Source organism: Emydura macquarii, unplaced genomic scaffold (assembly GCF_026122565.2).
Source record: "Emydura macquarii macquarii isolate MOO-44397 ecotype Brisbane River unplaced genomic scaffold, CSIRO-AGI_Emac_v2 contig_476, whole genome shotgun sequence".
Lineage (NCBI taxonomy): Eukaryota > Metazoa > Chordata > Testudines > Chelidae > Emydura > Emydura macquarii.
Genome location: NW_027130613.1, coordinates 898,076 through 970,164, shown reverse-complemented (window position 1 = coordinate 970,164; position 72,089 = coordinate 898,076). Strand labels below are relative to the sequence as shown.

General features: G+C 44.4%; 2 long non-coding RNA genes across 3 annotated transcripts; one reads left to right on the top strand and one right to left on the bottom strand.

Annotated features, from left to right (window-relative positions):
- Positions 1-18,869: 18,869 nt before the first annotated feature.
- LOC137146725 (uncharacterized) lies at positions 18,870-21,083 on the bottom strand. The gene is made up of 3 exons (XR_010918021.1): positions 20,913-21,083; positions 20,048-20,210; positions 18,870-19,029 (listed from the first exon to the last, which is right to left on the bottom strand). It is a non-coding gene; the product is annotated as an uncharacterized lncRNA (long non-coding RNA).
- Positions 21,084-32,810: 11,727 nt separating this feature from the next.
- LOC137146731 (uncharacterized) lies at positions 32,811-44,270 on the top strand. Of its 2 annotated transcripts, none has more exons than XR_010918022.1 (3): positions 32,811-33,004; positions 36,021-36,123; positions 44,239-44,270. It is a non-coding gene; the product is annotated as an uncharacterized lncRNA (long non-coding RNA). The 2 variants fall into 2 exon arrangements; XR_010918023.1 differs by having other exon boundaries at positions 36,018-36,123; positions 44,239-44,266.
- The last annotated feature ends 27,819 nt before the right edge of the window (positions 44,271-72,089 follow it).

Genomic DNA, 72,089 nt, shown 5'->3' with positions numbered 1-72,089 from the left:
CGCTGCATTGCACAGAGCAGCAATCCAGAGCAGCTGGCGTGAGAAGCGGCTGGTCCTACCCCTTCCACTCCCTGCACGGGCCTGGCTGCCAGGGAGCGTGGCCGAGTGTGTGTGTGTGTCCGGGGGGGAGGTGCAGGAGAAGGACAGGGCTCCCTTTCCCCCCGGGAGGCCAAGCAGAAATAGGGGAATGGGGAGAAGAGGCCAAGCAGGAGTGGAGCCTTGGGGCAGAGCGCAGGCAGAGTGAGGTGGAGTCATGGTCCAGGAGCCAGGGCCCCTTCTGAGTGTGGGCCCAGGGCCACGGCACCACTGGCACCATTGTAAACCCAGCCCTGGCATGGAGCAAAGAGTTTTCCAGTTCAGCATTGATTTTTCTGTCTGCTGGGCAACTATTAAAGCACAAAGGAGACCATTAAATAAACATTTCCATACTATGTGTGTTGAATTCTCATGGCATTACTTGGGAAAAAAAGGTGTGGGGGAAAAAAATGCCTTTTTGTGATTCACCACACTTCCTTCTTTCCTTCTGTTTCTTATGCATTCTACTGCAAGTAGCTGCTGTTGTGGTGTTATAGATGCATTCTCCATACAATTTCTGAATTCAATATTTGCTTGCAGAGATCCAGATTGTATTTCCATATTTTCCACACTTGGAGGATGGAAACTGTTTTCAGATTTATATGCCTTGCTCTATTGCACAAAACATGTATATTTATTAGAAAAGAAAGTCTACAACAGAAAAGAAGGCAGTCTTATAACTCACATGCAAATAAGAGGAGCTGAATTCTTCCTCATTAATTATACTAGTGTTCAGGGGTGAGACATCTCCATGGAAACCTCATTGCCATATGGCACATATACATTATTAAAAGAAACCAAGTATCCTATCAAAACATTATTATTGTACCTTTTAAAACAAAAAGTTGAAGACGGGAAGGTAAATGTTAAGGTGCGCTACAAGGAAATGAGACACACAGCCACATTTATAAACAATCAGGCCAAATGCAGAGGTCCTTTCCTGAATTTTTACTCAGTCCTTACTCATGCAAAGTTTCCATTCAAGTCAGTGGGAGTTTACATTAAGTAAGGCCTGAATAAAACCGGAGGGTTCAATCTACCATGACCAGTGGATCTGGAGTCAGAGGGCCCATGGTCCCTGGAAGGGACGGTTATGGAGGAGATAGTATGGGAATGGGTGGAGCTAGGCTAGAAACAACTCAGCCCCATGGACAGAGCAGTGCCTAGGGTTTAATGAAGTTACACTTGTTCGACTTAATCTGCATTCAACTTCACTCTGTACTAATGAAACATGGTGGCAGGGTCTGAGCTATGAGTTCTCTAACTGCAGCAGCCAGCAGTGAAAGCCATGGAACTGAACTTGAAGGGGCCTGGAATCCTGGATTTTGCAGACAAACCTAGCCCAGCAGTGGACCCGGTGGAAGGAGGAGTTCGAGCTGTACACAGACCTCACCATGCAGGATGATGACAATAGCAGGAACGTAAAATTGTTTTACCTTATTGGGAAACGAGAGAGAGATCTGCACTACTCTCAAACTGGCTCACACTTCACAACAATCCTTGGAACCCTTGGAACCTATTGCTCCCCAAAGCCGAATGAAATTGTAGAGTGACATACATTTTGCACTAGAGGAAAGAGGATGGACCCATATGTCACTGCTTTATGCATGCTGGCTGCTACATGCAATTCTGGGGACTTGACAGACTCCTTGATTTGAGACAGGATAGTCTGTGGCACTTGGGATCACCACCTGTAGGGGAACAGCTGCTCTGAGAAGGTGACCTCACATTACCAAGATATTCTAACATGGGATGTTCAGTAGAAGCCTCAAGAGAAAGGATAAAGGCCCTTGGAGTCACAACACTTCCAGAAGTGCACTCAGTGGAACAACAGCAAAGGAGAGCATGATGGCCAGGATTCCATTCCCATAGTGAAGAGCTTTTACTGTGGGAGGCTGCATGAATGCATAAAGGAAAAGTGCCCCACCCTAGGTCAACACTGCAAGGAATGTGGTGAGTTGAACTATTTTAGCAGCATGTGTAAGAGCAAAGGAAGGCTGCAAAAAGATTGTCAGACTTGTACAAGAGGGGGATGGCACGTGAGACAGCAGTGATGACTTCATGAAGCTTTCCTTGAGTCCAAGAGCATTTCAGGTTCAGGCTTTGGGACATAAAAACAATGAGGGACAAAACCAACCTCCATGCATGAAACAGTGTTAATAGAGAAACATCCTCGATTTCAGCTGTATAGCTGGACCTCCTACATTGAGATTCCTCAGGATCATTTGGACTCTCACATCCATTACAAAGATCAGGGACACTCTAATAATATACAGTTAGAGCATTATGCATCCATAGGAAAATGTGACCTCATGGTAACTAACCCAAAAAATAACAGTATGTGATGGTGAATGGTAAGCACCACCCAGACCCCTACTGGGGAATACAGCCATGCAAGCCAGGGATCTGGTGATGGTGCACCATTAAAATGTTATAGTTGCAGTGCAAGAAGCAAAAACGACAGTCACATAGACAATGGAGAAAATTTTAAAAGCATAGGAGATATGTCTAGTTTTCAAAAGGTGACAGGAATCTTGAAAGAAAGCTGTCACTGGAAGTAGACAGTAGAACCTGTGTGCTTGTCTAACCTGTTCTTACTTGTGATAAACACCTGTCAGGAATGGTCTAGTTCAGCGGTTCTCCACCTTTTTTTCCCCGAGTACCACTCGGGTCAGGTACAGTCAGGTCAAGTACCACTTCACCTGACTGTACCTGGCCCGAGTGGAACTCGGTAAATAAGCGGGGGGAACACTTTCGGCAGCGGCGAGGTTGCGTGGATGGATCAATACCCGCTGCCGAAACCCTGCTGCCGTTTGGCCGTTTTCGGCGGCAGGGTGGGTAGGACTTTCGGCGGCAGTGGGCTTTCTCGGCAGCAGCGGGGGGGGGATTCGGCGGCGGCGAGCTTTCTCGGCAGCGGCGAGGGGGGGGATTCGGTGGCAGAATCGGCGGCAGGGTGCGCCTCACGTACCACCGAGCCGTCTTTCGCGTACCACCGGTTGAGAACCGCTGGTCTAGTTATTACTTGGACCTGCCTTGAGTGCAGGGGACTGGACTAGGTAACCTACTGAGGTCCCTTTCAGCCCTACACCTCTATGAAAGGAAAATTCCAGCAGCACTATATACATCAGCACACAGAGCTCAAAAGTCTGCAGAATAGGTGTATCATAGCACCTGTAGAGGACAGTACAACCTGGTATGCAGCCTGGGGATGATAAGGAAGCCATCAGTCAAATGTATGCATCTGCATACACCAGAGCCATTAAACCAAGCATTGAAAAAAAGCCACTATCCGCTGCCCATAATTTGATATCTTGTCAGCATTTTCCAAAGCCTGAATCTTCATGGTCTGAGATGTGAGGAATGGGTTTTGGCACATAAGCCTGGATAAGGGGTCCAGCAAGCTGACAACCATTGCAATACATTTTGGTCACTACTGATGGCTGCACATGCCAATAGGCATAAGCCCAGCACCAGAGGTTTTCCAGAGAAGACTCACCCAGTGCTGAAAGCACTGCCTGGGGTGAAAATAATTTCAGGTGTTATCCTCGCTGTAGGTGAAGGGAGCAGTGGTACAGAAACTGAATGAGACCATGACCAAAAGCTACAAGCTGTTCTACAGCAATGCAGAAATCAGACCATAAAATTCAACCCAGAAAAATGTGACTCAAACAGCATGTGGTGATGTACATTGGACAGCTACTCACAGCAGAGGAGCTGGAAGCAGATCCTAGCAAGATAAAGGCAGTCAGAGACATGCCAGCTCCAGTGGATGTGAAAGGAGTAGAACACTTCAGTGGATTGAACAATTTCCTATCCCAATGCTGTCCACACCTGGCTTCAGTAGTGAAACCCATGCATCAGTTGACAAGGCAGGATGTTCAGTGACACTGGGCAGGTCCCCAGCAGCAAGCATTTGACAGGCTGAAACAAATCATAATGGATGCTTGACTTGAAGTGTTACCAGCTGGAAGAGCCACTGACACTCCAGTGAGATGCACTGAAGAAAGGATTGGGTGAAGCTCTTTTACAAGAGCAGCCAGTCACTTATGACAGTAGAGCCCTGGTCAGACTGAATAGGGGTATCCCCAAAAAGAACAACAGCTTCTGGCTGTGGTAATTGGGGTGGAATGATTCATCAATATACCTATGGCCCCCCAGTCATAGTGCACTCAGGCCACAAAGCTCTTGCAAAGCTCCTTCTTAGTAATGCAAAGAGATTGCAGCACATCTTGCTGCGTCTCTAGAACTACCAGATAGAGATCAGATATTATCCAGGATGATTACTGATATTTGACATCCTGAATAGGGCATACATACCCAGCATCAGCAAGCTGAGAGAAGGGAATAAGTGCAGTATGTTAATGGATTCTATGATTTCTGCCAAACTGGGAGATAGGACAAAGAGGCTACAGAAAAAAAAAAAAAAAAGAAAAGAACCCACACCATGCCTCACACCTGAGCATTGGCCACTGTGTTAAATGGGCTCAAGTGTGTTTAATGGCCAGGAATCAATACACAATTCCTGTCCTTGATAGAAAGGTGCAACAGCTGAGAGTCATGTGATCACCACCAGCAGAAAGACTTAACACATGAGCTGTCCACTCCACCATGGACAAAGGGGGAGTGGACTTATTTATATTCAAAGAAAAGCTGTACTTAATTAAAGTGGACTACTACTCAGACTTCTGGAAAGCCGACGATGTGATTGATACAAGAAAAAAGGATAGTGATTGGCAAACTGAAGGCCATTTTGCAAGATATGGCATTCTGGAAACTGAAGGCCATTTTGCAAGATATGGCATTCTGGACATGTTCCGACAGGTAAAAGATCCCCCAGAGTCAATAATTAATCAATTGGAAATAAATGAGTTTAATTATAAACACAGGAGTAATATAGTTTTAACTAGTTATAAAAGGACTTAAAAACAATTAAGCACAAAACATAAACTGATATAAGAAAGTATTAAACAGTATAAAAGGACATAAACACAATTAAGCACAAAACAAACTGATATAAGAAAGTATTAAACAGGCAACTAACTACAAAGACCTAAACTAACATTAACCAGACAGTGGTTCCTTGACCAGGAATCAAACCCTGGTCTTCCACATGGTAGACAGGGACACTTACCACTATGCTACACAGACAACTAGTTGCTTGTAGGAAACAGAGAGGCAGAAGCAATTAACTACAGGACTAGTTGCTTGTAGGAAACAGAAAGGGGTTACACAGACTTAACTGAAAAGCACAGAGGCAGAAGCAATTAACTACAGGACTAGTTGCTTGAGTTAATTACAGAAGAAGGGGGGAGTACACAGACTTAACTGAAAAGCACAGAGGCAGAAGCAAAGTTTAAACAGAAACTACAGGAGGGAATGCTCAACTCACATAGAGATTTCACAGACAATGAGTTAATTACAAGGCACAGAAGGGGGGGGGGGAGTCACACGGGCAGTCAACTGCAAAGGGGCAAACGGGCAGTCAACTGCAAAGGGGGCAAACAGGGGGTTTAAAACAGAAACTGCACAGAAGGGGGGTCACACGGGCAGTTAACTGCAAAGGGCAGTTAACTGCAAAGGGGCACACGGGCAGTTAACTGCAAAGGGGCACACGGGCAGTTAAAACAAACTAAATGAGAGAGAGGGTTAGCAATGGGGGGAGGGGCGGCTTCTGCTTTCAGAGCAGATTTAAAACAGAAACTGAAAGAGAGAGAAGGTTAGCAATGGGGGGGGCGGCTTCTGCTTTCAGAGTAGGTTTAAAACAGAAACTGAAAGAGGAGAAGAGAGTTAGCATGGGGGGGGGGGGCAGCTTCTGCTTTCAGAGCAGATTTAAAACAGAAACTGAAAGAGGGAGAAGGTTAGCAATGGGGGGGGGGGGGCGGCTTCTGCTTTCAGAGCAGATTTAAAACAGAAACTGAAAGAGAAAGAAGGTTAGGATCTTACCAGTCCCAGGAGGGAAAGTTGCAACATCACCCCTGAAGCTAAGTAGCAACACAGAGCAGGCTTACACGTTCAGGCTCGGAGTCCGGAGTGGGAGAGGGAAAAAACAGGGCAGCTGGTGTGTCTAGCAGATGGTGAGTTCTCTCTGGAGCCTGGGGCGTGCCCTGGCTTTAAACTAATCACTTCAGGTGGCCAAGGTTACTCCTGATTGGAGGGGAGACATTTGAATCAGGGCAAACCTTTGGCTGGGAGGTGAGCCGACCGTTAGGGAGGCTGTGCTACTGGTCATGTAGCCAGCTGCTCCCAGTCACCTGGTCAGTTTCAGGAGGAGCGAGGAAATTGCCTAATAAGGTCAGTTTCAGCAGGAGTGAGCTAATGGCCTAATAAGGTCAGGTCGAGGTTTTACTGATGCACCAGGTGGGTAGGTGGGGGCGAGAGGTGGACATATCAGGTACTGCGTTGCAACATGCCCCCGTGGCCAGCCCGAGCACCCACCGGTCACAGCTACGCCACAGACCCCCCGAGGCCAGGTGAACAGAGGAAAGAGGGGAGGATGGAGGGTGGGTAAGGGGAAGACTCCGAGCACGAAGCGATTACACCGACTTAAACAATACAGAAATGGGGTCAGGGGTTTGCAGATCTTCCTCCACTGGGAGGGGAGTATACCTAACTTGTACAGGTAAAGCAGCAACAGTTTTAGAAATAATATGTTTGACGAGGGAAATACCAACAATAAGGGCAAATAACATAAACAATGCAAGGATTAACCAATGCTTGAGTGAGGCAGCCCACGACCCAAGTCCCAATGAGGTGAGGCTGGTTTGCCACCAGTCCCAGCGTTCGCGATCTTCCCAGACCTGCGTGGACAAAGATGTGAGGTCACTGATGACGTGGGTCAGGTTGTTCCACCCGGGCTTGAGGCGCAGACAGCATCGGCCAGCAAAACGAGGATCCAAATCTTCCAAGGCTAGGCAAAAGTCCTTTTGCAATAGAGTTTGTAACATAAGGCGATTTTGTTCAGCGTAGTCTTCCAGAATGGTGAGGGAGGTTTCCACTCATGAGAACCCCTCAAACGACAGCCTCTTCCCAGGTTCATGGAGGATGTTGTCGTCGAACTTGGGTAGCCAGATTTGGGGTGTCCAGTACCTGAAATACAACTTAGAAATACACGGTTTGGATGCCCCCGTGCGGGGCACAGATTAAATATTGAGGGGTTTTTATGCTTCCTGATGGGATGTGAATGCCTCTGACCATCATATGGATGTGGAGGAATGCAACAGCTAGGGTGGTTAACGCCCAGACAGTGTTAGCGGTGACGCTGTGTCCTGGGAGCCCCCAGGCCCAATTGGCCGTACGAGCTATGGCCATCACCTCTTGCTGAGTGACCCAATCCTGCCTGTTTTCCAAGATGAGGCGTCCCAACCAAACCAGCGGCGGTCCGTGGCCCGTATTATGCATGAATTCTTTTAATTTAGGCGTGGTTTGGGTATGCGCCTCAGTAACCTGGGTGGTATTCCCTTGGGCAGCTATTTTACTTCGTGTGACCACTACTGGTAATGCCTCAACCGTAGGCATTGGGGCAGATGGGTGAAGTTTCTCCGGGAGAGGTGGGTACAATGAGGGTACTACGGGCGATGGGGACCCTTTACGTGATTCTGTGCTATTAAGCCCCTGGACATAGGGGGTTGTTTTAGTGGGCACATGTGGCACTTGGGCTTTAACGATGGACACTTGTGCCCCCGTGTCTAACAGGAATGAGATCGGTTGCCCACTGGCAGTGTAGAGGGTGGCATACGGCCGAGTGTCGTGTGGGAGGGTTGTGTGGTTGGCTAGACACCCGGCCGTGGCCCGTTTTTTGCCTGCCCTTCTGACTGCGTGGCGTACTCCATCCATCCCAACCTAAGGGCTAGGGCTTTTTGTTGTTCGTCGGACAGTTTACGAATTGCTTCCTTAGTGAGGTTTTGGTTAAGGAGGAACCCGAACATGGCCCGTTCGGCCTTAGTGCGTTCAGGGAATCGGGACTTGTCGGGTGAGGCAGGGGGCGGTGAAAAGGGTGGCTTTGGTTCTGCCACCAGTGCCTGTCTGGAGGTCGGGGGCGACGGGGGGGGCCACTTAACACGGTCCACGGCCTCGTATAATTGGCTGATAGGGCGCCCATTATATCCCCGCAACCATAACACGGTGCCGGTGTCTGCTAGATCACACCCCTCCAAGGCCCTGTCTATTGCCCCTTCGTCGATGGGGATTAGAGTGGTGTCGGTAACGTGCAGGAATGGAATAGGTGATGCCTGCTGTGCTTGGGTTAGGCCTATGGGGTGCGTTTGGGGGTTCCATACCGTGGCAGAAGCCCCGGCTATAGCATAGATTAGTTGTTGCGGGGTTTTTATGCTGCCTTCTGGGATATGTGTACCACGCCATGTGTGACAAAGATGTAGAAGGGCTACCGCTGGGGTGCACAATGCCCAAATGGTATTGGAGGTAACATGGTGTCCCGGGAATCCGCGGGACCAACTAGCGGTCCGGGCTATGGCGGTTCCTTCGGCGTGGTCAACCCAGTCTTGCCCATTTTCTAGCATAAGGCGCCCCAGCCACACTAGTGGTGGTTCGTCTGGTCCGCGAGCCGTCTCGCGGAGGAAATCTTTTAATTCGGCTTTGGTTCGGGTTCGGGCCTCAGTAATCTGGGTGGTTACACCCTGCGCGTCAGTCTTACTGCGCGTGACTACCACAGGTAGTGCCTCGACCACAGGAGCTGGGGCCGAGGGGCAGGGCTTGTCTGGTAACGGCGAGTATAACGATGGGACTTCGGACTCAGGGAATTGGGGATTGAGTGACGGGTTCTCATATGGTGGGGGTTTGGGGGTATTGGGGATCGGGTCCTTTATGGGGGTTATTTTAGGTACAACTTGGGGCAGGGAAGGGTTATCCGTGGATGGGGGGGTAGTGTGGAGCGCAGTCGTAAGGGCTCCGTAAACCACGGTCAATTTGTCTAAGGTTTGCCCCAAGGTGTGATATAGCACTGAGACTATGTCCTTAGGCTTGTAAACATCTGGTCGCAGTTTTTTGGGTTTCTTAACGTCCTCCATGGCCGCAATTAACTGTACCAGGAGGGCGTGCCCGGGGGACCCGGGGTAGACTCGGGGACTCGGGTTCAATTTGGGTAGGCTGCCCCCACTCGATTTTATTACTTGGGAACAATGTGCCCAGAGCTTTTCAGGGTCGGAGTCAGCTGCTCTTTCGCCTGTGGAGGAGCATTTGGGCTGGAGGCTGCTGTCAGCAGGCGTTGCCCGTAGCAACGGGTGAGAAGACATTAAGCACCCAGCGTCCCATACCGTTAAGGGGACCGTATAAGACCTGCAAGCCTGCCCCCTACCAATAGAACACACCCACTCAAGGGTGTGTCCTTGGTCTTTACTGGTAAGGAGGTGAAGCTGGAGGTGTTTAAATTGCTGTTCCTCATTAGCCTCCTCCGTGACATTTTTCCACGGGCAAACATAATTATTGCCAATAGGGGATCCTGTTCGTGACGCCATGTTCCGACAGGTAAAAGATCCCCCAGAGTCAATAATTAATCAATTGGAAATAAATGAGTTTAATTATAAACACAGGAGTAATATAGTTTTAACTAGTTATAAAAGGACTTAAAAACAATTAAGCACAAAACATAAACTGATATAAGAAAGTATATAAACAGAACAGTAGTTATAAAAGGACATAAAAACAATTAAGCACAAAACAAACTGATATAAGAAAGTATTAAACAGGCAACTAACTACAAAGACCTAAACTAACATTAACCAGACAGTGGTTCCTTGACCAGGAAACAAACCCTGGTCTTCCACATGGTAGACAGGGACACTTACCACTATGCTACACAGACAACTAGTTGCTTGTAGGAAACAGAAGGCAGAAGCAATTAACTACAGGACTAGTTGCTTGTAGGAAACAGAAAGGGGTTACACAGACTTAACTGAAAAGCACAGAGGCAGAAGCAATTAACTACAGGACTAGTTGCTTGTAGGAAACAGAAAGGCGTTACACAGACTTAACTGAAAAGCACAGAGGCAGAAGCAATTAACTACAGGAGGGAATGCTCCCACATAGAGATTTCACAGACAATGAGTTAATTACAAGGCACAGAAGGGGTGGGGGGAGTCACACGGGCAGTCAACTGCAAAGGGGGCAAACGGGCAGTCAACTGCAAAGGGGGCAAACGGGGTTTAAACAGAAACTGCACAGAAGGGGGGGCACACGGGCAGTCACCTGCAAAGGGGCAAACGGGCAGTTAAAACAACTGCAAAAGGGGGGTCACATGGGCAGTCAACTGCAAAGGGGCAAACGGGGTTTAAAACAGAAACTGCACAGAAGGGGGGGTGGGTCACACGGGCAGTCAACTGCAAAGGGGCAAACGGGGTTTAAAACAGAAACTGCACAGAAGGGGGGTCACACGGGCAGTTAGCTGCAAAGGGGCACACGGGCAGTTAACTGCAAAACAGGGCAGTTAAAACAGAAACTAAATGAGAGAGAGGGTTAGCAATGGGGGGAGGGGCGGCTTCTGCTTTCAGAGCAGATTTAAAACAGAAACTGAAAGAGAGAGAAGGTTAGCAATGGGGGGGGCGGCTTCTGCTTTCAGAGTAGGTTTAAAACAGAAACTGAAAGGGAAAGAGAGTTAGCATTGGGGGGGGGGCAGCTTCTGCTTTAAGAGCAGATTTAAAACAGAAACTGAAAGAGGGAGAAGGTTAGCAATGGGGGGGGGGGCGGCTTCTGCTTTCAGAGCAGATATAAAACAGAAACTGAAAGAGAAAGAAGGTTAGGATCTTACCAGTCCCAGGAGGGAAAGTTGCAACATCACCCCTGAAGCTAAGTAGCAACACAGAGCAGGCTTACACGTTCAGGCTCGGAGTCCGGAGTGGGAGAGGGAAAAAACAGGGCAGCTGGTGTGTCTAGCAGATGGTGAGTTCTCTCTGGAGCCTGGGGCGTGCCCTGGCTTTAAACTAATCACTTCAGGTGGCCAAGGTTACTCCTGATTGGAGGGGAGACATTTGAATCAGGGCAAACCTTTGGCTGGGAGGTGAGCCGACCGTTAGGGAGGCTGTGCTACTGGTCATGTAGCCAGCTGCTCCCAGTCACCTGGTCAGTTTCAGGAGGAGCGAGGAAATTGCCTAATAAGGTCAGTTTCAGCAGGAGTGAGCTAATGGCCTAATAAGGTCAGTACTGATGCACCAGGTGGGTAGGTGGGGGCTGGACATATCAGGTACTGTGTTGCAACATGCACCAGGTGGGTAGGTGGGGGCGAGAGGTGGACATATCAGGTACTGGACGCGGTCTGGCAGAAGGGTTACATGAGTAAGACCAGAGGGGAAAGCAAAGTATACTGGAAAAAGGCTAGCACAGCTTACTTCTCCCATGGAGTAAGGGGAAAGCAGGGACCATATTATGACAATCAAAATTTGGTCACTGCTGTGCTCCTGGGACAGCACAACTACATGCTGTCCCTTACTCAGGGTACATTCTCCTCCCACTGGGGCCCAGGCAGTGTGAGGAAAAACCACCTTGAATACAGAGGAATTGGGATGAGGGGGTTGCAAGAACCAAAAGATTGGGTGGGGAATCAGAGGGTTGAGGACATGGGGATGGATATGTGCAGAGGTGAAGAGAGCAGGAGCCAAAGGAAGGGAGAGTGTTAGAAAGGAGCAGAGAGGCATGAGGAAACCGGGGACATGAGGGCAAAATAATCCATAATCACTAGAGTACACTCCTCTTCAAAATCTCAACTAGAACTAAGGAGGCCTAAGCCTGTACATTCCTCTGTCTGCAAATAGCTGTGAAACCTACTGGCAAAGTCCATGCCTTATCCCCTTTTAGGGGCTGGTCCACATAGTTGCCTGTGCAATCTTATTTCATCCCACTGATGCTTATGCAGCGAGATAGTGTCTTGAGTAATATGATCAGATACTATTTTTTCCCCCATAGGACCCCTGCCTCAACCAGTGGGCTTGCATGAAGAGAGAGGGTGTTCTTGTGGTTAAGGCAGTTGAATGCCATCATTGATGATTGGATTCTGGGCCTCATTCTGCCATGGACTTCCCATGTGATTCTGGGTAAGTCACTTAGTGACTGCATTTAAAGAGTCTGTTTTAATTGTTTCTCTTTTTCTGGATTTCCAATTTGAGACACCTGGGGCCAGATTTGCAGAAGTACTGAGCACTGTCAATTGCCACTGACATCAGCAAGTATTCTGCTCTGAACATGTAGAATGCTATATACTGCTCAGTAGACAGAAAAGCCATCTGCTGGGCTTCTCAAATTAGACACCAAAAGTTAGTGAATACTTTTGAAAACTGTGACCTTAACTTCTCAATGCCCTAGTTGTAAAATGAAAATAGTCCCTCCTCATCTCATACAGATGCTGTGAAGATTCAAGCATCAATACATGTGAGTGCACTATAGAAAGCCCATGAGGAAACTGATAATTTTGTCTTCAGAGCAGGGTTTGAACATGTCCTTTACGCTGCTGTAGCCTCCATCCTGGACTGCTCACAAATAGCCTTCAGCATACAAGTCCCTCCCAGCTACATCTGTGTGTGCTGCAGCCAGCCACATCCTTGGTTATACCACAGGGTGACTCCAACTCACTCCCGGTCCTAGACTTTCCCCCAGAAATGTATGTCCTGTACTGCCCAGCCCTCTCCTGGCCAATAAGAGTTTATATATAGAGTCTGTTATCCCTCTAAGAGAAATAATGTGCACACAAATTGCCACCCCAATGGAATTTCCCCGAACACTTCAATTTAAACACATTGGATTAGATAAAAAAATAAAACAAAATGTATTAAGTACAAAGATTTTAAAGGAGTACAAGTAATGAGGCATAAAGGGCAGAAAGGGTTACAAGAAAAATAAAGATAAAACGTGCTTAACTTAAACAGACTATTAAATTCAAAGCAAAATTTTCTCATCACATGCTTTCAGCAGTCCTACTGACCAGACCTCTAGGTCAGCACTTCTCCCAGAATCCAATGAATGCTTCCTTTGTTGTGAATGATGGCCAGGCAGAGAGAGGGGTCCCTTTGGGTGTTTGTCCCTCCTTTTTATAGGTTCAGTCCCCTCTCAAAAGATGTTTCCAGCTGGTAAGCAGAAGACAAGAAGTTAATGTGGGGAAGGATGTGCTACTGTTTTCCTCACCTGTTTGAGCATCCTGTGTTTCCCTTCCTGCTTGATGGCTCTTTACTGCTTAAATGCAAATTAAGCAGAGCTTACATTCCTTTGCTTAAGACAGACCTGTTTGCCAAGCTCAGTTTGGAACATGTATTAACAATACCATACAGTGGAATCTTAACTTCACATACAGTGTTGCCACATACATTCTACCAGGACAATAATGATCAGCACATTGTGTTTTAAAATGAGATCTTACAAGGCATGCTTTGTACAAAGATGATTACAATGGAGCAGAGGTCCCCAAACTGTGAGGCATGCCCCACCCTGGAACATTTGGGGGTGCAGCAGGCTAGTCCCCATGGGGGACGGGCAGGGAGTGCCACCCCACCCTTCTCTGTCCAAAGCTCTTCTCTAGCCCCACCCCCCCAGCATGGCTCCAGCCTTGGCTCCCAGTCCCGCCTCCTGGCCAGGGTTCCTGGCTCAGCCCCCAGTGCCTGGCCTTGGCCCCCAGCTATTGTTCCCTGCTCAGCCCCTGCTGCTCCTGCCCTCACTTTCCCTCAGCCTTAGTGGGGGATCTAACAACGTAGTGATGATTTATGATCCCAGTTGGGTGTAATGGAGCTTAATTATAATGACCAACCCCAGCTGCAGTGGATAAGGGAGAAGACTACTTACACTGAGTTGTGACCTTGATCAAAGGAAGACCTAGGAGTGAGGAACAATTTTTATTCTTGCTCTAGGAAAGACTGAGGAAGCCATGCTGGAAAATCTCTGTAAGAAAACAGGTCAGGTTTATGTGTGAGGAGCCCTGAGACAGGGCTTGCGAGGAACAGGGAGATCCGTGAGGTAAATTGCTACAGTCCCTGATTAAACGTGTTGGAGAAGAAACTGTTTAGGAGAACTCTACAGGTCCCAGGAGTAGGGGAAAAGCAGAAAACCTGAGAGGTAGGGTAGGAGAATTATCAGTTATAAGACATATAGTTGGATCTGTTACCCCCCAGATGGGAATTTAACGTGTAGGAGACTTGGCTGAAGGGCCAGGCCATTGGCCACCCAGATAGAGATGGCCTGTCCCTATCTTCTCCCATCCATCGTGAGGCCAAAGAAGTGGCCACCAGGGTTTATGTGCAAAAGATGAGGACCCCTACAATGCCATAACTAGGCATAAGGGTGAGCCCATGAGGTGAGGGTGTGCTATGACGACGAGGTCCTGTGGAAAAGGTAGAATTATCATATAATTGAAGATGTCAATGTATATACACAAAGTGTCTGAATTAAATTTGTACAGGCAACCTTAATTCTGGCATTTCATAACCTTTGAGTATTTGACATTGCAACCTTAATGTTCTAATTCAGTTTATGTAATTTGTACATGTAGATGAGAAAATTAAACTAAGCCACTTCTTGATGAATGTACAAGCTCCACAACCTAAACATTCATTTCATCTGCAGGCAGGGAGCTTCTCAATGTTGTTCATTGGAGTTCCCTCTGAGGAAAGAAGCATCTTTACAGGAGTGGTGAAATTTTAAGACTCTGGTAGAACCCCTGCTTATTCAGTGGATTTTAATAGTGTGAAAACTGTTGAATAAGGCACAGGAGGCTGGAATGTTGTTTTATCATTTCACTGCTCTGTGGGATTTTTATTAATAGTTTGGTGGGGACCTTCCTTTGCTTTTTCCTTTAAAATCTTTCATTGTTGGGTAGCAAGTATCCCTGTATCTTTCACTCAAGAGAGTGAAAATGCTCCATCTTGGGTAAATATATATTTATTCATTCTTAATAAAACAAAGTGACTCCCACTGGAACTATTAGTTTATCAGTTAAGCATGTAATTAAGCTTTTTTTAAAGCATATTCTGTACCCAGCAGACCAGAATGCCAATGTAAAAAAGCTTTTATTTATAAAAGAGACGTTCCAGCCCATTAAATTTAGTCACAGTATTTGTCCATTTTTCTACGTAAACATGTGTCAGTTATTCAACTCACCGGAATTGAAAGTACAGTTCCAAGATGTGGGGTGGGAGGGAAGATTTAAGTACACAGTCATGTGTGAAAATTGCATTTTCATTTTTTAATATCATCTATCGTCCTGGCAGAAGGTGGACAGTTGTACCAGCCCAAACTCAGCCTATTTTTATGGCCATTTTGCAAAGCAGTTTGGGAAGTATAAAATTTAGTCAGAGGCATTCCTAAAAATAGGAAGGATTATTTGAATTACAAATAAAGAGGCCCAGCAGGAATCCCTGCTTTCAGTGTAATTTGTTTCTTTACACAATAGGGAAGGATGGCAATAAAAGAAGAACTCCAACAATAAACAGCCTTTTAAAATCTAAACCTATTAGAACCTGTGAGGTGACCATCATTCTGCCAAATGGGGACTCCTCTCTTCCCCCGCGCCAATTATTAACAATTCTTAAATGTCACTATTTCTGTATATTTAGGCACATTGTATCCCTGTAAGACAGATGCAGACCATGAAACATGCATTCACTTGCACACTACATATGCACAGACTCCTTTTTATGCTGTTTATAATGATGGTGCAAAGAAACACTCACAAAAGACTTCCCATTATTTTGTAATGTTCTTGATGACAGGAGATCAACATCTTTCTTCTCCCTAGTCAGCCATGATGTTTCTTGCTACAGTGCTAGTTTGCCAAAGTACTTGTCATCACTACTGAAAATCTTTTTTACAGCTGTCTTGCTGGCAGCTCTAAACAATGTTAGAGCTTTAATAAGTCATTTTAAATGTAAGTTCAGCCTATTTGCTCTTGTACAGCAACTTCCTTCCATGGCTCTCAAAGCATCTAGCAAACAGCTTGTATTAAGCACCTTGGTACGTTTGATACTATTTGCACACTTTAAATTACACACTGGGACAGCTGGTGTTCAAAGGTTAGGTAGCTCACACTGGAAAACCTTGGCAGAGGTGAGACAAGCCCTCATTTCTACGGACTGAGTCCTCTGTTCCCATTACTTTTGTCACTTCTCACCATGGCTTCCAAAAAGTGATGAGGGTTTGTTACCATGACATGGCCACACTGACATGTTACCATGACATGGCCATCTCAATTTGTGGATTTTTTTAAATCTGCTCTGCTGTAGTTTGTATCTTTCGTAAGCAATGTACGAGTATTACTAACACAAGCCAAATCCCCAGCTAGTGCACACTGTTATAGCTCTGTTGACTTCAGTGGAGCAACACCAATTTACACCAGCTGAGGATCTGGCCCTGTGTCCCACCCATAAGTAGAACTATTCAAGTGTTAATAAATACATAAACTTTTTTGCTCTAAAAGCAAAAAATGAGGATTGTTTAGGTAGCCAAGAGTATTTCTTTTGATCAGAGGTATAGCGAAACTGCTGGACTACATTCCCCCATCAAAAAGGAACTGGCACATTATTTACTGAAGAGGTCACCCTTCATAGTATTTGGTATTATAGGTAGAGTTAGCATTTAACAAGAATTATTGTTGCTATGAAGATAAAATATTTCCTTTTTAAAGAGTGATTGTGGATTCACACGACACTTCACTGTACTAATTTGTTCATGGTGTATTTTGAAGCAAAATATATTCTAGTAATTAGCACTTTGTCAAGCATATATTATCAGTATCATACAATGAACATAAAATCAAGAGTTAACTCTCTTAAAAGTATCATAGGTATTTTCTGTTCTGAGCATAGAGAAGACTGTGGAATCTCAATAATTGAGTAGTAACCATAAAAAAATCCTGATTAATTCTTTAACTGTTCTACTGAATATTAACTTTTAACAAGATTTTTAAAATACCATGTGATAGGGAATTATTGGTGTTTATTACTGCTTTTAAAATGGTTCTATTAGTAAACTAGTTTGTTCTTTCATTCAGTGGAACATTACACTTATTTATAAATAAGGGACTTTTGGATACAATCGTCAAATTAAAAACTAAGTGACCTTTTTTGTCTTCAGTCTTCCGTCTGGCTCCCCTGAAGCACTCTACCTTTTAATCAACTGATTAGAATAACTTTGATCATCATAAGTAGTTCACTATAATTACAAAGTTTCCTTATCACAGGAATGTATGACAGGAAGGAGATTTGAGTACAGTACAGAGGGTTAATAGTTTAAACGGACAGGAACACCAGATACAACAAAGGAGACCAATAAGGATATGTTCACTGTATGTGTTGTGACTTTTACAGATAATAGGCCAAATTCCACTCTTATAGCTACCTAAATCAGAGTAACTAATGGATTCTAATTAAATCAAATGGATCTATATTAATGTAATTGCAAGCAATATTTGTTCAGCTCTCAAATTTAGATCAATTATATGACATTGACAGTGAAGACAGAAAAGGAAAATTTTCTAGTACTTACCATTTATGGTGTACAAATAAGTTGGACAGCTAAGTAGGGTAAAGATTTTTTTTTTAGTTAAATTTTCAATCAATCTCAGCTCCCAGTTAGCACCATAAGCAAGGCTGACATTTAAAAAAGGCTCCACACCCAACTTTGCTCCCATTGTGACACAGCCAATTCAATGTGCTGAAGTCTTTTGAAAATCTGGCCATCTCATTTAGATACCTAAATGGGAAGTGAGCCATTTAGAAAATCTGTCCCCAAATATGGATGCTGAAGAATTTTAATAATTCTGGCCCTAGGATGGAACAGGCTATCCATTCTCTACCATGTATGAGAAATAGTTGTCAAGCACATGTATTGGGTGGGCTCATTGTAATGGGATAATTGGGGGGATTTTTTTTAATCCATGATGGGCAAGACAGACAACTAAATGAAAAGAAGCCTAGCTGTTCTGGTTAAGTTAGTAGATGTCCAGACCTTTCCAGTCATGGGCTATGCAGTATAAAAACTCTGTCCACTCTTCCATCATCTATTTCTCATCACTTTGAGAAAGTGAGTTTATTACAAAGGTGTGTGTTCTGGTTTGGCCATGGTTAGCCCTATATTTAGTACCATTACCTTCTCCTTACCTCTTCCTTCCTCCCCCACCCTCACCCTTTTTTCAGATCTATTTCTAGCATCATCCTGTATTGCCATGAGGGACTCTGAAGAACACAACATACAGTTGTCATACTGCTGGCATCAGTGATGTCACATGCAAGCTGCCCCTCAAAATGCAAAAGAAAAATCAGAAGGGAGTCAAAGTACTGCATGAAAAATACGACATTGCTTAGGACAACTGTGACCCGTCCATGCCTAGGCTAGCCACCTGAAAATGCCACGGTCAGGGCAGGCTTTAAAAGGAGAGCAGATTCTCCCAACACTGGTGGGTGACACTGAAGTCAGACTTCTCAATCAACCACAAACAGTGCTTCTGATTCCCCACACTAGTTATCAAGAAGCCAAAATAAAAATACACACAGCCCCCTTTGCATTTCAGTCTCTGGCTCCCAATCAGCCACTAGGTCCAGTAAAGAGACCAGTTATTTAAAACTTTATGCTCTTTACCAAAAAGAGTTCCTCCTGACCCCAAAGGGTCAGCCACAGTACCAGATTAATATGAGTTTGGCTCTTACCCAAAATACCATGCTGCCAGCCAATCCTTTAGTAACTAAAACTAAAGGTTTATTTTAAAAGGAAAAACAAACTTTAAGAGAAATGTTAAAGGATTAAAGCAATCACATACATACAAATGATTGGAAAGTCCATATATATCAGGTTTCTAATAGAATTGTGGTGTTTTCAGGCTTGTATAATCCCTCTGGTATACATCCAGTACATGAATGGGTCTCAGTCCTTTGATTCACAGCTTAGTTGTAGATGAGTTGATTCAGAGGTAGGTGAAGACTGAAGACCAAATGGATGTGGTGCAGCTACTTTTTATGTCCCTTGGCCTTTTCCATGCTGCTCGTGAAAATTTACAGAAATAAGATGGTCACATGAGTAAGTTCTGGTAACTCATCAGGAGTATCCCTGCTTCTCCCCCTGGGCCCATTGTACCTGTAAGTTTCCTTAATCGGTCATTAAGCAGGCTAGTACTGCAGGCATCCTGTTGGGGTGTTGTCCAGAAACACAGCACAAATTGAAATACAGATACATCAACTGTATCCATAACTTCCAATACAAATAGGGCATATGAACATAAACAATACCATCATCCTTAGTAAATTATAACCTTTCTAATGATACCTGACATGGCATATCTCAAATTATTGTAATTTTGAAAAATTGATGTTAAATATCATAAATGGTCCCCTAATCCAGCGAGCGTCACAACCACCAACTAGGATTCATGGCTTGAGCTCCTCCCAGCTGGTCATGAATCTCCAGGAAATGCCTTATTCCTCAAACATTGTTTAATTAAAAGCCTTAGGGACTTGGACTACATGGGAGAGCATGTAATCTCTGAAGGCACATGTAATTGAGCACAAGTGTCTTCTCAGAACAGGAGAGGCACATTTGTCATTGCTAGACATTTTTATCTTCCATATTTTTACACTTTCATCCATACATCTCAGACCCTCAGAGAGTTCCTCAGAAGGGCAAGCTTAGCCTCTTTAGGCCTTGGTGCCTGCTCCTCCAACATGGTGAACTTCTGCATTTCTACACTGGCTTTTGTCCCCAGCCCCTAGCAGTAAGGATCCACCACTCAGCCACAAAGAAGTCAAAGCAGTTGCCAAAGATCTCACAAAGTCAATCGTAGAAAACCAGAAAGACTAATGTACCTAGATGATCTGATCCGTCTGGCTTTACACTCGGACTCTATACTCTATAAGAACTGCTTGTTCGGCAGTGAGATGCTATTTTTAAATCTTTGCAATATATACATAAATTAGGAAAGGGCTGCTTTTTTCTGGGGGCAGAGGGGATGTTTTCTATTTCATTCTTACAGTATGTTACTTATCTAGATCCCAGGTCTTACCGCACTTACGCTGAAAGCATGATTCCCAGACGTATATCTGGAGTTCCCTTCCACAGGTAGATCTCCTCGCTTCCATGTGGAAAGTGGACTCTACCATCTTCATGAGGCACAGTTCCCTTCCTTTCTCCCACCGAGTTGTCCATGAGAGGTGAGGCTATGGATACTGGACAAGCCAAAAGGAGAAATGGGTGGGCTCTATGTAGTGATGGTGGTGTGGTGCAAGTCATCCCCTCTTGCTCCATGGAATATGAGAGAAAAAAGTGCCAGGCTGCATTATCTTTTCTGCATAGCTCCTGTGCCTATCTCAGGGAGTCCTAGGGGCTGTGGTAGCCAGGTGTATCCCCTGGTAGCCAGCTCAGATGGAGCTTTTGGAGCGACTAAGGAGTCAGAGAGGAGGAAGGTCTGCTAGGACCCAGAGACAACATGGAGGCACAGAGCCTCTGCATGGATGGCCATGGCCTGCCTCAAATCCCAACACATCTACCAGGTTTGGGGGCAATCCTATGCTCTTTTCTGGGGAGGCCTGTCAAGGTACAAATACGCCCCATTTCCCTTTTGGGGGCAGGGCATGGGACTCATGGCTCTGTAGTTAACTCTATCTGACTGCCCTTGGCCTCTGGGCAGAATGGCCAGAGCCAATAGCTGCCCCTGCCTGCGGGGAGGCGCAGCCTAATGGCTGGAGGTGATAGAGCCATCACCCAAGGTGGGAGGGTGGGTTTGATGGCTAGGGTAGGAGGACCCAGGCCCACCCTGTTCCATAGCCTTAACAGCAGCAGAGTATCCCACCATTGAGTCAGCAGGGATCCCACCAAACCACACCAACTACACCGCAAACTAATACTGGTTCCCCCCGGGCAGTTCCTACCATATCTTTCAGTACTGTAGTTTGGGGTCATCAGTGTGTGTGGTTCCTGGCAGCTCCAATCCCTCTCAGAAGTCCACAGGTACCTGGGCATGTGTCTGGATCTCAGTGCCTCAGGTTTCTACAGTCAGGTTCCTACTGCTTCTGAACTGGAGTCTGCAAGGCATGTCCCTCTTTTCTCAGCAGCCAGCCTGGAATGAGCTGCGCTGCTCTCTTTTATACTGAGGCAGCAGTTGGAGCAAGCCGAGTAGGGGTGAGGAAACGTGGGTTCTGCTGCCAAGAGTACTGGCTTAACTCCTTCATCTCCAGTGCAGGGCAAATACCTCCCCTCCCCCCGGTCACAAGGCCAAACTCCAATCTCCTGATGGAGTGACATGGCAGGAGTGCTGGGAGGAAAATCCTCTTGAAGGTAATCTCGCAGAGATCTCCTCCCCAGAGGAGGGACTTTGACATGGGAGGGGATAATCTTGACCTCACACAGAATCATTAGGTGGGGTTTGCAATTCCACTGCGCTAGATTTGTGTTGAAGTGCCAAACACTGAATCAGCACAAAAGAACTGCAATCTCGCTGCTATACTCTGCAGAGGAGATCTCTGCATAACTCTGCACTGCTGTATCTCAGAGATGGAAGAAGTGACCCTATTTGGGATATGGCTAGTGAGTATCCCCAATGAAAACCCACAGGGGCCAAAGCAATGTAGGAGAAGAGTATCAGGCTGTGTCCATTACTTTCAACTGTATACCCAACTGCACGTCAGCTACATGGGTGACATGGGCATGAATAATGTCTTGAGCTGAGATTTCCTTCTGAGTATTTGATGTCAGAGCAAAGGCTTATTACTCAAGCCTTTCTCAGATTTACAGGACTGGGCCTGTATTTAGCATACACTATCCTGCTTATCATTTGGAAAAAACAGATGTATGTACTTTTTTTTTTTTTTACAAGGAGTTTGTTTTAAACTGTAGCAGTGTCCTAATTCTTATCAATACTTCTACCCTTCTATGCCTGAACTGTGCTTGAATTAGAAGGTGAAGTTTGGTGTCTATGTCATATTGACTTGTTCTCACACCAGCCTGCTAGCCTGCTGAGGAAAGGTTGGTGCCTGCAATCATGTCATGCAAAATTAATTCACTGTGTTAAGTAGCTAGTACTATAACATAATGGGATAGCATTACCTAAAGCCAAGTGGGGTCTTGCAGAACAAGATCTCTTGAGTTGAAATACTGGTTCTACCACTGATGTTTCATGTAGCCTTGAACAAGTCACTTGATCTGTCTGCTTCAGTTCCCTCATCTTTAAAAACTGGGGAGCAGGGGCATGACTAATAAGTCTTTCTTACTTCACAGGTGTTCCGAGGATTAATCGGTAGAGTTTATGTAGGGAATTGAAAATATAAAGCACAATATAAGCACAAACTGTTGTCTTCATTTAAGGTTTAAGTGTGATTTTTGTCACCACATTGGAACTATGTAAAATGTCCAGCATTTGTGAGAATATGTTTTTCCTGCAGTTGATTACTACAAAGCACTTGTTTTCATTGCCAGTTCCAGTGAACTTGTAAGCTGCCACGGTGCTAACGAATATACAATCTGAATAGTAACTCAAACTGCAGCAGTAATGGTTATCGGGGACATTACTGCGTATATAGCTTTTGTTTTCTTGGCCTTGCTTCTGACCGAAATGAGTTATATGCAGTTGTCAAAAGCTTTGTCATCTTAAAGGGGACATTTTAGAATGTTTGTTTAAAAAACAAACTGACCCCAAAACACTGTTGATATGAAGTGGAGGAAGTAGCTAAAGATTTGCTTCCATATTCAACAGGTTTCTCAAGGAACAGCCAGTGCATTGTGATTAGAGAGGCTCAGATATTGAGGGGAAAATGTGTGGCTATTTTGCAGATACCAGGCTTTGATTTAATGTGACTGTATTGAAGCCCTTTAGAATTCACCAAGTTGCAAATCCACTTGATGGGTAAGCAGAGGCCCTAGGCACATCCCAATATGGGGCTCCATCTTGCCTGTGCCCCAGGCTGGTATGTGGAGCAGCTGTTGTTGTGTAAGGTTGTGAGGTGTAGATATAAAGGCCAAAAGCATTTAGAAGGCAGAGCTCTGGAGTGCAGGCTGCAGTTAACAGCAGTCTGTGGTTTATGTAGTTGTGATGCTGGCTGGATTAGGGGGGCCCTTGAGGTGTATTCAGGAACTCTGATTACTCCCTTCTACACCAATCTTGTGTTAGGGGTGTGACGGTGGCTAGATTGGAGGGGCATTTATTATATTTTATATATTGTATATTTTATATACAATTGTATATTTTATATACATCAGAATCATAATAATTCATGTGAGATATGCCATGTCAGGTACCATTAGAAAGGCTATAATGTGCTACATAAGATGATGTTTATGTTCATGTGTTATGTGTGTAATGGAAGATATGGATATGTTTGTATCTGTATTTCAACTTGTGTTGTGTCTGGGTGACACCACAGACAGGATGGCTGCAGCACTAGCCTGCTTAATGACCCATTAAAGAAATTCACAGGTACAAGGGGCCCAGGGGGAGAAGCCAGGGATATACCAGGATTTACTCATGTAACCCTGGACTCCATCTTATTCCTGTAAATTTCCACAAGCAGCATGGCAAAGGCTGAAGGACATAAAAGGCAGCTGCCCCACATCCATTTTGTCTTCACTCTTCACCCTATCTCTGGATCAACTCATCTACAACTGAACAGAAGTTGTGAAACAAAGGACTGAGACCCATCCAGGTACTGGATGTACACCAGAGGGACTATACAGGCCTGCAAACTCCACAATTCTATTAGAAACCTGATATATATGGATTTTCAAATCAATTGTATGTGTCTGATTGCTTTAATTATTTAACATTTCTCTTATAGTTTGTTTCTTTCTTTTTATAAAAAACCTTTTGTTGTGGTTACTAAAGGATTGGCTGGCAGCATGGTATTTTGGGTAAGATCTAAACTTATATTGATCTGGAACTGTGGCTGACCCTTTGGGATCAGGAGAAACTTTTTTGGTAAAGAGCACAGAGTTTTAAATAAGTGGTCTCTTTACTGGACCCAGTGGCTGAGTGGGAGCCAGAGACTGAAATGCAAGAAAGGGGGCTGTGTATATTGGCTTCTTGATAACCAGTGAGGGGAATCAGAAGCACTGTTTGTGGCTGGTTGGGAAGTCTGACTTCAATGTCACCCACCAGTATTGGGAGAAACAGCTCTCCTTTTACAGCCTGCCTTGGCATTTTCAGGTGGCTACCCTAGGCACAGACGGGTCACAGTATTATGTAATGATTGAATAAAAATAATAATGTTAAATACAAGTTCTCATTACTTTAACACAATGAACAAAATGGGGGGGGGGGGAAGTAGTGGCAGGGACCATAAACATTACCTGCTAGGCTGGGGACCCCCATTTCCACTCTTTTGGGTAGACTCTTGGACCAGTACTGCCTGTTTCACTGCAGGCTGGGAGTCTATCCTAGAAGGGGAAGGACTAAGCTTTCTTCCACCAGAGCAGAGGACTTGGTGTGGGTGGGGACCCTTCTGACACCACCCCAGCAGACCCATGACAATAGTAAGGGACTCACACATGACTTCTTTGCAACACGGAGGGTGGCAAAAAATATATTGTATAAAAACAGATTTTTGACATCTCATAACTGCAGGCTCTGGGGCATGAGGTATGCCTTAATCCGACCCAGAAAATTTGCAGCTCTTCTACACTGCGCTCCTTTGGTTGGTCGAATACATAGATATGATGTTGAATAAGTGTATTCCCTGCTGAATACATGTATATGATGTAACATGTATTCATCTCAACAGTGAACAGTGAATAATTCATAGACTGCTCTTTGTTCACTTATGATGAAATATTTTTCAAATACAGAATAGTTAACAAAGAACAGAACTAGACAGTGAATTTTTTACAAAGACTAAATTCTCTGAACGCTGTTGCCAAACACTAATCAACAAGCCCCAATTATGATGGTACACTGCTGCAGCATTCTTCAGGTTGTATACTTTCCCTGCTGGATTCTGCAGGAAAAGGTGACTTTGGGCTGTCCTCATTGTACAATTCATAGGGAAAATAAATTCCAGTAGAGCCACTATAAAATGGTGACAAAATACAGACTCCCCTTCATTATCCTGGTATCACTGACAGATAAGCAGCCAAGACAGTTAAAATAGAACTTAATGTGCTAGAAAATATAAGATATGGCAGGTGGGAGAAAACCATGGTAACATACCAGACAGCTGCCCTGTATACCCTCATGCACCATTTCCCTCATTGACACTTTTTTATCAACTGAAACTTTTGTCTGTCCCCAAAATATGTTTTTAAATCTGACTCAATATTGAACTGTGGGTGCACTGCTCAGAATAATGCATCTAATCTAAAAAGAGCATTTTAGTCTGAGCACAGTGTTGAAATAACAGTTGGCTGCCCTCAAGTGGGTTTTCATCTGCTTCTGAACAGCTTCTTAACATTACCCTTCTGGCACGTCTCCAAGTTTTTCTTTGCTTTCATTAAACATAACGGAGGCTGACACTTCCTACAAAGATTATAGCATATTGTATATTTGTAAACAATGAAACACAATTTCTATCTTATCACTCTAAAACCAATATTACACTTTCTCTACAAAGATCCTACACCATTTAAAAATACAGGGCCAAACCCTTGGGACTGGCTCTCTTTCTCCTGATTCGGCATAGAGGGAACAAAGGTAGCTTTAAGTCACATTTATGCCTCCTGGAACCTGAGCCCACTGCTTCAGAGCTAGAGGGTTGGTCTGGTTGTTAAAAAGTCTGGATCCATATGTGATGATTCTTATTTTAGTCCAGCCAATTTAGCCATCCTTAATTACCATGTACATGATAAAAGAAAGAGTTAAATCAATTTGGAAACTTACTATTTCATGCCCAAAATTATCAATCTTAATTTTGAATTATGAAAGGTTTTTTGGAAAGGGAAATTATAACAATGTTAATGCCTAAGTTCAAGACCCCAGTGGCTAGTGAATTAGCCCCAGATGTTGATACTGTTTGCTAAGCTTCACTAAGCACTGCTAATTAGTTTGGCTTTATTAAATAAATGTTTCATTAAGGAAAGCAATAAAGCATAGGAATGCCTGTATATTTAAATAGTGTTTTGCCAGCTGCATTCTATTGGCACAGGTTTATAAATCAACATTTGGTGCTCTAACAGAAAGGATATGGACTTCTTAAACAATACTGCATTCTTCTTGGAAACAATGCCAGAGGAATTCTAGTCTATTCTTCCTGCAAGTAAATGTGTGGTATGAACAGGAAAATATGTCTGACTAGTAGACAAAAAGAAAAATACACCTTCTTTGAGCTTTTGAGCATGTAAGGTTGTCTGAGGTTTTCCACAAATTACAGAAATAAATCCACTCAACCAGCTAGGTTAATCAAAAGGGACTATAAGACGTATCTGGGATTGTTCATAAAAACATTGTACTTTTTACATAACACTCTTCTATGAGCTTTATAAACCACAAACATTCAGCAACAACTAGGAATGTAACTTAGGAGTTCTGGTAATAGACTGTGGTCTGTGTTTCCTGGGCCTAGTTATATGATAGTGTCAGGGGTATGAAAGGTTAATATTCCTGTCTTGTGATGGGATTATAGACATTAATTTCAGTAGCTAACATTAAAATGGAGTCCTGAGCATCATTCAGCAGCAGTCTTCTAGGCTTATTTATGGAATTGCACTGACAAACTTAATTCCACATCCAGGCTTTCTCAACCTGAAAGACCTCTAAGGAGGCAGCAAGATGGTTTGTGGAATAAAGTAGTAAAAACTGAGACCTCCTAGTGTAGACACAGAGGACTTTTGTGATGGAAGAAACCAAACATCTACTTCCAGTGTCATAATTAATATTTTGAGTAACTATATAAAACTAGCCATTTGGAACCTAACATTCTTATAACTGGAGTTGAGTGGCCATGACAAAATGTTACTGTTTTAAGAAAAAGATACAGAACAATACGGAAAATATTGTAATGCCACGTCCATCTTCTATATTATGTTCAATAGTCACCCTGTGTCAAAAAAGATATAGCAGAAATAGACAATGGCCAAAGAATAGCAGTGAGATTGATTAGAAGCATGAAAGACTAGAGTATAAAGGAGATGAGTAAGAGCTGACATAATGAATTGTATAAGAAGTTACACACCAGCTCCAGCTAATGTGAAAGTCCATTGGAAGACTCCCCCAGCGGGTGTTTGGATCGTGTCCCAAATCAGGTGTTCCTATTTAACCTTTCATGATAAAAGAATGAGGAGACATCAAATGAAACATAAAACTAATGAGAGGAAATACTTTTCATTGCAAAAAGCATAATTTATCAATAGACTGCCTGCAGATAGATATTGAAACAAAGAACTTGGTACGATACAAAAAAGGATTAGACAGTAACAGTGAATATCTGTAGTTCCTCTATCTACTAAGTATGTATGTATGAGGGGTATCAACCCTCATGTTTCAGGGCATAAGCCAGCCTCTAACTGCCTGAGTTTAGGATGAAGCTTCCCCTAAGGGCCTGTTGTATAATTATCCATTACGAAGGTTTACAGCTTCTGCTGAATCATCTGGTACAGTATTGACCATTTTCAGAGCCTGGATAGTGAACTAGAAGGATCATGGGTTTCATCTGGTATGACCTCTCCTATGTTTTGAGTCAGTTTCTGTATAGGTATCCTTTAAGTCTAAATTGTCCTCGTAATCCTTCCACCTCCCTCTCCATTCATTGTTCTGTATGCTGCCTTTCATACTCTACCTCTGGTAATTGCTATTTCTGAACTGCTAATTCAGCTGCAGGGAGCAATGCCTGATTACAGTGAGTTTCAAGACATTCACTCAGTGGGAGAAGGATTGTCTCTTTAGAATATCCCTGAAGGCTAGCACTAGGGGCCTTGTCCACTTTACAAAATTTCCCTAATCTTGAAATGGTTTTCAAGATCATTTATTGAAAACCATTGCAGATAACATGATTTTGTGTCAGGGGATGCTATATGTGATGGGAGAAACTTTTTGGAAATGTTTGTTAAAAAGCATCATCGTGACTGTGAGTCTAATTCTAATCTTATTTAGTTAGGTTATACACCATTGTAGTTACTCCTAATTTATACCAGTGTAGGTGAGATCAGAAGCCTGAATTGCTGTTCTTTTCCTCCTGTGGCACTGATCTGTATATGAGCCAGACCCTCCAACCATGGATCTCTCACTGACACAAAAGGTAGCTTCACATGCCTACCAGGCACAACTCACCTTTCTCTGGACCCCACAAAGATCCCTCTATAACTTTGGGGTCAGTATAAGGGGAGAAGGCACAGACTAAAAGGGTAGAGGAGTAGATGGGCTGTAGTAGGGGCCAGTGTGGGTGCACATCATCACCCTCCTCCAACCCCATAGAGAATCTTCAGAGAAAAGATAATACAATCCAGGGATGCAATATTTCAAGACGGGGGAATTTTTGTGCTATAGAGAAATCCTGAGTGCAAATTCTGCAGTTCCATCCTGCATTAAAAAAGCAACAACTAGAGAAATACAGCACTAGATTCTCAACTGAATTTAAACAGTACTAAATCAGTACTGAATTCAGTGCAGTTTGGCAAGTTCACCCCCGATGTTGGGGATCTGACCCAAAATTTTTAGGAAATGCTGAAGTGTCCTTTAATACGAGCAACAATGAGATTAAGGGGAATCAGGAAAGGAGTCAAAAGACAAAACCTGAGAAGAGGGAAAAAATGCTGGTGAAAGTATTTCTAAAAATGCCTGACATTGGTGTAGATGTAGATTAATTTAATTAATTTAGAAATAAAAAATTAGAGAATCTGCAAATTGTTTTAGATATATGTATCAGATCTGAATCCTGTCAGTCTGATAGCAGTGATAGCAAATGTGAAAGCAACGTATCTGTTGATAAAGCTAAATGATTCTTCATCAGATTGTTTAGGCTAAATTCAGACATATTGTAAGCAGCTGCAACCCCACTGACTCTGATGGAGATGTACCCATTTGGTCTGTAAAGCATTATAATAAATCATCATCATTCAGCTATTTCAGGCCTTAAATCTGAGATGCTGCAGAGTAATCAAGAACAAAGGAAAAGGGGCCTGTTTTAAAGGTTAATTTATCTAATACAAATAAAATACAGGCTCAGAAATGAACTGATGTACAAGGTGTCATGCTGGGTAGATGGGGTGGGGGGGAGAGCATTTGTCATATTGGTTAATATCAATGTGTCAAAATCATAATAATTCATGTGAGATATGCCATGTTAGGTACTGTTAGAAAGGTTATAATATGCTAAGTCAGATGATGATACTTATGTTCATGTGTAATATGTGAAATGGAAGTTATAGATATATTTGAATATATATCTGTATTTCAAATTGTGCTGCCTGGGCAACACCCTAGATAGGATGGCTGCAGAACAATAACCTGCTTAATGGTGCATTAAGACACTCAGGGATGCAAGGGGCCCAGAAAGAAACTAAAGGCATACCTGAAGAGTTACCAGGATTGGCCCATGTGACTGACTCTATTTTAATTCTTGTAATATTCCACAAGACCGCATGGCCAGGGCCAGAGGGTATATAAGGCCAAGCCACAGAAACCATTTTGTCTTTGTTTCTGTTCAGATACAGACATATACCTGCCTCTGGATCAATTCACTTGCAACTGAACCGAAGGACTAAGACCCATCCAGATACTGGATGTATACCAAAGGAACTGTACAAGCCTGCAACTCCACAATTCTTCTAGAAACCTGATGTATATGGACTTTTAATCATTTGTATGTATCTGATTGTTCTAATCCTTTAATATTTCTCTTATGGTTTATTTCTTTCTTTTTACAATAAACCTTTAGTTTTAGTTACTAAAGGATTGGCTGGCAGCGTGGTATTTTAGGTAATATCCAAACTTATATTGAACTGGTGCTGTGGCTGACCCTTTGGGGTCAGAGGGAACCTTTTTAGTAAAGAGCATAGAGTTTAAATAACTGGTCTCTTTATTGGACCTAGTGCTGATTTGGGAGCCAGAAGCTGAAATGCAGTAAAGGGGGCTGTGTGTATTTGTGTACTGGCTTCTGTGGGGATTCAGAAGCGCAGTTTGTGGCTGGTTGGGAAGCCTGACTTCAGTGTCACCCACCAGTGCTGGGAGAATCTGCTCTCCATTTACAATCTGCCCTCACCTTGGCATTTTCAGGGGGCTACCCTGGGCATGGGACGAGTCACACAAGGCCACATATTTGCAAAGTGTTTTTGTTGGTGAATGGGTTGCTTTTCTGTTTGTTTTACCTTGGGGTTTGTTGGGTTATTCTGAGGGGACGGGGGAGTAACTCATACCCAAAAAGTCCTTTTATCCTCCTCACCACACCAAGTCCTTCCTCTCCCTGCTACCAATAGATTTATCTACAATAGGCCTTTTATGAACAGAAACACCTGTGGATTTTTCTCATTTTTGTGCACATTCTTTAATATTTCAAATAGATCCAGACAACATCAGATTTGAATATAATGTCTGATTTAAAAAAAACCAGGTACAAATACAATCATTGTCCAAAGCCCTACAGTAGAATGCACACCAGCCAAAGGTCTGGTCCTGCTTCTATTGACATCAATGGGAGCAGGACTGGTGCCACAAATTAAACTATGGCTTTTATAGTAGATGATGATAATAGAATACTTAAAACATGGTAACAAAAAAATCTAACTGTAAATTAGGTAATTATTACATGTCACAAAGGGCATCAGTTTATAACATGTACCCCAACGTCAGTCTGGATGGTGGCTTGTGTTTGCACATGCCAATGGCAACTCCTAAAATCCTGCAGGTAAATCCTGCTTTTATAAGCCGTGTAACATAAAACCAGAGCAAAGAGGTAAGCAACAAATAAGTCAGACACAGACAGGAATACACCTCTGATAACAGGTGCTTCTTATATGTTCTGAACCAGTGGTTCTCAACCTTTCCAGACTACTGTATGCCTTTCATGAGTCTGATTTGTCCTATGTACCCCAAGTTTCACCTCATTTAAAAACTACAACTTCAACCTCATTAATGAGTGCCCACATCAGTAAATGACATAAAATGCATGTCTAATACAGTACACAGAACAGTATAAAAAAATCATTGTCTGTATGAAATTTTAGTTTGTACTGACTTCGCTAGTGCATTGTAGGTAGCTTGTTGTAAAACTAGGCAAATATCTAAATGAGCTGATATACCCCCTGGAAGACCTCTGTGTAGCTGCAGCGGTGAGAACCACATAAATCTGAACAGTTAAGTACAGCTGTAAGTTTGCATAGAGTAAAGGAGACTGATAGACGTTTTTCTTGTAATTGCTCCATTCCACACGGGCATTAACAAAAAAACCACACACAAGTAGAAATCAGTGGTCGGTTTCAAAAGTTGTCCGCAAACCTGACCAAAGCACACAGCTTCTGCGGCATGTAGTGAGGTTCTGGGGCTAAAAACTGTGCTCGGACTTCCCTCAAGTGCCAGTCCTAGAACCTGAGTGATTGCGATCAGGTCCCCATCGCCCCTGGCAGGCTGCTACGTGCGGCCCGTGCTGTGTGTTGCCTCCTGCTCCTTTCAGAGCGCCAGACGTGAACCCCCGCCGAGCTATTGTAGCGCCAGCGGGGCAGCTGCAGCAGGAAAGGTTCCCCGAAAGCCCGATGTCTCCCCCACCGCTCCCGTGCGAAAGGGGGTGCTCGAGGGGGGCGCAACGCAGGCCCGTGTGCGCGTTCTCAGCTCCCCAGTGATTAGCAGCCCCCCGCCAGGCTCCGCGCGGCACTGGTGGCACACGAACCCGCTAGCGCTGCTCGGGCTCGTGTCAGTGCCGCAGGGCGCTTTGCACCACACAGGGTCGGCTGCTAACACCCCTGGCGCTTGTGTGTGGGAACGGCCCTGCCCCGTCAAAACGTCTTCAGCGGTGGAAGACCCGGGGGGGGGGGGATAGCCCGCTGCCTCGGTGCCACCCACCCAGCTGAAACGTGAGCCCCCAAGAGGCCCGAGGCGGCGGCGTGAGAGAGCTGATGGGCGCACACGGACCCCAGCGCTCAGTGCCCCTCGGGTGCACCTTGGGCTTTCCCGCGGGGCTGCCCCCAGCTCCGCCCCGTCTCTGCCCGCGCTCGCGGCGGCGGAGGAGGAGCTGCCGCGCTGTCCGTCTGTCCGTCCGTCCGTCTGCCCGCAGCCCGCTTGGATGGACACACCGGAGCGGCGCGGCCGAGGAGACTTGCTGCCCGCCGAGCTGCTGCTGCTGCTGCTCTTTGTCTTCACGGGTCAGTGGGGCGCGGGGCTGCCGGGAGCGCGGGCCGGGACTCGGTGGGGCGGGGTGCGGAGAAGAGCGGGCCGGGCCAGCGGGGCGCAGAGCATGTGCGGCAGCAGCTACCCGACTTCCCTCTTGCCGCCCGGGCGCCGCTTTCCCCTTGCCCGGGGTGATGCTCGGGCTCGTCTGCCTCCGGCGCGAGCGCAGGGGTGCAGCGCCCACTACTGAGAACTGGCAGAGTTTGTGACTTAGGCTGTACTGAGCATGCTCAGTAACATTGGCTGCAGCCGCTGCCCTCACCCTCCCCTTACTCGGAGCCAGCCCCGTTGCCTGCTCTTTAGAGGGGCTGAAAGGGGGCAAATGGGAGGGGGATGGGCAGGGCAGCGCAGGGTCTGAGCAGGGGACGGAATTGTGCTGGCCTGGGTCAGGCAGCTGGAAGCAGGGGCCGGGCTGAAGAGCAAAATCAAGGGCGTGGGGGGTCGGAGGCGGGGCTTAGCCCAGGGGTGAGATGCTGCCAGCCTGTGGCAGAGGAGCAAAAGCCCAGCACGGGGCAGGGCAAATCCAAGGGGCCGAGGTAGAGAGCTGCGGAGGAGCTCGCGCTGCCGGGTGAACTTGAGTGTCCTTCTAAGCTGGAAAGTTTGCAGGCCTCGGGCTGCGGAAGAGTTTCCGTAAAATGGGGCTGGGGCTACCTCAGCCAGATCCAGCATCCCGGCTTCTCAACGCTGTCGATGGAAGGGGGGAGCTCGGACCAGGCATTTTCGAAAGAAGTAAGAGGCTTGGCAAATGGGCTGCCTGCCGCGTCCCAGTTCATTGCTTAACCCCCTTTTCCTCGGAGTGTCTGAATCCACCAAGCTGGTCTAGCTCAACAGGATGGGCAGTTCTCAGTGGATTACCTGCCTAGGAAAACCTTCGGACTCCCCATCAGTTGCTGTGATTTGGTTTACGATTCCCTTTACCTGGAGTAAATAAAATAAGGGCACATTCCGTCGAGCTCTATCATCTGCTCAATTACATTTGTCTTTACTATGTTGATTTTTTAAAATGGATAACAATTCTGTTTAATTATCTTTAAAACTAATTCAGTCAACTAAACCAAACTAAAACCAAAAAACTACAAGCATCCTCCCACTACAAAACATGCTCATGTTGTAGCAATTTAGGACCCTGTCCTGCACCTAACTATATCAATGCAGCAGAAGCAGGCCTTTAGTTCTGATAGTCACACTCCAGCAGAGCAAATCAATATTTTACCTTCTCTTCCTAGTTCTGCTGTCACTGAAATGAATGGTAAAGCTCTTACTTACTTTAATGGGAGGAAGGTCCCTCCCTAGACTAAAAGCCTGAGTTTCAGTTAAGCACTTCTAATGTACGTTACCCAGGCTCTGCCTACCTAAGTGGACAATTTGATTATTCACTTGATCCAGTTTCTGTCTAATTTTATTACGGTAGCTAATTAGTGAGCTATTTGTAGTGTAGACTAAAGTAGATGTGAGTTTAACCTTTTAATATTTATTGTGATTATATAAAACCTGGAACCTCAGCAAATAGTTGTTGATGTCCAGTCCAAATTCAGACCAGGTGTAAGCATCTGTAACTCCATGGTTGAATCTCTGTGTATCTCTTTTGCAAGCTCTCAACAGTTGCACTACCACAAATGGGAGCACATTGGCAGTTGTAGTGCAGACAAGTGACTGCATTTTTACCACCCTGCCATGTAAATTTACACAGGAGAGGTGTACATCACATGGTAGATTTTTAAAAACTAAACAAAACACCAGTACCATGTCTGCTACTGCTATGCAGGGAGTTGCTGTCTCGTACAATGAGTCTGAATTTAACTCAAGAGGACTAATTTACATCATATTGCCCTCATTAAAAATTACTGAAGCCCTACATCAGGAAAGAATCCCTATTCAGTATAGCACTCTTTGGGACTTAAGGATATGGATAAAGTTAAGCACATGCTTAAGTGCTTTCCTGACTCAGTTAGTTTAAAATTGACATTACAATAATAAATCAATAACAAAATCGGAAGGTACCAAGATTCTGTGGTTTGTGCATTTAACAGTTAAGCATAACACAGCATTCATTCATACAAGAGTATCTTGTGTGTTAACTAATAACTTTTGCCACTTTTGGGGAAGTTTTATTATTGTTGATCATTTAAATTTATGATTTGTATTATTTGATCAAATAATTGTTGATAATTTACATTCCCTGATTGAGAGGAGTGTGTACAGGACATTTCTATGAATTCTTTCAAACAGGAAATCATGCTGGTTTTAAATCTCTGTAATGCTGCCAAAAATTAATTAGCTGACTCACTCTCCCTACTCATTGCAAGATTTTTAAATCCCTCCTTATCAGCTAGGTGACCCAGCACCAGTAAAACCCAGATGCAGTAATTTCTCTAGCCGGGTGGATGGACATTGTGTGGTCCTTCCACTTCTTCTGCTATCTTGATTATTGTGAGCAAACAGGGCTTTGAACCTATGGGGTCTGACCTCACTGATACAAGAAGCTCCTCTGAAAACCAATGGGACTGCAGAAATGTCAACAAGGGCTTAATTTGTAGTTGCACAGGGGCAAAAGTCTCCAAATTAAACCCTCAGTTACATTTGTGCAAATCCATTGTCTTCACATTAAGCCCTCAATGGGGCTTCATCCGTATAACTAAGGGATTAATTTGGCTGGTTGAATCTCTATTACTGGGGGTAATGACCTACAATATGGAAAGACCCCAAGTGGACTCTCAGAGCCCCGGCTGAGTTTATGACTGTTAGAAAAAACATCTTTATGTATAAACTTAGCAAAATTACACTGGAAATCAGTGAGATGCAATAAACATGAAATGCTGCGATGACAGTTTTACAGAGCTACTTTTCAGAGGAGAACCTGAGCTTTGAGTTGTGGCTTTTACTTAGGAGGGCTGGTTTGTTTCTTTAAAAATAACAACAACAAAACCATGGATAGTGAAAAACTTAAGAGTGGATAATATGTTGGCCTTGATAACCTTAATGATATCTCTCTTTAATACATAGATATTCATTCTTTGTTTGCAAACCTTTTGATTTTTTTTTCTTTTAGCATTGTGATTATTTTTTCATTTCCAAAAAATGACACATTAAAGACTGGGAGTGGTGGAGGCACAAGTGGTTGCATGGTCCTATCTAGGAATGTCCCTGGCATGAAAGCATAGCCAGCTCCTACATTACCCTGCTTGCAGCCTCTGATACAGAGGATAAATTAGGGGCAGGGTTAGTGGGGAAGAGAAGTGGTCAAAATGCACTGTGCTTCAGTTGTTCTCAGCCAGCAGATGGTGCCTTAAGGACCATTGCCAACTGGCCCCAGGCTGTTCTAGCTTACACCTAGTGCTTGGGGTTAAACAGGGAATCAAGGACCTACAATCAACTCCCACACAGCCTCACTGTCTGCTTCTCCCAGCACACAACTCGTGAAACAGAGTCCTAGATCTTTATATTTACTGTTAAAATATAAATACATAATCTGTTCTGTTGGACATTTTAAATTATTTTGTAAAAAAGAGAGGGAGAGAGCCCATAAAGCCCAACTGCAAAATACAGCAGCACCTGAAGACGTACTTCTTACTCAAGCCAGTGGGAATTCTGCTGGAGTTTGGATTGCAGGGTCAGGTCAAACCTCAAGTGAAGTCTTATCAATCACTGATTCAATGCAAAAAACTGCTAGAATGCATCTTCTTTAAAACTGTGCTATGCAGTTTTTTACTATTGTGACTGCACTAATGTTATTTTTATTCAGCAGAAAATTGTCTTGCTCAATGTGATAATGACTGCAGAGCTTACTGCTGTGATGGGACTACCCCCTACTGCTGCTCATATTATGCCTATATTGGGAATGTCCTTTCGTAAGTATTTTCACTTTCTTGAAAAAATTGATGCCCTGTGTTCATGGCTTGCTGTAAAGTTAGATTATTGAAAGCTGTGTTTGACAATTTCAAGATTGTTTCTTGCTAATAACATCATACATATTTTCAGTATAAAAACCCTTAATAGTCTCATGAAACCCAAGTGCTGTATACTTTTAAAGTATTTATTCATGTCAATAGATTTGATAAAACAGCAAGATCATCAACTTGTATAAATAAATGTAACTTCTTTGTCGTCAGTGGAGCTACACTGACTTACACAAACTGAGGACAGGCCACAATACTAGGCTAGATTATTGTAAATTCGATCTTCCGGTTTTTGTTTTGTTTTGCATGTATGTCTTTTGTTTGTGCTTTTGGAAAATTAGTGTTTTGTCTTTAGCTAGAATTCATCATAAATGTTTCAGGTTAGGGTCTGCTGGTCTGAAGCACAGTTTCCGAGTGAGACCATACCCACTCTCTACCCTGCTTCGGCAGGGATTGGCCCAGCTCGGGGCAGGGAAACAGTCTCCGGGCTTGGGCGGGGCAGCAAATAGTCCAGCGCCCCAAGACGGGGCAGCACACAGTTCAGAGGCCCCCAGGGTGGTCAGGGAAGGGGGAGGGGGATGCAGGCCCACTCGACTCCACTGCATCCGGCAACTTCTCCAGGTCCTGGCCCCTCTGGATCACAGGTCCGGCGGGGGGTTCAGCTCTGGGGGTACCTCTGGGCCCCAGGCTGCCCGCCGCTCACTCACCAGCACCCGGACCCAGGCCCTGGTTCGCTTGCTCGGGTACTAGGCCTCAGGCAGCTATGGAGAGCAGGGAGAGACATCCTTCCCCTCCAAGAGCTGCCCGGCAAGTGAGCTCCTGGGCCTTCCTTTTATACTTCCTGTCCCCCTCGCTTCCGGGCGGGCGGACAGGCAGTCTCTGGCTCCACCCCCGTAGGCCCAGCCTGTTCCTCCCTGTCAGTTTCAGAGGGAGGCCACACCCACTCACTACACGGTCCTTTCACGTTCTAGTGTGTGTTGCGCATTGTAAGGTCTTGCACATTGTGGTACTTTGTATGTGTAAAATAATAGTTGCTGATGGACAAAGAAGGATATTCCATGCATCTATAGAAACAGGGCCCAATCCTGTAATTAAATACACTGACACAGATCTTTGTTCCCAAGTGGAGCCCTGTTTGAAGTCAGTGGATATGTCTACACTGATGGTGGCAAAGTCGCCACCGTCAGATCGACCTTTCTGGATTGATTGAGCGGTCAGTGAAGACCTGCTCAATCAATCCAGAAGTTGGCGCTGTAAAACCACCCCTCAAGTGGTGTAGCGCTGTGTCGTGTTCCCGTCGGCGCAGTGCAGTGAAGACGCCAAGCAGAAGGGAAGTACAGCAGTCGACGAGAGTTACGCAAGCTACTCTGTGTAGCTTGCGTAACTCCCATCGACTGCCGCCGAATCGCCAGGTAAGTGTAGACCAGGGCAGTAGGGCTTCTTGTAGGTGCACAGATCTGCACCAACAAGTCTGATTGTAGGCTCAGGGTCTAAATTTAGTGATCGTAAGTAAGTGTTCCACATGAGCATCAGAACAAATATACAATGGTATTCTGTGATATATTGCATTGCAAATAATGGTTAGATAATTCCATCAATAGTTTCTATTTGCATTTCAGAATGCAAACTGTGACATAATTGATTTATGTATTTTTTATCAAAACCAGAGTAGCAAAGAGAAGTATATCATGCCTTTTTAAAAAAAAAAAAAAAAAATTGTTCTGTTTTGGTCCTTGAACATGGGGAGTATCTCAGTGTTCCATTCAGCATATTTCATCATGCTTTGAAGGAGCAGACATATTGATGTTATCTTAATACAAAGTTTATCCAGAGCCGTTGGACCAAATTAGAAACTTTTTAGACTAAATAATGTGACAAGGGAGTGTTAGAATCTCATATTCCTCTGGAAAGAGGAGAGCATGTATTCAAGATTTCCTGGTATTGTCTGAGAATTAAAATAGATTCTTGCTTCCACCCAGTGGATAAAAAGTTCCAATTTATTTTTCTTTTCTGTGTAGTGAAAACTTATTTCAAGGATATTTCCTCATTTGTTAATGGAGAGAAGGTTGTTGTTTCTGAGATCCTTATCCCAGCTTAAATCTGCATGTCTTGCATAGAGTGGGGGTAAATGTTAGCAAGGGATGTCATACCTTCTTCAGAGACAACTTTACCATCGCTGGATGGTCCTGAAAAACAATTTTCATCTCCCACTGACCCCACAAACTTAACCAATTCGGCCCTTCCTGATGATAGTGCTCAGCACAGGGATTTGGGGAAGGTCAACAAAATGATTATATGGCATCCTGCAAGATTAAACTGACCCATTTTATATAATGGATGGGGAAAGAAGGAAGTCTTCAGGTTACAGCACCATCAGCTGCAGGAGAAGTGGTGGCCCACTTGCTTTCCTTAGTGTTTATGCATAGTTTCCAGTAAGTATAATAAACAGTTTTTCAATGGACATTTATCTAAATAAGCCTGAGACCTGGGGGTTTGTGTGCATTTCAATGAATTTTACCACTTGAATAGCACTTTGCAAACACTAATTGTCACAGTGCTTCTGTGAAGTAGGCATATACATTATCCACATTTTTACAAATGCAAGACATCAGTGCTGATGAGACAAGTATAAATACCAAGTAAGAAGAGGGAATTAGTTAGTATCACAGCCAGGCTTAGAATGGTGAAATTCCTACCGTCCATTACACAGTCAGTCTCTTGTGTTATTGAACTGCCCCTCTTTGTAGTCACAGGCCATGCTGTGTGCTTAACAGTGGCGCTGTCTCAGCTGTGGAGAACTGTCTGGGAGGGAGATTGCATTAGTCCTGTGCAATCGGTAGCAGTCTTGGTAGCACCAACCCCTGAGTCCCAGGTACAGCTCTGAGTGGGTCTGGGATCTTCCCAGAACTGGGTGAATAATGGGGGAAAATGTTGAATAACTTAGTCACAAAATGGTGTGAAATAAGCCAAATAATTTTTTTACGGCTGTTATTTGACCAGATATAGGTCCTCCAAAAACCTGAGGGACTTGAGGATGTGGGTAGCAGTACTCCCATAGGCCAGTCCTGGGTAATGAATACCCTGGATATTTGGGAAAGTCAGTGACAAAGGTTCAACCCTAGTCAGTTTACATTCTCAGGGATTTTTTCACAAAAAGAAGAGGTGGAAATGTCTACTTTAAAAAGTAGAAAAGTAAAGAAAGCTGAGATTGTCACTGATGTTCAAGGCTTCAGAATTAGAGAAAAGGGGCACTGCAGACTTTACAAACCTACAGGCCATCTCGCCATAGCCTTCAGTTCATGTTTCTTTGTCTGTAGGGGCTGTTTAAGGCAGTGGCTTTCAACATTTCCAAACTACTGTACTCCTTTCAGGAGTCTGATTTGTCTTGCATACTCCCAAGTTTCACCTCACTTAAAAACTACTTGCTTTTAAAATCAGACATAAAAGTACGAATGTGTCACAGCACACTATTACTGAAAAACTGCTTACTTTCTCATTTTTACCATACAATTATAAAATAAATCAATTAGAATATAAATATTTTACTTAAATTTCAGTGTATAGTATATAGAGCAATATGAACAAATAATTGTCTGTATGATATTTTAGTTTGTACTGACTGACTTTGCTAGTGTTTTTTTATGTATCTTTTGTAAAAGTAGGCAAATATCTAGATAAGTTGATGTGCCACTTGGAAGACCTCTGCATACCCCCAGGGGTACATGTAACCCTGGTTGAGAACCACCAGTTTAAGGGCTGCTTTTTGTTGCAAAGTTATGAAGTCCTGTGGTAAACATTTTCAGACTGGTTATTTTGAGGGTCACTTGGACTGAAAAATAGAACACATCAGTCCAGAGATGTCAAAAAGCAAATGAAAGGCAGGGCAAATAAAAACCTTAGAAATCTGTGATTTCATTAAAGATAGTCAGCTTAGATTTGCAAAAGAGCAGTCTGAACAAATACAACAGAAATGGTAGGAAGTAACATTTTGATGACCAGTGAATTGACAGCTGTTACAATGACTTCAGGGGAAAAGAGCTTTTGTTACAGTCTGGGGGCTGCATTTTGTGGTAAGGAAAGAAGAAAGAGGAACAGAAAGAATGGAAGGAAAAAAGGCAGAGAACATGTTCAGTATAATATTTTTGTGCATACTCCAGGCTGCAGAACTGGAAAAAAAAAAAAAAAGAATATGTAGTGTCAGTAAGTATGGCATAGGTAGTAAAACAAAGGGTACTTCTGACTGGAAGCAGTATGTAAATGAGGAAGGTGACTGACTGAATTCAACAAGGGTTATGATTCCAGTGATCTGGAATAAGAAATGTACATTAAGTTGATTCATGGTTATTGATAATACTGGTTTTTGGGTGGACAGTGGACATGAAGGAAGAGGGCATGAAAATTCAGAATGATTTGGATAAACTAGGAGTGTGGGCACAGACCTGGTTGATGTAGTTCACAATAAATATAAAATATGAAATTCAGAATTCATGATAAATTCTAAAATGCTCAGCAACAGATGGCTAAGGGATACATTTGTATCTGTATTGTAAAATTTTTGACAGTCTGCTTGAAATAAAATTAAACCTCTTTTAATCATTGTAATATTCTAGTAGTTCACATGACTAGAAGCACATTTGATTATAAAATGTCAATTTACTGGCAATTACAGTTTTTTGCTTGTCATTTCAGAAGTGTAAGGGCTACCCTATTGCGGTCCCAAAGGACCAATTTATTAAGTGTTCCATCTGAGTGTAATTCTGGTTTCCAATTAAAAGATTTCCCTGCATGAGTGGACATGGTATGAACCATGAGGTGGAAGGGGTGGAGTCTGAAGACCCTTCTGTGGAGTGTTGGGGGTACTAGTATAAAGATGCTTTTAAAAAAAAAAAAAAAAAAAAAAAAAAAAGGAAAGGTCAGTTAAATGAGCTAGAAGTAGTTTTCTACACTGTCATGACAGACAGAATGAGTATCAAATTCAGTCTTCCACTCCTCAGGCCTCTATCATCTGAAATCCCTTCAGAGGCTATATACGCCATTCTGGTGAGGGTTTGATATCACTGTCCACAACACAGGTGTCAAATGCATTCTGTATAGAGGGCCAAATTTCATTTTTAATTGTGGTCTATGAGCTTGGATATAAATTTAAGACCGCATACTCTCCCCCTTCATGGCAGTTGTGACACTGTTATACTATGGCCTGTGTGCTGTAATTGAACTTTTAGTTTTCATTATTTGTTTAGTGCTTTATTGTACCATTCATCCCCACTCAGTGGGAAATATATGCTCACATTTATGACCATGATTGTATCTCCTCTTTTTCTCTTCCTCCCCTATCTCTCTCTCCTTTTCTCTGTGTCTACCTTCTGTTCTTCCATTTGCATTTCTCTCTCTGTAATAATTCCCAATTCACACCCACCAACTGAGTGTCATTAACCAGGGTAGGGCAGTTCACAACTCAGGGTCACTGTTTAAGTTTGTCTGCAGATTCAGGAAGAGAGCACTGAATCAATTTAACTTGGTTCAGTGAAAGAGCACTAGAAACTTTCTTTTTTTTTCTTTTTTTTTTTTTAATGAATGCACATGTTTCTCAGAATCTACATATGCTATGCAGTCTATTTGGTTCTGACCCCCAGGCTAGGTGTGTGATAACAATGATTTATGATATTACAATGGACACCCCAAGCAGAAATGTGACTTGACTAAGGCCACAAAAGAAGTCATTGTCAGATCCAAAATCAGACCACAGAAGTATCTTGTCACTTGCCTTGACCATGAAACATGCTGCCACTCACTCAATTGAGTTATACTTCTGCCTTGTAGCAAGGAGCCACGTTGACTTTTCAGCAGAGGAGCCAGATCAGGCTGAGAAGAAGATTGTGTGGCTCAACAAAGATGAGCAGTGACTCAGAAGAATGTCCCATCCATATTATTGCCAGACCAAGCATTTTGAAATCACGAATCAGGCTTCCCAAAAGCATGAATTGGCTTAAAATCGTTGGGGTTATTTTATTTGCCTTCTGATTTTGAGCCTTTAGGATTTATGTTTTTCAGCTTTTGTGTGCAACCGCAAGGTCTAGAAATGTACTTTTTTAATGAAATCTGAAATGCTCCGTAAATCACCTGACTTCAGGAGCTGGAAGTTTTAAGAAAAATAGCACATATCATGAGACACATAATTTTATCAGGAGAGTTGACCATTCTGTGTATCCGTTCTTTCTCACTTAGAAAGATATTGTGAGCAATTAGGCTTGAGAGTGGAGGCATTGAAGTATTAACCATGGATGGAAAGAGATGGGATCCTCAGAGTTCCCTCTGGTAGGCAGGAGACCCATGGTAACAAAAACAGAGGAAAATTTATGGAGATCCCAATGGAATAAAACCTCTTCTCTCCTTTTTAGTAATAAAATATTTTTAAAATGTGACTATTATATAACAATGCAGAATGATCAAACCAAATACTAGACCATAAAAGCAAATATACAGTAAAGAGGTGAATTAAGTGGCCTATCTCAATAATGAGCAGGGGTTGGACTAGATGACCTCCTGAGGTCCCTTCTAACCCTGATCTTCTATGATTCTATGATTGCTGAGAGGCAGTAGATAAATTCAATTATCTGGAATCATACATATCCAACCAAGGAGGTTTTTCCAAAGAAATCTGAAGACTATGAATGCCTTGCTCAGCCATGACCTTCCTTAAGAAAGTTTGGAAAAAATGTGGCATCTTGAAATGTAAAAGTGTTTGACTGGTGAAATCTTAATTTTTTCTGTAGTGATTTATGGATGTGAATTGGAGGAAATTAGTGCTGCTGACAAGAAGAAAACTGAAGTCTTTGTGATGTGGCACAACACTTTCTTCTTATCTCCTGAACAGAAAAGAGGATGAATGTTTGTTAGAAATATTATTGGAGAGAAGCAGATGCTGCTGTTGAAAATCAACAGGCACAGACTTATGTACTTTGGTCACATTAGATGGAAGTAACCACAAGACAAGTTATTCTGGAAGAAATGGCGATAGGTCATTATAGTAGGGGACAACCTGCAAGGAGATGGATAGATGGTGTTTACCACATCACTGGGAGGTCAGCTGCTGAGTGCTCAAAGCTAGTGACGAATTGAGAAAGTTTCTGAAAATTCTGCTATGTCACCAATATTCATAGAATAGACATGAATAAATTGATTTTACTTACCTATTTACTTATGAATAAAGAACATTACATAACATCACTTCATAGTTACCTCACTTCCCCTCCTACCTGTAGAAATAAAAGTAACAACCAAAAATAAGGAAGACCGAAACAAAGGTGCAGCAAGACTACTTAGCTGACAAATGAGACGATGCCTAAAGAACCCCCCCAAAGCTCCTCTATCCTGTAGGCCACAATATAGTTAGGACCACCTTTCTTCCTTTTAAATTTTTATGTATCAGTTTATGGGGGTAAGGTTCCCTTAACTACTACTGCTTATGTCTTTCTGTATGAGGCAAAACAGGTAACATTTTCCTTTAGTTTGCATCTGTAGTAAGAAAAAAGTTGTTTTCTTACCATGTATTAGCAGGAAGCCTAGATTCTACGTTGACTTGCTAACTAATGTGAAAACTATAAACTGCCTGGGCTTCTCTAGGGTTATACCTCATGGTAGTTACAAGTTAACACAAGGTAAGAACACACCTTTTCTTCCCCCAAGTGAAGATGCACTCAGTGACTTAAATGGGAGTTGAGTACTGTGATTGGATGTAGAAACCCCACACCAGGTAAGAAGGGGTTAAATAGAATTTTTGGGCTCAGCTAGCACTGCCCCTCTGTACGTATGAGGCATGCCAGTCTTGCAGGAGGAGTCTTAAAAGGCAGAAGCCCATTTCGGAAAGGGCTAGGCCTGAGTGGTAGACACTAGACAGACCCCACTAGCTCCCTAAAAGGAGCACTATGGAAAAGAAGCTTGCAAAGGGTTCCTTTGAACACTGCCCAAATAGCCATGAGGACAGTGAGCCAGGCTACAGGTATCTCCCAGAAGGAAGGAATTTGGGGCCACATTTGGACTAATTTTGTGTTACACCTTTCCTCTAAGGCCTAAAGAAGACAAGGGCAGAAGACCTGTGGGAAGAAGCCCAGGGGAAAAGAAGCAAGAGCTCTGAAAAAACAATCTTAATTACCTGCTACAAGAGCCCTGAACTGCACCCAGGATAGAGGGAGGGATGGGGTTTCCCCAAATGATAATCAATAAAAGACCTAGTGAAGGCCCTGAACAAGGGTCATAATACCTAGATGGGCTGGAACCCTGAACTGTTATTGGACTGGACTTTTGCTTACCTTGAAAGAGATGAGACTAAAAGGTGACTTGGCCTGAGGACCGAGTCAGAAGACAAAGGGGAGGTCACCAGAAGACCTGAACAGCTGGTCAGTGAAGCTACAGAGGGAAAAACCTGACAATGCTGCACGCGCCATGAAACGGTGCACTGGCTGATGAGTCGTTTTGTCGCAAGCACGCATATCTGAGGGCAAAATTTAGCCTTATTTAGCCATTTTATGACATTAGAGAGCATCCAGATAACTGATTAAGTCCCAATTCAGAAAGGTACTAAAGCACAGGCCTAACTTGAAGCACATGAGTAGACCCATTGGGTGAAATGATGGCCCGATGGAAATACTGATTTCAGTAGGGCTGAGGTTTCGCACATTGACTTTAAATATTAATAGGACTAATCCTGTGCTTAAGAACCATCCTGAATCCAGGCTTCAGAGACTAATCCTGTGATGTGTTGAGACCTCATTGAGCTTAACACCTCCCAAGATCAGACCTCTATTAAGCAAAAAAAAAAAAAAACCCAACCACAAACAAACCCCAAAACCTAGACTTTGCCACAAAGTTTCTGGTATTTGCTGCAAAATAAATATCACAGTTGCAATTTCAGTGCAGTGTTATGCATGATGACACTCCTGAGTCAAAAGATATGCATGAGGGTTTTTCATGTGGCATATGAGGTTGTTTGCTGTTTAGAAGAACTGGCAATCCTGAATAACATATAGCTCTAACCAAATATTGACAACAGGAAAATATATTTGTTAAATATTCTTGAGATTTTCAAATACATTTTAAAATGTGAAATCAAATTGGAAACACAAAGAAACAAGACAAGTAGTTGAGCAATATCATTCTTGAATGATAAACTCCTGTTCCAGTTATATTGTGCCTTTTTTTAAAGTGACAGAAGCAAAGTTTGGAGTGTATAAACGAGTTATGAAAAATTAAAGAAAATGAACTATTAATTTAAAGGGCAGCCATGAATTCCTTATAAGAGATTTATAATCACAAGGTCAGACAGAAGTATCACAGTATATAAAACCATCTTTAAATCTTCAATGACATTTTCTTAGCTAAGGCTAGAAAATAGAGAATTGTAGCTTTGATCTTTGGAATCACTTATAACTTTCAAAACATTTGCTTTTTTTGCTTGCACTAGTACAATGGCAATGGGGCCAGAGCAGTGCAGCACTCGAGTTATTCTCAGCTGGTGGACAACCCATAGATAACCATGGCAGCCAGTGTCTAAGGGTATGGCTATACTGACGGCCACAAAGTCACTGCCGTCAGATCGATCTTTCTGGATCGATTGAGCGGTCAGTGTAGACCCGCTCAATCGATCAGGAAGTTGACATAGTAAAACCACCCCTCAAGTAGCGTAACACTGGTGCAGTGCAGTGAAGACGGCACACAGAAGGGAAGCACAGCAGGTGATGGGAGTTATGCAAGCTACTCTGTGTAGCTTGCGTAACTCCTGTCAACTGCTGCCGAATCTCAAAGTAGGTGTAGACCAGGGCCCAGCTAGAGCAGTTCGGAGTGTGGCGGGGTATGCCTGCTCCGCCCTGTGGATCCTGCGCTTCACCGGCTACGCCAGTGGTGTGGCTGGGAGGGGAGTGCAAGGGGGGGGGGACCCGGTCCCGCCCTCTGCCCCGGGCCCCCGACCCAGGGACCCTGTGAGGAGTGGTCTCACCCTGCTCAGTCCCTGAGACCGACTACCTTCCCTGAGTCTCCTGTCCGTGGCCCCCCGGCCTGTGGCCTGGTATCGGCGTGAGGGGTTGTTCCACCTTCCCTGCCTGGAGCCTTCTCCGCCTCAGTGTGGTAGCCGCAGCGGATGATAGCCCCAAGCCCTGCGGCTGTCGCTGCAGCTGCAGCAGGGCAGGGCAGGGCAGGGCAGCTCTTCTCTGCTCTGTTCTGCTTTGCTTCGTGCCTCCTCTCCTCTGGCTGTTAACTCCCTTCAGCCCTCCTGGCCTGCCTGAAGTGCAGGCTTTTATCTGCTGGGGCAGCTTCTTTGATAGGCCCCAGGTGGCCTAATTGGCCCAACTGTCTTGAATTCGCCCCAGCTGGGTTACCCAGGGAAGAGGGCTTTATGGAGTCTGGGGCTAATATACATGCCCTCCAGCACTCTTTCATAGCCATGCGGTCTGGCCCTGTCACACATCCTCCCCCCCTGCTCAAGCCCCCAGGTTTGGGCAACTTGGGACGTCAGACAATGAACCCGGGACCATCAGCATTCCCGTGGCGTCGTCCCGCCCTGTGCTGTATGGTGAACTGGAAGGGTTGGAGGGACAAGAACCACCGGGTCACCCACGCATTTTTCTCCCTGTTCCGCTGCATCCACTGGAGGGGAGCGTGGTCGGTCACCAGCGTAAAGTGGCGCCCCAGCAGGTAGTAGCGGAGTGCCTCCATAGCCCACTTGACGGCGAGGCACTCCCTCTCCACTACTGCATACCTCTGCTCCCTCGGGAGGAGCTTCCTGCTGAGGTACATAATGAGATGTTCTTCATCACCCACCATCTGCGACAGGACCGCCCCCAGCCACACCTCCGAGGCGTCGGTCTGTAAAATAAATTCCTTTGTAAAGTCAGGGGCGAGGAGTATGGGGTTACTGCAGAGGGCCGTCCGTAAGTCTGCGAAGGCTTCCTCTGCCCCTGCGGTCCATCGTACCATGTCCGGGCCCCGGGCCTTGATCAGGTCTGTCGGGGCTGGCTCTGGAAGCGAAATGGGGGATGAACCGTTGGTAGTACCCTACCACACCTAAAAATGCTCGGACCTGCTTCTTTCGGTTGGGCCGGGGCCAATTCTGGATAGCTTCCAGCTTGTTGAGCTGGGGTCTTACTGTGCCCCGCCCTACAATGTATCCGAGGTATCTAGCCTCGGCTAGACCAATGGCACACTTGGCGGGATTTGCAGTGAGGCCAGCCCGCCTCAAAGTGTGCAGTACCCCTTCCACCTTCCTCAGATGTGTCTCCCAATCTGGGGTATGAATGACTATGTCGTCTAGATATGCAGCAGCATAGTCAGCATGGGGGTGTAACAGCTTGTCCGTTAGGCGCTGGAAGGTGGCTGGGGCCTCATGTAGTCCGAAGGGAAGGACCGTGTATTGGAACAATCCATCTGGTGTTGAAAACGCCGTCTTTTCCTTTGCCTCTGTAGCTAGTGGGATTTGCCAGTATCCCTTGGTCAAATCTAGGGTAGTCAGGAATCGGGCCTTGCCCACTCGGTCCACAAGCTCATCTATACGGGGCATGGGGTATGCGTCAAACTGAGATACCTCGTTTAGCCGGCGGAAGTCGTTGCAGAACCTCGTAGTGCCATCTGGCGTTGGTACTAGCACAATTGGGCTACACCACTGACTATGGGACTCTTCTATGACCCCCATCTCCAACATCTTTTTGACCTCAGCCTTAATCTCCTTTCTCTTGGCCTCGGGTACTCGATAGGGTCTCATCGTGACCCTCGCCCCAGGGCTGGTGATGATATGGTGAAAGACCTCCGTTGTTCGGCCTGGGCTAGTCGTGAAGACATCTTGGTTCCGGGCTACCATCTCCGCTGCCTCGGCCTTTTGGTTTGGCGTTAGATCGGGGGATATCTTCACTTGTTCTGGTGCTATCATCTCCTGGGTGAAGGTCATATATGCTTCTCGGGCCCTCCATGGTTTTAATAAGTTGATGTGGTAGATCTGCTCTTGCTTCCAGCACCCCGGTTGCCGTACTTTATAGTTGGTCTCTCCCACGGGCTCGACCACTTCATAGGGCCCCTGCCACTGGGCCAATAGTTTGCTCTCGGCGGTAGGTACGAGGATCATCACCTGGTCTCCTGGCTGGAATCGTCGAACCATGGCGTGGCGATTATAGTGAACCTGTTGGGCCCTCTGGGCTTTCTCTAAATGTTCCCGCACAATGGGGGTCACTCGGGCTATCCGATCCCTCATCTGGAGTACATGATCAATAACATTCCTTCCTGGGGTGGGCTCCTCCTCCCAGGTTTCTCTGGCTGTGTCCAAGATGCCCCGGAGGTGACGCCCGTACAGTAGTTCAAAGGGGGAGAACCCCATGGAGGCCTGGGGGACCTCGCGAATGGCGAACATAAGGTACGGCAACAGGCTATCCCAGTCCTTGCCATCTCGACTCACCACTTTCTTGATCATGGCTTTGAGGGTCCTATTGAACCTCTCCACCAGGCCGTCCGTCTGGGGGTGATAGACGGAGGTCCGTAGCACCCGCACCCGTAGGAGAGCACACAAGTCCTTCATTAGTTTCGACATAAACGGGGTCCCTTGATCCGTTAGTATCTCCTTGGGCAGCCCCACCCGGGCGAAAATCTTCACTAACTCCGTTGCGATCGCTTTGGAAGTGGTATTCCGCAGGGGAACGGCTTCTGGATACCTGGTAGCGTAATCGAGGACAACGAGTATGTGTTGGTGCCCCCTGGCTGTTTTCTCCAAGGGCCCCACTAGGTCCATCGCAATATGCTCGAAGGGGATCTCAATGATGGGTAGGGGCACTAAAGGGGCCCGCAAGTGAGGCTGGGGACTGTGTAGTTGGCATTCGGGGCAGGTGGCGCAATAGCGCCGAACTTCCTCGTGTATACCTGGCCAAAAGAACCTTCTCAGGATCCGGGCCAGGGTCTTTTCTACGCCCAACTGCCCCCCAAAGAGGTGACTGTGGGCTAAGCTCAGCACGGCGTTTTGGTGCTTCCTCGGCACCAGGAGCTGCAACACCCGCTCCCCGCTCATCTCCGTGGCCCGATACAGCAGGTCCCCCTTTACCAGAAAGTACGGCCCCGGGCCCCGAACTCTTCCCTCCACTGGGACTTCATCGATCTCGGCCACTTCTGTCCTGGCGTTGACATATCTTGGGTCATCGGCCTGGTCTCGACCGAAGTTCTCTCGCCCTGTCCCTAGTTGTCCCAGCTCCGAGGGACCGGTCTCTACCCCGGCTTCCGGTTCGGTGCGACTCGGCTCGTTGTCTGCTTCAGGGCCTTCTTCGCTCTGGGCCGGTTCCCTAGCTGCCGCCCGGGTCTGTCGGCCTACCATGGCTGGCTTCAGCCCCTGGGCCAGGATTCTTGTGCCCAAAGCCTTAGCCGCCCTCCTTTCGGCCCGAGTTTTTCGGCCCATCCCTGGGGCTGGGAGTAGATCCTGGGCGATCTCAGAGAACATCGGGGGGCGGTCCTCACAGGGAAGGGCCCACCCGGTGGTTTCAAGTTCCTCCTCTCCCCCTGGCCCCTCTGGGGGAAGGAGGCTCCCAAAGCCCGGAAAGTCTCTCCCTATAAGAACTGGGTATGGGAGCCTAGGAACCACTCCTGCTGTCACTCTGGTGACACGTTCCTGAACTTCGATGTTCACTGGGATGGTGGGGTAGTAGCTTACGGACCAATGGACACGTCACCCCCGTGCGTTTAGCTTGTGCTAATTGGCTGTGCTTCACCAATTTTCCTGAGATGAGCATAATGGCGCTCCCAGTATCCACCAGTGCCAGGGTTTTGACTCCGTTCAGCTTCACAGGCCTCGTGTATCTGTGGGGGGTTAGGGCGACCCCTACGAGGTGGATTAGGCTGCAGGGGTCCTCCCAGGTTCCCAGGTTGCACTGCATGGGTTCGTCAGTGTTGGGACATTGGGCAGCTATGTGTCCCCACTCCCCACATGCATAGCAGCGGTAGAGGGTCATAGGCACCCCTTTGTTCTTTGGGCTAGGGGGTCTAGCTCTATCCTCCCTGCCCACGTCACCCCGTCCCTTGGTGGCCTCCAGTGGGCCCTCAGTCTCCTTTGTCCTCCACCTGGTCCTCGCTGGGTTCTGGGGTGTCCGGACTCCTGGAACTGGGGCGGGTCGTCTGACCCGGGGCAGGTCCTCTCTGACCGGCTGGGTGAGACCCCTGGCCATTACCTGCCTCTCTACTAGCGCAACTAAGTCATCATAAGACGAGGGGTCATTCTGCCCTACCCAAGCGCGGAGGTCGGCCGGCAGCCCCCTCATATACCGGTCGATAACCAGGATCTCCAGGACCTTCTCCGGCCGGTGGACCTCTGGTTGCAGCCACTTCTGGGCGAGGTGGACGAGGTCAAATAGTTGCGACCGCGGAGCCTTGCCCTCTTGGAATCTCCAGTCGTGGTACCTCTGGGCCCGCACGGCTGTCGTTACCCGCGATCGAGCCAGGATTTCTGCCTTCAACTGGGCATAGTCCGCCGCTGCCGCCGCGGGTAGGTCATAATAGACCTTCTGGTCTTCCCCACTCAGGAAGGGGGCAAGAATACCAGCCCACTGAGCCTGGGGCCAAGCCTCACGTGCGGCGACCCGCTCAAAAGTAAGGAGGTACACCTCCAAATCGTCCTCCCCAGTCATCTTCTGTAGATAGCCGGTGGCACGTAGTGTTCGTGTCCCGTCCGGCCCTGGGGTTTGAGAAGCCAAGGTCCTCAGCTGGGCGCCACCTCTCGCAAAAGGGCCCGGTCCTGGTTGGCCTGGCTGATCAACAACTGATTAGTCTCTTATTGAAGCCGCAGTGATTCCTGCTGAGTGGCCATCTGGGCCCGGGTGGCCTCTTGCTGGGCCGCCGTGGCCTGTATGAGTGCCTTTACTACGTCGTCCATTGTGGTGGGGAGGAGGAGAAAGGGAAAGTCCCGCACCCTCTTGGGTTTCCCCCCCCCCCTCTCTCTCTAGCTGCTGCGCACACCGAATCCCACTCCTGACACCAGTGTGGCGGGGTACGCCTGCTCCGCCCTGTGGATCCTGCGCTTCACCGGCTACGCCAGTGGTGCGGCTGGGAGGGGAGTGCAGGGGGGGGGGACCCGGTCCCGCCCTCTGCCCCGGGCCCCCGACCCAGGGACCCTGTGAGGAGTGGTCTCACCCTGCTCAGTCCCTGAGACTGACTACCTTCCCTGAGTCGCCTGTCCGTGGCCCCCCGGCCTGTGGCCTGCTCCCTGGTACCGGCGTGAGGGGTTGTTCCACCTTCCCCGCCTGGAGCCTTCTCTGCCTCAGTGTGGTAGCCGCAGCGGATGATAGCCCCAAGCCCTGCGGCTGCGGCTGTCGCTGCAGCAGGGCAGGGCAGGGCAGGGCAGGGCAGGGCAGGGCAGCTCTTCTCCGCTCCGCTCCGTGCCTCCTCTCCTCTGGCTGTTAACTCCCTTCAGCCCTCCTGGCCTGCCTGAAGTGCAGGCTTTTATCTGCTGGGGCAGCTTCTTTGATAGGCCCCAGGTGGCCTAATTAGCCCAACTGTCTTGAATTCGCCCCAGCTGGGTTACCCAGGGAAGAGGGCTTTATGGAGTCTGGGGCTAATATACATGCCCTCCAGCACTCTTTCATAGCCATGCGGTCTGGCCCTGTCGCAGGAGGTTTAAAGCCACCTTTGCTTAATGGAGAATCAAAGCAAGTATCTGTAGCCTTGTCTAAGATGTCAGGAGAAAAGAATTCAGCAAAAACTGCATTCAAATATATATATCTTTCTTTCTAAGCTGCTTTCCTGGCCACTGACACTAGGAGGAGTCTGACAGGAGTGAGGATTTAGAAGCTGTCTTTTTTGTAGACTGAAGAAAATTCAGGTACCAAAAAAGCCTATATGATGCCCAGACTGATGTTGCAGCATTTGCATGATGGTTTAATGTTGTCTGTGTGACAAATGACAGAAGCACAAAATTCTTGGATCTCTTCAGAGTGCAAGTCCCAGATTTTAAAGAGGCCCCTTTAATCTTCTGCTTTGAAAACATAAGGCAGTGTAAGAGAAAATAAATAGCCATATGTAAACCAGCATGAGTACTACTTAAAGAAATTAAACTACTTTAATTTCAATTGATGGAGCAAGAGCTATTCTCATAATACTTTGTACTAGACCTGGTTTAAATTTTTTTTTTTTTTTTTTTTTTAATTTTTGAAATTTCAACGGAAAATGGCAAGAATTCTTGGATAAATACTTTTGTAAAAAGGTATTGCTGTTTTTTGACCCAGCTCTGCTTTCCATGTGTACAGAACCTTTCATATGAAGATTTTAAAGCACTTATATACATCAGTTTCTTCAGCCACACAACGCCCCTATGAGGCAAGTAAGAGGTATATAGGAATTACTTCAGCCTGTGTTGATTGAAATATAGATGCTCTGGAGAGGACTGTAGCGGCTATTTAACAGCACACAGCAACACTACACAATAGTTTGAGGCAGTAAGAAAGAATATCATCTCCAGCTGAAACTCTAGGGAGATTTAAGCAAAGGGGAATGTAATTATCCCAGAATGGAACTTTTCCAGAACACCCAGGCTGACAACCCTACTCATGTGAAAAATTTCCATTATATCATTAATGGCCACAATATCCCCTAGCACCACGCTGGAATATTGCTTCATTACTAGCTCGGAGGACACTTACTAAATCACCAAGACCACTGCCTGTAGTATCAGTGTTCTCCTTAGAGGTCTCTGATCGAAGTACTGAACAGACCTGATGCTGATTGAGCTAGTGAGATCTGACAGCATCATAATGTAAGTTATCATAGATGCAGTTAGAGTACTTGAGTCCTGAGTAATCTGCAGATTTCTTGATGCCCAAGTCTCATGTTCAAATATAAAGCACATGGCATGCAGTGTGTAGACATATTTAGATTGTAAACTCTTTGGGACAGAAACTGTCCTTTTTGTATGTTTGTGCAGCACCCAGCACAGAGCCCATGAATCCTAGTTGGGGCCTGGGTGCTATGCGAATGCAAATAATAATCTTTCTCAAACTATCTGACCTGTGGAAGCTGCATTCTGGTGAGACAGCAGGCTATTTCCATCTGTATTCCTATTCATTCAGAGCCATGTTGAGCACTAGGACTATATATTCCTCCTAAAAGACTTTTTCTTTTCTTTTCTTTTCTTTTTTCCGTTACCCTCAGATGCATAAGTAAGTTTTCACCATTTATTTTGGTCTTGCGTTGGTCTGTTCTGGCTTCTGAGTGTCATGTTGATGGATTTAGTTTGTCTCTGTTCTATGTAACCTTTCTCTAGGTCACCCTCTCTTTCACTTTCCAGATGGCGTCAATGTTATTACTTGACGTGGGAATTGTCCTTAAAGCGTGCCCTAAGTATGTCCATTGTCTTCATCTTGCCATATATGATACATTAAGTTGGTTTGGTCAACTTAGAATCTGATATTTTAATAAAATGTAGCTCCTACTCTATACTCTGTGCTAATTCATTACTAAGACTCATTAGCATAAGATGAAATTCGGAAAATAGGTTTCAGAATCACCATTTAGCTCTCATTTGCTTTTTCTTGTGGCTGTTTATGTATTCTATTTGAAATATCTAATTCAAATGGACAGTAGGAGAATGAAATCACAGTCAAAAATGAAAAGTCATGGCTTTCATTCTTCTACAGTTTAAAACAACAAAACTGTATGTTTCTGACACAAAAAGAAGCATTTCACATCCTTACATCTTTTTTGGAGATGTCATCTTATTGACCAAAATGCAATTTTGACCTTGCTTATTTCCAGGAATGAAATAAAATGTCAGCTTTGCATATTAATGTTTTCCAAATTGCTGTATGGCAGGTGTACTGTAAATGCTGTTGCACATGCCTACAATATGTTTCAAATAATACACTGCATATTAACTTTTGTGGAAGGAGAATGGGGCCTCTGGCAATTAACCATATCTGGCAGCTGCAAAGTTTCATCATCTTCTAATATCATTTATTTCATGTTCAGAATACCAGAAGGACAATACATTTGTTTATCCACAAAAATGTCAGATGTCAGTTAGCCATATCAATCATGAGCTTTTATAAATTATCTTTGTTTTAGAGTACTTTGGTTTAGCAATTTATAAAGCAGTTTTGATTTGTTTTTGCTAGACTGCTTCTTTCTTTAAGGGAGGTTCTGTCCTGCATACCTGGGACTAATTACCGAGAAGTAATTCTGCGTTTTTCTGCCTCCTAAAGAGGCCCAGGACCTACTCTATAAAACAGACAAGGGACCCGGCTAGTAGAGTTGCCAATTTTGGTTGGATGTATTCCTGGAGGTTTCATCACATGACATAATTTTTAATTAAAGATTAATCTTTAATCCCTGGAGACTCCAGGACAATCCTGGAGGGTTGGCAATTCTACTTGGTGGGGAGCTATGAATTGAAAAAATTGTGAGTAGAGACTATTGTTCTGTGTTTAGAGGTTCTCTTCCAGGCTTGTGTTATAGGTGACTCCTTAAGATTGTGTTTGGTATTTTAGTGTGTCTAGGAAAATAGCAATCATGTATTCCTTCATGTAATTTGAACTCTGCTTCACTATCAGTAATAAAGTTTTAGATGATGTCAATTAAATCACCTTATACTCTATAAAACAAAACTGAATTTTGTCCTATTTGCTTTCCCAAGAACTGTTTGTCACAACAAACCTATTTATGCTCCCAAATGATTTTAGTGACTATTAATAACAGTCTAATTAAAGAATGAATCCTTTCTTTTGTAATGAATATGAGCCACAAGGTGGTTTTAAACTGCAACCTGCATTGTAGGGGTGTAGAGGGGTCTGTGTTGGAGCCAGAGCCTTAGGAGGAATTCTTGCTGGCTCAGCCAGAAATTCACTGGGGCCCTAAAGGAGGGTACATTACAATGGCAGCTCTGTCATCTTTTAAGCTGATACAAGATATACTTCCTTCAGCAATGGACCATGTCCACAGACTGGTTTGGGAGGGCTGTGAGGAAGGAGTTGCAGCTTTGTTTGGAAGCTGGAAATACATTTTTCTTCATTATACTTTAAGGTGAAGCATGGTTTAATCTAAAGAATCTAGGCCTCAGATGAGGCCTTTCACTTAGGATTCATTTCATTCAGATAATTTGATATACATTTCAGTTGTTGATATGTCACAATGAGATGTTATTGTCCTTGCCCAGACAGTTGTTGCACACGCACACAAACACAGGATATGTGGATTAGGAAAAAATCAGTAGATTTATTACACTGTTACCTAAATAGTCTTCTGCAGCAAATGACTAACACAACAATTAGAACTAAGGGCCCACTGGTAACTGCCAGTACAACAGTTATAGCTGTTGCTTTTTTTTAACTGCCCTATTGCTTTTAAACTTAAGCATAAAACTTGACCTGTTTCAGGGGATTCAAACCCTAGATTCAGAGAGCCAGACCCTCAGCTGATATAAATCTATGTTCATGTCAGTGGAGTTTTGCTAATATGCACCAGCTGAAGAACTGGCCCAATATGAGAGGGACCACCAAATTACTTTCAAAAGCAAGCAAAGGAAATAGTTTGGAGTACCTTCATTCAAGTGGTCTAGGCAGCATAAACATCTTGCTGGCTTCTGGGCTGTGAAAATTTCGAGGCACTCCCTGGCTAAACAGCCATGATCATTGTTTTCATATCTGAGGGGTGCTTTTCTGCTTAGTAGTGTAAAAAAATACCTTTGACTAAAAAGGTTTAATAAAGAACATCGGATACAGGTAAAGAGTAAAAAAACCTACTTTTTATTTCTTTAACAGGTTTGCAAAGCTGGGCACAACTCCAGAACAAAAATCTATTCTGAAAGGAGCGCGCCCCTCCTTTATTATTCAGCAGTATATATTTCCTATCCCGGCCGAAAGAATCCCTCCCTTCGTTCCCCATTGGCTGGGTACTAAAAGGTTTACACCTTTCGCGACCGCCTACTACATACATTGTCTTTTTTATACAAACATCATTCCATGTTCATGCTAATGAACCAATTTTCTATGCAGGGTGTGCGATAATATTCTAACACCTCATTATGCATGCGTCTTTTAGGGTGCCTTTTTGACCTTTTTCTAACGGGATTGTTTGTTGGCACATAGCCTTAGCAAAAGCGGGTAGACCTTGGTTTCTTTGTCTTGTGGTTTGCCCTTTATCTGTATCCAGGCGCTTGATGTCTGTTTGGCCTTCAACTTCTTCTTTATCTATTAGCCCCCCCCCCCTTCTTTTCTTTCTCACGCATTTCTTAGGCTTGAAGCTGATTAAGTAACTTTCTAAGTTAATATATGCATATAGCAAAAGTATTACTTTTCTATACCTACAACTATTTTATTTCTTTTAGACTCTTAACTCTTTCAGTAGTGACCTGACAATCATGGTTTTGGCATTACATGAACAATCAAAACTGTCCCATTCCTAGAGATGCAAACAGAGTCTTTGTTCCATAATTCTCATGGGAATTGTGAGAGGTAGGTTCTCCATGACTGACTGAAGTTGCAAGTTTTGGAGGATGCTACTCTGAGCTAATTTTGAAATCTTCTGAAACTGAACATCAGTCAGTTCCCTCAGTTACAGCCAGTTTGTCTCACTCTATTTTTGTTTGTTTGTTTGTTTGTTTCCCCCTTTCTCCAGTAATTGCAGTGGTTTTGCTGTTTTTGCTTCAAATTTTTGTCTCATCTGTGTAATCTATTGGTAGATTTTTAATGCACTCACTCAGGTATCTAAATGGCCTGATAGTTACTGCATTGTTTTCCAGAACTCCCTTGACAATAGGTTTAATTCTTTCAGTTTGGCCTCTTAAATTATTAAAATTATAATGTTCAGTCTTCCTCAAATTTGACTAATTTTACTTGGGAACTCGGGTGGTTATTTCCCTCTCCTGGGATCAGCTGTGGCAGCGTTTGTCACAGTTTCAAGGTTAACTGCCCATTTGACACTCTTTCTTTCTCCTCTTAAGGTTTTAGGTTCCCATAAATGAGCCCTCTCAGACGGAAACCCTTGTCTCTCTCCCCACAGAACAGGGTCTTAGGCTTGCAGTATCTCTGTGCTTCCCTGTGATATCTCTAGCAAACTAGTCTGCCTAACAGCCAGTACCTATGCATTGCTCTTTTTTCCCCCCAAGGGCTATGAACGGTGTGTTGCCAGCAGTTAAAATTTACCACACAGCTCTTTCTAAGCAAGCACATTTATTCTTAAAATAAAAGCATTACAGAGAAAACATATTAAAAACAATAAACGCATTTAGTGTATGTTTAAATCTACCAGGAATCATCCATCAGTCTTATGGGGCCCTACTAGACCCTCCTGCAAGGGTTAGGGCTTCCCTTGGACAGAAGGTCCTGTCTTGTCTGTCTGCTGGGTCAAAAAGAAGGCTTTGAGCCAGTTAAAACCCAGACTTTTTATATCAAAAGCTCTTTCTTTATCTGTTGATTTCCAGATGACCCAGTTTGAACCATTACAAATAGGTCTCCCCAACTCTCTCTCAAGTTGTTTACAGCCTAGGTGATTCATCTTAATCACACCATGCTCCCCTCCTCCCCCACCCCCCCCCCCTTTTTGGTTCCTGGAGCAGCTGTGATAACCCTCCAGTTGCATGCCATCTCTGGCCCACAGTGATACATAAACTTAATACAGTATGGTCCCCAAAGATACTGCATGCGGTTGCAATGTCTGTCAGTCTTCTACTATAGCAATTCATGCAGATACACCAAAATAAAGCAGTTCAAGGCCAGAAAGTGCAGCCTGTGCTCCATAAGTCTGTAGCCCTGCATAAAGGGAGGCTTGTGCCTCTTCTGTTCCCAGGGTAAGTCTGCCATCAGGAATCACATACACTGAGGCAGGCTAGATTCCCCCAGTAAAGGGTATGGCAATAAGCATGACTCCTCTGCTCCTGGTGCAGTCTAGTTGATCAAAAGGCAGTAGCAACATCTTTGGCAATGGGAATATTCAATCAGCAAGCTGACACAGCCCATCTTCCACCAGAGAAGCTGGGCTGGGAACAGCAAAGGCCTTTTCAAAGTGAATACCATTTCATCTGCTCTTCAGCCACTTCACTATCCCCAAAAGCCAACTTGCTGCTGCCTCTCTAACATTGCAGGCTTCATTCTCTCAATAGCCCTTTGCCCAGAAGCCACGTTCTTCCAGGAGGAGGCACTTCTGAAGGGATAATTGTAGAATTTCTTCTTTCTATTCTGTCCCAAAATGCCTTACAGTGAGATTTAAAGAATTCAATATGTTTAGTTTATTAAAAAGAAGATTGAGAGGTTATTGGATTACCGTGGGTAAGTACCTTCACAGGAAGAAAATACCAGAAAATAAAGGGCTCTTTAATCTAGTGGAGAAAGGCATAATAAGAATCAATTGCTGGAAGCAGAAGACAGATACATTCTAATAAGAAATAAGCACAGATTTTTAACAGTGAGGGTGATTAACCACTGGAACTCATTACCAAGGAAGTTACCCAAACTCAGGGTATTGGTCTCAATACAGGGGTCACTGGGAGAAATGTAATAGCCTGTGATGTACAGGAGCTCAGACTAGATGATCTAATGGTCCCTTCTGGCCTTTCAGAATGAATCTGGAAACTGGCCACTCCAAACTGCTACAGCTCAGGTTCTGATGAGTCTGGCATTGTCAAGTCCACTGCAGGAGTTGTGGTTATGGATATTTGCAAGTCAGTTATTAGTGGGGTTCTTCCTTGGGTAATGAAGATTGCTGATGTCCCTGAAATAGTAGCGGGCTTTTAGCAAATGGACTTCCCATGTTGGACTGGGGCCATTGATGACACACATGTCCACTATTTTCTGCACCCCCCACTTACACCCCTGCTATTGCAAAAAGTGGAATTTTTAGTGACCATAAATTATCATAACTATGCCTTTATGTCTCATTATTCATAACTGACCCTCCCCAGTATCATTAACCTGCCTCTTTTAATACCATGCTGGGTCATTGGTTCATTACTGGCTGAAAGAAAAGAATGCCACCTACTGAATCACCAGTTCTCTGCTACAGAAGCAGAAGCCGTACTTTCCTTGAGGGTTTTGCGTGACTGGTACACAATATAACCAATCAGGCCAAACTTGTGAGATTATTATTTAATATTATGTTAGGGTCCAGAGGGCCTGATAGATCGTGCTATTAGTTACTGAATAAGCACAAAATTAAACATAGCCGCTGCAATGATGGGTTTACAATCTATGAATGAAGAAGGAAACCATCAAATATAAACAATCTTTATATACATAAATACGTGTGTGTGCGTCCACGCATAATGCAATTAATATAAAATTACATTTAAAAAATCTACACTAAAAGAGTGTTAGGGTTGCAAAGTCACACTCTCAAAAGTTAGGAAGTGCCAGATTTAGTTTGCCTGTTCAACCTTAATTCAGCGCCCTTGTGGTTATGCATTATGGTACAGTCTTTAATTACATGATTATTATCTTCTTTGTGTACAAAGAGTTTTGTGACGGTATTATTTCTGCATATCTACTAAAGCAGATTTTTCAGAATGTGAGGGCATGTGCATCTTCATATGCGAAATTGAGCCCTAAATGGATATTGCATATCATAGTCCAACTGAGGGCCTTGGTTTTTATTCTGGATATGGACTACATCATATCTAGGTCACCTCTATAAATGTGAACTAGGCTGCTAGTGGCCAAAAATCACCACCATATGTTTTGCCTGTTGGTGATGCTGCTGTGTCCGTTGGCTTATATGAACTATGTTGATTATCTCCTTCCAGCTCTTACTGATATCACAAAAACCCACCACAGCTGGTACCAGTTTACACACTGTTCAGCTGGCTCAGTACAGAGACAAAGGAATGGAGAATAAAAACAAAAGAGAAATTCAGAGGTGGTACCTACTCACCAGAATGAGAGCTTACTAACAAGACAGTGTAGAGAAGATTGCTATGCCATTGGCTGTCCAGTACCTGTTTTGGAGACAAATATGAGAGTTCAGTCTCAAAGGATGTTAACTTGGTATCTCTTACAGTTAGTACATTAAAAACAATTGTCCACCACTTGAAATGAAAGTTGTTGTTCGTCATATTGTTTTTGTTCCAGAAAGCCAAGCATAATAAAACCAGAGATGCTAAGTAAATGTAGTGATTCTAGGTACCTCAGTTTTTGGGTGACAAACTTGAGACACCTGAAAGGAGCCTGAGTTCAAGGGTAGATGCTATGCATTCTGAAAATCAGGTCCTCTTCATGGTATTGCAGATTTGGGCACTTCAAAATGGAAGCATCCAAAATTATCAGTCACTTTTGAAAAGCTTGGCTTTTGCATAATGTGATTGAAATTTCCCCTGGGCAAATCCTTGAAGTGAGGACCATGCTTGGGAGTAAAACGTCTCTGTGTATGTTGATTTTGGTACATTTAGTTCCTGATCTGCTTATAGTCTCAGCAACTTGGTTGTTCCCCTTCTTCTTTCCAAAATATCCTGTATTTTCTCCTGAGGTGATCTTTTTGCTTTTCGATCCCTCTACATACACTGGCTACTAAAATAGCTAAGTTTTATCTGTTCATGGTGAATATAATAAATGAGCCTCGTAGCCAAATGTGATTACATTCCTATTTCTGATAACTGTCCAAAGATAGTTAATTAAATACAATATCTTTGTACCCTGTGATCTTTGATAGCTTAATATTGGCAGAAAATTCCTGTGAACTAATGGCACCAGATATAGCATGAGACAATGTATCCAGATCTTCAGGGCATCTTTTCAGTTTGAGGTCAAGAGCAGAATAAAAATAAGCCCCATATAGTTGAAATAAATTTGAGCAGAAGCATGCCACGTTCTTTAGTCCCCTAGGCAGTTAGAATATCTTCTTAGTGACACTCTTCAAGCTGTGAAATATGGTTTGGTTGCCTGGGTGAATGGGTAGTGTGTTATGTTTTAAAGAGATGCTACTAAGGCTGTGCCTAAAAATCTTGACCTAACTTGATATGTATGCTTCATGCCTAAACTGTTACCTTCAGGATTATTTTGAAACAGATATTTCATGTTACTGAGGGCCGCAACCTGGTCTACTGAAGTACTGAGCAGTTAGCAGCTGACAGTGGCGTTTCTGTGGAAGTTCATAAGTAGAAGGGGGTTTTTTTTGGGGGGGGGGGAGAGAGTTGGTGTCCCTCCCCCCCCGTCTTTTTTTTTTCTTCTTTGAATAGGAGGAAACAAATTATGGCTACTGAGGCAGCACTAGTAGTGACCCGAGGAGTTGAGGAGGGAAAGAAGATGGTTGGATGCAGAAGCTGAAGGATGCACATACATCATTCTTGAGTGGGTATCTGATGGAAGCTACTCATCAATGAAATGTCACTTGGCAGAGAGGAATAAGGAAAGGCAGACAGGGATTTGAAGGTATAATGCAGAAGAGGAGAGAGGCGGTGGTACAGACAGACAACTCAAGTTTTGCAGACACGTGCCAAACAAAAGGACTTGGAGGGTGAACTGCCAGAAGAGGAGGGTGATACATGGAAGAATGTGACCATGAGGACAAGACGGAGGAAAGGTAGTGCTGCTTAAATCAAGTTGAGTAACAGGTTTGCTGCACTGGAGAATGAGCAGGAGAAATAGGCAGAAAATGAGGTGTCAGAAAGAAGAGAAGGGAAGCCAGTCCCTGCAGAAGAAATGATGGAGATAGCCAGGGACCAGAGCCTAAGGAAAAATGAGGATGTTGTACTGTGACAGAGAACATAAACAGATTTTTACCAACACTAGGAAGAGACAGGTCTAGGTGAGTGGGACTCCATACTAAATCCACAGGCCTGTCACTTGACCAGATCCAGGGAAAAGAAGAGTGTGCTGTCTTCCAGGAGCAAGAATATGAGATGTAGAGTGAGGCAGAAGAGGATTTTGATGGGAAATATCCAGTGATTGTGCTGCATGTTGGGACAGATATCATTGCTAGATTCACAGATGAATGGATCAAGGACAGTTATGCTCGGATAGGCCAGACAGATCAGGTGATTTTCAGCTCAAAACTTGTGTTTCCTGAAGAAGGAGAGCAAAGGCACGTCAAGATAATGAAGATCAACTGATGGCTCAAGGCTTGGTGCTATGAGGAAGGTTTTGGGATGACTCACCATTGGGAGTCATTCACAGAAAGAAGACTCTTCTCAACTGATGGACTCCACTTAAGTACCTGCGGTATTAATCTTCTGGGATCAAGGCTGGCACAAATTTTAAGAAGGACTTTAAAGTAGGGCATGAGGAGGTAAGGCAGGGAGAGACTCATGAAACCTCCATGCCTGGCTTTAATACACAGGAAGAAAATCAGGTAAATGAAGATATAATAAGGGATAATGGAACACCACAAGCTAGAAAACTGGGTGAGGTCTGAGGGAAACCACTGAAATACTTGTACACGAATGCAAGGCATCTGTGCAATAAAGCAGGAATTGAAACTACTGGTGCAGGAGGTCAAATCAGATATTAGGGATAACAGAAACATGGTGGAATACCATTCATGACAGGAATACATGCATTGAATGATATGTGCTGTTTAGGAGAGGAAGGAATAAAGGTAAAGGAGGTGGAGTAGCCCTGTGCATAAAAAATGTGCTGTAAAGAAATACAAAGTGATATCATGGACACGAGAATGTTTGGGTCAAAATTGCTTTGGGGAAGGATTGTAGAAGAGATTCTGTTGGGGTAGTGTTAGGGGTCTGCTGTAGATCCCCAGGGTCAGACTCGGATGTGGATCATGATCATTTTAATCTTATTAGAGAAAGAATACCTTTGGGAATTGTGTCATAATGGGAGATTTTTAATTTACGAGATATAGATTGGAGAATAAATTATACGAATACTGGATGTTATAGATGACAGTTTTCTTCATCAAATCATCACTGAATCAAAAAGAGAATATGCAGTTTTAGTGAGAATTTCATAGGAAATGACCTTGTATCAAGTGATCACGAATTTATTCTGTTGAAATTAAATGGAAGGATAATCAAAACCTACTCGTCAGCTATGATTTCTTGATTTCAAAAGGGCAGACTTTGGGAAATTAAGGGAACTAATTAAAGAAATCAACTAGACCGAAGAGCTTAATGACTTAATGTGGAGGAGGCTTTGAATTTCTTCAAGTCAGCTACATGAAATCTTTTTGAAAATTGTGATCCAAAAAAGGAAAAAAAAAAACCATGTAGGAAAAGGCCCCAGACCCAGCTAGATGAATAAACACCCAAAAATATTAGAAATAAGCAGAGAGCCTATAGGGAATGGAAAAAAGGGGGTGATCAGCAAAGAAAGCTACATTATGGAGATTAGAAAATATAGGAATAAATTGAGAATTTCTAAAAGTTCCTCTGAATTAGCTCTTGCCACAGAAATTATTATTTATTTTAAGAGGCTTTTTAGTTATATAACTGAAGAGACTAAGGAAGAATGAGGTCAGGTTACCATGCAGGATGGGATGGATGGGGAGGAGATTAAAAATAATCTAGGTATGGCCCCAAAATTAAATGAATACTTTGCCTCGGTTTTCAATTAGGATGATAAGATGGAGCATGGGCGTGAAGGCAGTATAGGTTGATGGAAATGAGTGCCTAGAAATAGAAATTACCATCTCTGATGTGGAAGAAAAATTTAGAGCTTAATGCACTTAAATTGGGGGGACCAGATGATTTTCATCTCAGAGTATCGAAGGAACTGGTATATGAAATTTATAGACCTGTGGCAAGGATTTTTAATAAATCTATGTATTCAGGGTTAGTACCATATGACTGGAGAATAGGTAATGTCATATCTATATTTCAGAAAGGAAAAAGCATTATCTGAGGGTATGTCTACACTGCAGAGTGAAGTCGACTTACTTAAAGTCGACTTTCATCTGCCGATTTTTAGAAGTCACTGGATCGTGTCCACATCACGCACCTTGCGCCGGGCTCGTGTGTCCACACTCACCACGATTGTGTCAACAGTCAAAGCAGTGTAGTGTGGGTAGCTATCCCACAGTGCAACTAGCCGCGGTGGCTGTTGGGACGAGATTCATCATCCCATGATGCAACGCTCCTTCCCCCTCCCTTCTTCCCCCAAACAAACAGGAAACCGATTTTCGCACCTTTGTTTATGCCGTGCGCTCACCATTGCTGCGGAGACATGGAGCCAGCTCAACTGTGCACTATTATTGTGAGCATCACAAATACATCGCGGCTTATCATTGAGTATTTTCAAAGAAGAGTGAGAACCCAAAGCACAGGGAACCACAATTCTACTGAGGCTGCCCTGCTACAAGCCATCGAGCGGAACAATTCCCAGTTGTTGCAGTCCGTAACCATCATCTGCAGTCTGTGGAGCGCCGGTTCTGGTCCCAGGAAACAAGCACAGATTGGTGGGACTACATCGTTATGCAGCTGTGTGATGATGACCAGTGGCTGCAAAACTTTCGTATGTGAAAGGCCACTTTTCTTGAACTTTGCTCAGAGCTGGCCCCGTCCCTGTAGCGCGTGAATACTCGCTTGAGACAAGCTCTGACGGTGGAGAAGAGAGTGGCCATCACTCTGTGGAAGCTGGCAACCCCCAACTCTTACCGCTCGGTTGGGAATCACTTCAGAGTCGGTAAATGTACCATGGGAGCTGCCATGATTCAAGTGTGCAGGGCCATCATAGAGTTCTGCCACAAAGGGTAGTGACTTTGGGAAACATGCAGGACATAGTGGACGGGTTTGCACGATGGGGTTCCCAATCTGCGGGGGGGCCATTGATGGCACGCACATCCCTATCTTAGCACCTGCCCACCTCTCAATCAAGTACATAAACCGCAAGGGTTACTTTTCCTGCAGGCTCTTGTGGATCACAGGGGTCGTTTCACTTATATCTATGTGGGGTGGTCTGGGAAGCTGCATGCAGCGCGCGTATTTCGGAACTCAGGGCTGTTCTCTAACATGCAGGCGGGCACTTTCTTCCCAGACCAAAAAATTCACATCAGGGGTGTGGAAATGCCAGTAGTGATCCTGGGGGATCCTGCTTACCCCTTGCTCATTTTGCTAATGAAGCCGTACACCAGGCACCTTGACAGTGACAAGGAGTGTTTTAATAACAGGCTAAGCACTTGCAGACTAGTTGTTGAATGTGCTTTTGAGCGTTTAAAGGCCAGATGGAGAAGTCTCCTCACTAGGCTGGACATGAGTGAAAAGAACATCCCCTCAGTGATATCTGCGTGCTGTGTTCTTCATAATGTGTGTGAAGCGAAGGGGGACAGGTTCCCCCAGGGTTGGGCTGTGTAGGCTGAAAGACTGGCCACTAATTATGAGCAGCCAGATGCCAGCAATACCCTGAGAGCTAACCACGTAGCGCTTTGCATTAGGGAAGCATTGAAAACCAGGTTCTGCAGTGAGATACAGTACTGATTTCTGTTCCTGTATGTTATGTGCCTTTGCTTAACATCCCTCCCACACCATCAATATCAGTACCCTCCAAATCCCTCCCAAACAAGCTTTGATTTAATAAAGAAACGTGTTGAAACGATGCAAACTTTTATTTATGAACATTCAAGTCCTGCGGGAGGGAGGCTAGTGTTCATTCACAGTCTCAAATGGTAGCGTGGTTGCTTGCAGGCCAGCTGTTAGCAGGGCCGCTGCTTTCTGCTCACCTCCACCGGGGTGGAGTGCACCACATACTGCAGCCTGGACATTCTCCTCTGAGACTGCTGGGGGGTGGGGTAGAGGGAGGTCAGCAAAGCCATAGGCGGAGGAGTGTTATGGAGGAGCTGCAGTGGGACTCCGTCCGGCTGCCGCTCCTCCTGAAGCTCCATAAGCCGCCGGAGCATGTCTGCCTGGTCGCGCATGATTCGCAGCATCTCCTGCATGATACTGCGACCATGCTCCTGCATCGCTCTTTGACTCTCCCTGTCCATGTCCATATTCTGGGACAAGGTCAGCCGCCACACTCAGAGGTCTGTCTCTGTGGCCGTGGAGGCATTCATGAGCTTGCCAAACATGTCGTCTCTTGTTTTTTTTTCCCTCTTCCTAATCTGCGATATTCTTTCCGCAGCAGTTCAAGCGGGCTAGGCCAAGGTGTCTATATAACAAAAAGAAATGCACAACGTTGCCATTGTTAGCAGACTCAAGAAAATGAAACAAATGCAACAATGTATACAAAACCTCCCCTTGCTGTTCACAAGGGTAAGACAGACTCTCATTCCATTCCGCACATCCCAGAAGGGTCAGCTCGCTGTGCCATTACAGAGATGGTAAGCATTGAAAACCACGTTCTGCAGTGAGATGCAGTACTGATTTCTGTTCCTATGTGTTATGTGACCATGAGCAATATCAGTCTCCTAAGGGTAGCACTCAAGGAAAGAGAACATTTGCTTCATGCAGCGGGGTACCGGCCTGGCCCTTATGCCGCTATGCTGTGTTCCGCCATGATTCCAGCTCCCTTGATTGCAGCGTGGCGAGGCAAAGTATCCTACCAGGGAGGAAGGAACAAGGCTGCCCTGCCCCGAAACCTTGTGCAAAGAATAACAGATTACCTACATGAAAGTTTCCTTGAGATATCAACTGATGATTCTCGGAGCAAATCTCTGCACATAAATAATCTGTTCCAGGAGTAGCTGCCCAAGACAGTCCGCTAAACCCCTGAAATCCCCTTTTCTCCCCCCGCCTTTAAAAAAGAACTGAACTGCTAAGAAGAAACAAAAAATCACCAGATGTGCCTTTCCCGGGATCATTAGTGCTGTCCTGCGTGCTGCTGGACTGCTCTGGGGTCAGGAATAGGTCCTGACTGTCTGGGAGAAGGGACACCCTGCTCCTCCTCATCTTCGTCCATTGTCCCTGGAGTTCTCATCATTGTCCCTGGAGTGGATGGAGCGGAGGTATCGATGCTGCGTGGTGGCACCATTGTGGGGTCCCCTTCGAGAATGGCATGCAGCTCCTCGTAGAAGCGGCATGTTTTGGGCGAGGAGCCAGAATGGCTGTTAGCTTCCCTGGCTTTTTGATATGCCTGCCGTAGCTCCTTGATCTTCACGCGGCACTGCTGCGCGTCCCTGTTGTGCCCCTTCTCCAACATGCTCTGGGATATCTTCCAGTAAATATCCAAATTTCTTTTGCTGGCTCTGAGCTGAGCCATAACGGACTCCTCACCCCACAGACCGATGAGATCTAAGACCTCTGGTCGACTCCATGCTGGAGTGCGTTTGGGTCTTGCAGTAGCCATAAGGAGTTCAGCTACAAGCTCCCTCCACGCTGGCTGCACAGGAAATGAAAATTGAAATTTTCCTGGGGCATGAGGGGAGGGGCCATTTCCGGTGAGCGTGACCACATAACAGCAGAGCTTGAATGTCCAGAGCGGTCACAACAGGGCATTGTGGGATACTTCCCGAAAGCCATGAATGTTGAATTACGTTACGCTCTGTCTACACTGACGCAAAATCGAACCAATAAAATTGAATCAGGCGCTATGCCCCTTGCGGAGGTGGTTTTATTGTGTCAACTTTTGCCACACGTTAAGTCGATGGAACTGCCATGCCAGTGTAGATGCAGGCTTTCAGATATCGACGTAAGTGACATTACATCGACCTCCATCGCCAGTGTAGACCAGGCCTGAGCAATTACTGATCTGTTTGTCTGATCTTAGAAGTATGCAGTGCTTTAGAACAAATTGTGAAGGAAAGAATAATGAAATTCACAGAGATTTAAAGGCCTTTTAATGCAATATGGATTTACCAAAGGTAGATCATGCCAGATTAACTTGATTTCCTTCTTTGAGAAAATAACTGATTTTTTTTTTTTTTTTACACAAGGGAAATGCATTAGATATAATGTACTTGGACTTCAGTAAAGCAGTTGACATGATACCACATTGGAAATTATTAGTTAAATTAGGGAACATGGGGATCAGTACAAGCATTGCAAGGTGGACAGGAAACCGTCTATCGGGGAGAAGGCAATGTGTTGTGCTGAAAGGTGAATTATCAGACTGGAGGAAGGTTACTAGTGGATTTCCTCAAGGATCAGTCTTGGGAACAATCTTATTCAATATTTTTATTTATTGACCTTGGAACAAAAAGTAGGAGTATGCTAATGAAATTTGCTGAAGCTACAAAGTTGGGAGGCTTCATCAATACAGATGAGAATCGGAATGTTACATAGGAAGATTTGGGTGACCTCAAAGATGGGAGTGACAGAAATGGGATGAAATTCAATATTATAAAGTGCAAGGTCATGCACTTAGGGTCTCGTAATAAGAACTCTGCTACAAGCTGGGGGCTTATGAGTTGGAAGCGACAGAGGACAAGAGAGACCTGGGTGTATGGGTGGATCACAGAATGGCTGTGAGCCACCAATGTGATGCAGCTGTGAAAAAGGCAAATGCAATCCTAGGATGTGTTAGCAAGAGATGCATTAATGCCCATGTGCAAGGCAATGGAAAGACATTGTTTGGATTACTTTGTACAGTTCTGGTCACCCATGTTCAAAAGAGATTAATTTAAACTTGGAAAAGGTGCAGAGAAGAACTACTAGGATGATCAGGGGAATGGAGGGTCTATCTTAAGAGAGGAACCTGAAAGAGCTTGACTTCTTTAACCTAGCCAAAAAAAAAAAAAGACAGAGTGGAGATCTGATTGCTCTCTATAAATAAATTAGGGAGGTAAACACCAGGAAAGATTAAGAGATATTTAAGCTGAAGGACAAGGTTGGCACAAGAGCAAATGGATATAAACTGGCCATGAATAAATTCTGGCTGGGATATAGAAGAAGGTTTCTAACCGTCAGAGGGGGGAAGTTCTGGAACAGCCTCCTATTAGGAGTTGTGTGGGCAAACAATTTTAACTAGTTTTAAGAGAGAACTCGACAAATTTATAAATGCACTTGTATGGTGGGGTTACTTGTGATGGTAAGGGGGAAAGAGCTGAACAGTCCTGGGGCTTGTGATGCTGGCAGGCCAGGTGCCAGTTCATGCCAAGGCCCTGGGTTTCACTGAACACTGACAAATGCATAGCTGGAAAATAGTCTGGCTTACCTGTAGGTTAGTGTAGTTAAAATGGATATTAGTGTTAGAAGAATGTGTTAAGTGTATTGACTTTATGGAATGTTTGTAGGATGCGGCATATATTAATCCTACATGTAATATCTGTATCCCATGTTATAATGTAATACTTACGTGTTTGCTCTATAACTGTAAAATGTTTGTTCTGAAACTCTGTAACTCACCAAACAGGAAAAAAAAGCTTCATGTAATGCAAAATGCTGGATTACTACAGAAGGTGTTATCTCCTGCCTGTCAGGAAGGACTATTGAATCCAAATGGGTCTTTGTGGAACAAAGACTATTCTTGACTGCTTCCCCCAACCCCCCATAAAGAGGTTATGTGCAGAAGCACTTGTCCCATCAGCCCTATGGGGATGAAAATCCCTGACTAGAAGAAATTAGGGTCTCTTTATACTGTCTGGACTCCTAATCATAAGCAAGAGATCCCCAACCTGCTTGGCTTGGGTTATCCCCAAAGGACATAAAAGCTTGCTTATTATAGAAGCTTCTATTACCTTTTGAACATCAACAAACACACAAAATAAGATCCAATCTTATCTGTTTTAACCTTGTAAATAACTCTTTTCTTTTTTCTTAGTAAATAAATCCTTAGTTAGTTTACTCTATAGGATTGGCTCCAAGCCTTGTTTTTAGTGTGGGATCTAAAGTGCAAATTGACCTGGGTAAGGGACCAGTCCTTTGGGACTGGGAGTAACCTGAATATTTTGTGATCTTTGATGTTAAGTGACCATCTATTACAGAGTCAAGCTTGCCTGGGTGGCAAGATAAATTGAAATGCCCAAGGGGACTGTCTGTGACTCTTACGTTAAGGCTGTATATAGTTCCTGAGGAGTCTACCCTTGTTACTTGGCTGGTGAAATCTAAATATAAAACTCACAACCAGTTTGGGGTATATGTGCCCTACATCTTACCAGTCTACCCTGAGGTTGGTATTCTCACTCGTGAGCCATTCCAGACAGTGTTACAGGGCTCACTTGTGGTTTATATTTTATGTTCCTAATGCTAATATTTCAGGGTTTCAGTTAGCCAGGAAGTGATTTTTCCCCCCTGCAGTTTCTCTCTCTGTCTCTCAGGTGTTTGGCTGGCTGGTTCTTGGTTACATGCTCAGGTTTTAACTGATGGCCATCTGTGAAGTCAGGAAGGAATTTTTCCACAGGTCAGATTGTCAGTGACCTTGAGGATTTTTTGCCGCCTTCTGCAGAATGCGATGCGGGTCACTTGCAAAGATTATCTGAGTATATCTCATTTAAATATTTACATGCCATTGCAGGGGCATCAAGCACTGGTTCATCTTGGTCCTTCCTATTCTCTGCCTTTGGTGCATAACAGTTCAGTCTTCTATGGTTGTAATACTTTGGTCTAATTTTAGTTGTTTTGGTTTAGTGTGTGGCTGCTGGATGATGTTGGCCTGTGATATACAGGCGATGAGACTAGACAATCTTGTTGTCCCTTCTGGCCTTAAACTGTGACTCTAATTCAGTGGCAGTTTTGCTGTGGGAACAGGACTGAACCAGTAATAAATGAGTCTGGCACACACACTGTGATAACTGATGTTATAACTTCATGTGTACCACTCTAAACACTGAAACCAATCGATAGAAATGCACTATTCGATTAGTACACATGCCACTGCAATGCAGAAGTGCAGTACATTTGTGATGGACTTCTACCACTTTCCATAGGAGATTATTGTACAGTCCATTAAGTCACCCTCAGAAAGTCTTACTTTGAATCCAGTTTCAAGCATTCTGGGTTTAAAAAAAATATTTCAAGTGACAGGAATACAGTTTTGCACAAACAAAATATAAAATATAAAACACACGGCATTCTGCTGAGAAAAATATATTTGTGTCAGTTTTACTCTTAATAATCTTAACATTGTCTCTATATTTATAATATATCTAATATGAGAATTGCTTCATCTGCCACTGAAATTCATCAACCTGTGAAGTGAAACAAGGTGGCTGTTGGTGTAAATCCTGGCTGATTTGTAGGACTTCAGACCAGAAGGATGATTATGATCACCTAGTCTGACCTCCTGCATGACGCAAGCCATAGAATTTCATCCAGTGATTCCTGCAGTGTAGCAAATTATCTTTCCCCAACCATATAAGTGTATGCTATCAAGTCCAATAACTTGCGGTTGAAATACAGCATATATTTTCTCAAGACATCCAGTCTCAATTTAGACTTCCAAGTGAAGATGAATTTACCGCTTTCCTTGCTAAGCTGTTCCAGTGGTTCCAGCCCGTGTCTAATGTGAATTTTTCTAACTTCATCTTCCAGCTGTTGGATCTTGTTTGCTTTTCCGTGCTATGTTCAAAGTCAACCTAATGTCAGATAGCTTCTCTCTGTGTGGGTAGTACTTAAGCTTGTTGTTTTTAATTATTGTATTACAGTACATGCTGTAGACCATTCAAAGACAAGGGCCCAATTTTACTAGACCTTGTACAAAGAAGTACAGTAATTAGGTGACAGCCATTGCCCCAAAAAGCTCACATCAATATGGCAAGATGCAATGGGTAGATAAGAGAAACAAAGGGGGTGGAGAAGGAATGGTGTGATAACCATAAAATGAACATGCCTGCCAGCTTCAGCAGTGTTTGAGGGCGGGGGAGCGGGAGGGAAGATCTCCTTCATGCTGACACAGGTAGAAGAGGCAAGTTCCAAGAGTTGCTCCCCACCCCAGCCCCCATCTCTGAATAATCTGTGGCATATGAAAGTAGAGGATAATCAACAGGAAGCATTGGAGGAGGGTGAAGACGTCTCCCAATGCTTTTCTTGCTTTCAAAAGCTTGCTGCTGTCAGAAATGGGGGGAAACACCTAAAGATATTTTTGTGAAGCTGCTCCCGTGCCCAGCTCTGTCAGCTGTCTCCCAACAATTGGCCACATGAGCAGCATCTGTGAAACGGGAGTTAATGCCCACCT